A 72089-nucleotide genomic window follows, 5' to 3' on the forward strand; every position below is an offset into this window, starting at 1 on the left:
AGCTTATGAAAGGTTATACAGGAACACTCTACTTTGTTATACTCCCTCGTTCTCTTTTGATATCTAAACATCCAGAATATGATGTTGCCTGGATTCTGAGAATCCTTCACTTTATTACTCTGCCTGACCTGCCAACGTTTACGGTAACCATGCCTCAGATCTCTCACTATCTCCTTCCTCTAGCAAACCTTGACCTGTTGTGTCCTAGAGACACTGACACCTCAGTAATGATAAGTACACCATGCACTCATAACTTGTATTCCAAATATTATTCCCTCCAGAAGGAACCTAAGGTCTTTGGAGATATGGTGGATTCCAGGTCTGGAGGAGAGAAAGTTCATTTTGTGTAAGAAAATAGGAAAATGCTCCAAACAATGACGGGGCATGTCAAAAACAAAACAGAACATTTTCTATTCAGTTGAGAAGACATTTTGGATGTATGCCTTCATAGTGTCTAAATCTGAAGGAAATGTAAATTTTAAAATAAAATTATTTTGGAGAAAAAAAATTTACAGGAGAAGGATTTTCATGTGAACAAAATAATTAAATCCTTCATGTGAATCAAACATATTTTACATCTGGGATAAATTTTTGTCCCTGATAACCAGTATGTTAAGAAATCGCAAATGTCATTAAAAGAAGACATAAAATCTCAAGATAAGAGGGGGCAAGACTACAGAAAGTTGGGAAAATAAAATCTTGAACATACACAAAGAGTCAAATAAGTTAATGTATCAAAACTTCTCTCCACTAAGATCAGGAACAAGACAAGGTTGCCCACTCTCACCACTATTATTCAACATAGTTTTGGAAGTGTTAGCCACAGCAATCAGAGAAGAAAAAGAAATAAAAGGAACCCAAATCGGAAAAGAAGAAGTAAAGCTGTCACTGTTTGCAGATGACATGATACTATACATAGAGAATCCTAAAGATGCTACCAGAAAACTCCTAGAGCTAATCAATGAATTTGGTAAAGTAGCAGGATACAAAATTAATGCACAGAAATCTCTTGCATTCCTATATACTAATGATGAAAAATCTGAAAGTGAAATTAAGAAAACACTCCCGTTTACCATTGCAACAAAAAGAACAAAATATCTAGGAATAAACCTACCTAAGGAGACAAAAGACCTGTATGCAGAAAATTATAGGACACTGATGAAAGAAATTAAAGATGATACAAATAGATGGAGAGATATACCATGTTCTTGGATTGGAAGAATCAACATTGTGAAAATGACTCTACTACCCAAAGCAATCTACAGATTCAGTGCAATCCCTATCAAACTACCACTGGCATTTTTCACAGAACTAGAACAAAAAATTTCACAATTTGTATGGAGACACAAAAGACCCCAAATAGCCAAAGCAATCTTGAGAACGAAAAATGGAGCTGGAGGAATCAGGCTCCCTGACTTCAGACTATATTACAAAGCTACAGTAATCAAGACAGTTTGGTACTGGCACAAAAACAGAAATATAGATCAATGGAACAGGATAGCAAGCCCAGAGATAAACCCATGCACATATGGTCACCTTATCTTCGATAAAGGAGGCAAGCATATACAGTGGAGAAAAGACAGCCTCTTCAATAAGTGGTGCTGGGAAAATTGGACAGGTACATGTAAAAGTATGAAATTAGAATACTCCCTGACACCATACACAAAAATAAACTCAAAATGGATTAAAGACCTAAGTGTAAGGCCAGACACTATCAAACTCTTAGAGGAAAACATAGGCAGAACACTCTATGACATAAATCACAGCAAGATCCTTTTTGACCCAGCCCCTAGAGAAATGGAAATAAAAACACAAATAAACAAATGGGACCTAATGAAACTTAAAAGCTTTTGCACAGCAAAGGAAACCATTAACAAGACCAAAAGACAACCCTCAGAATGGGAGAGAATATTTGCAAATGAAGCAACTGACAAAGGATTAATCTCCAAGATTTACAAGCAGCTCATGCAGCTCAATAACAAAAAAACAAACAACCCAATCCAAAAACGGGCAGAAGACCTAAATAGACATTTCTCCAAAGAAGATATACAGATGGCCAACAGACACATGAAAGAATGCTCAACATCATTAATCATCAGAGAAATGCAAATCAAAACTACAATGAAGTATCATCTCACACCGGTCAGAATGGCCATCATCAAAAAATCTAGAAACAATAAATGCTGGAGAGGGTGTGGAGAAAAGGGAACACTCTTGCACTGTTGGTGGGAATGTAAATTGATACAGCCACTATGGATAACAGTATGGAGGTTCCTTAAAAAACTAAAAATAGAACTACCATACGAGCCAGCAATCCCACTACTGGGCATATACCCTGAGAAAACCATAATTCAAAAAGAGTCATGTACCACAATGTTCATTGCAGCTCTATTTACAATAGCCAGGACATGGAAGCAACCTAAGTGTCCATCATCGGATGAATGGATAAAGAAGATGTGGCACATATATACAATGGAATATTACGCAGCCATAAAAAGAAATGAAATGGAGGTATTTGTAATGAGGTGGATGGAGTTAGAGTCTGTCATACAGAGTGAAGTAAGTCAGAAAGAGAAAAACAAATACAGTATGCTAACACATATATATGGAATCTAAGAAAAAAAAAAAAAAAGGTCATGAAGAACCTAGTGGCAAGATGGGAATAAAGACACAGACCTACTAGAGAATGGACTTGAGGATATGGGGAGTGGGAGGGGTGCGATGTGACAGGGTGAGAGAGTGTCATGGACATATATACACTACCAAATGTAAAATAGATAGCTAGTGGGAAGCAGCCGCATAGCACAGGGAGATCAGCTCGGTGATTTGTGACCACCTAGAGGGGTGGGATAGGGAGGGTGGGAGGGAGGGAGATGCAAGAGGGAAGAGATATGGGAACATATGTATATGTATAACTGATTCACTTTGTTATAAAGCAGAAACTAACACACCATTGTAAAGCAATTATACTTCAATAAAGATGTTCAAAAAAAAAAAAAAAAAAAACTTCTCTCACTGTTACCCTGAAGTTAATGCAACTAACCAATGTCAGCTCCAAGTGGCAACAGGGAATTTCAGAATGTAAAGGAAGGAATGGCAGCAATGCAAAGCTTGCGGTGTTGGGACTCGGCCATGATTTTGAACCTGCTTTGCCACTTACATTTGTTTGTGCCTTTTGGAAAGTTATTTAACCTCTTTGAGTCTCAAGTTCATCATGTTTAACATATACTTTCAGTAGGAGGATTAAATGAGATTATGAATTTTAAGGGCCTGTACACTGAAGACACTCAGTGAATTAAGCTACATAGCTGTAATTTTTAAAATAATAGCAGGACAAGTAATCAACAGAATTTGATGCTTAAATAAGAAATCTTTAAGTATGATATTGATATAGCCAGTTTATGTATGACCAAATCTGCAAGTGAACAGATGATACAAGGGCAAGCTCTAGTGTGTTAAATACTGGAAAAAATGTTTCCGATTGCTGTGGGTGTTCTCAGATCAAATACTGTTTCTATGAAAAATTGTGTGAAATAGTAAAAATGAGGCATAAATGAGAAGCTAATGAATTTGCATCATTGTTTATGAAAGAATCAAGAAATGATGTGATGGTGTCAAGTATCAGAAAAAAACCTGCCTAACTATTTGGACTTAACAAATATTGGTATAAAAAAATACAGGAATTACTACAAAGAAAGAATATTTGTGACATTAGAAAGATTGTCACACCATCTCTCACACTGAAGCAATCTCACTTAGCTACAAAGACGCAATTTTGTGAAAAAAAAAAGAAAAGTAAAACTTGATTGTTGCAATGCTAATTAAAATATAGTGTTAAGGAAATGACTTATTTTGATTGAAATCTTGCTGCTACTTCATATCGTTTTCATGAATATAAAAATATAATCCCAGTTTTGTAGCAAAATAATGAAAGCATTTAATTTTCAGTCAAAATTTGCTTAAACCTGATGCCTCAAAAGCTGAATAATACTTGTCTTACTAAAATACAGATGTTCCAAAAAATCTTGCCAACTGGATATCAGTTGTACTGATGTAACAAACGAGCACATTATTTGGTGATGGCAGACAGGAAAACTGTATGAATCATAGTGTAAGTAAAAAAAAACAACAACAAAAAACAGTATTTTCAAAAGATTTAATAAATAGCTCTGAGTCTTGCCGGAATAGAGGACTGAAGTAGGATATTTACCCAGGGAAAAGTGGCTCAGGAGGGCAGCTCAGGCACATTTAAAGCTGCAGTGATTTACCACAAGTAAGTATTCATAGACCTTTAAAGATGTTGAAGCTCCGGTAGAAAAAAAAAAAATCATTAGGCACATTTAGAGGATGAATTAAGGTATTTTTCAAAGAGTTTATGATGCAATGGAGGAGAGAGAAACTTTTTATCTAAATGAATATTCATTACTGTAAGATTTTTAAAGCTCTGGACTAAAATCTAGCCAGTTTCTCCAAAATTTAGATTTGGTTTGAAGTAATGACAAATGAAATCAGGCTGACTCATCTTTCATAATGCTCCTCCATCTGTCCTTTTTCTTTAGACCTGACTGTCTATACCTGGATGCCTGCAATGCTGGAAGATAAACTTGGCAGTCATTAGCACATGGTTTTTGAAGACAAAGACACAGATGAATCATTTAAGGTGGAAATATAATGTGAGGAGAGAAGCTGACCCCAAAATGAACTCCAAAGACTACCAACCTTTCTGCTAGAGAACATGATGTTGGCAAAGAATCCTGGGAAGGAGTAGCCAAAAGGTCGGTAGAAAGTCAGGAAATAAGTGGAAAATGGACTGAAATATCAAAAACATTTTTTGAAAAATATCCATAGGATTTGGTTATATTTGTAAGAACAGTTTTGGTAAAGTGTTGCATGCAGAAACCAGATTAAAGTGTTGAAAGGTGAAATACTTGTAAGAAAATTAAGAATGTTTATGCACACAACTCTTTTCAGAGGCTGTAATGGATGGAGAGGTTCAAGGAGGTGGAAGTAGGATGACAGGGACAGAGTTTTGCAGAGAATATATTGATCAACACTGTCAATTATTACACAAATAAGGACTAAACATAGTTTCTAGCTGATTGCCTTGACAAGGGTCATTTCAGTGGAGAGTTGAATGCAGATATCAAGATGCCAGGGTCTGTCACGAAAGGATAACCATGATTTGGAGATGTAATATATGTCAGTTATCAATTTATTGCCCCTCAGCTTCACTCCTTTCAATATATGCTTTGAAATAAACAACAGCATTTATTAATTATATCTCCTTTACAGTGAGAATGATGCTAAATTTTCTCAGCAGAAGACACTGGAGGGACCTTGAAAAAGGAAGGAGCTCTCCTACTATTTCTTTCAGGATCCGTAAGTGGGCTATGTGGCTGTGAGGACAGCCAGTGAAGCCGGCTCCCTCCATGGGCCCAGAACGTGGTCCCTCTGAGACCCCCCTGTAGCCTCGGCTAGGAATAACCTTTCTGTAGCCCACTCTCCTCAGAAACCAGGGTCCTGTGAGCTCTGAGGGCCTCTTACCATCACCAGCTCTAGAACTCCCACTGCTCACTGCTCATCATCTATGCCACCGATTGCTGATGACCTGCTCCCCTCCTGCGCTCTGTAGAGTGAGTGTATTAGTTTTCTTCTGCAGTTGTAATACATAACCACAAACTGAGTGGCTTAAAACACAAATTTATTATCTTAAAGTTCTGCAGATTATCCAGGTGTCAACAAGGTTGATTCCTTCTGGAGGCTCTAGATGAGAATCTGTTTCTTTGGGGGTTTTTTTGTTTGTCTGTTTTTTCAGCTTCTAGAAGCTGTCCACATTCCTTGGCTCATGGTCCCTTTCTCCATGTTCAAAGTTAGCAATACTGCATGTCTCTGACAGTTCTTCCGTAGCCACATCTCTCTCTGGCTACATGTGGGAAAGATTCTCCACTCCTAAGGACCCACATGACTACACTGGGCTCACCCAGATAATTCAGGATAATTTCTCCATCTCAAGGTCCTTAGTTCAATCACATCTTTAAAGATCCTTTTACCATGTATGGTAACATATTCACAGGTTCAGGAATTAGGATGTGGACATTTTTAAGGGGTCATTATCCTGCCCAACACAGTGTCTTACTGCTATCCTAGAAACTCCAGACCAACTCTGGCCTGGCTAAATAAGCAAACTTCTCTGCTATCTGATGGGCTAAATCACACCTCTTCCAATTAGGTCTGAACCCCTTCCAAATTGTCCTTTCTTGGGTACTCTACCTTAGTCCTAGTGAACCATATAGAGTTTTCTTTCATTCTACATCATACTCTTATCATAGTCAGTACTTTTTTTTTATTAAACTTCCCTTGTTTAGCCTGCTGTGTGGTTTCTATCTCCTGAGTTGACCTGGACTACTATAGCTTATCTGAATATATTTTCCAAAAGTAATTTAACTAAGAAAGTACTAAAACTAAAATAGGACAGATGGAAGAAGAATCAAGGGTATTAGTTTTAGTTTGGTTTGCTTTCCCTTGAGGAAAAAATTTTAGCATTCTAGTACGCTGAAGAAAATAATACAGAAATAGGATTAAGGTACTAGAAAGAGAAATTCTTGAAGGTGGGAGAAGCTAGAATCTATTCTAGAAGTTGAAAACACAGATTACCTACCATAGGAAGCCTTTGTAAAATTTCAATTTCTAGGCCCTCTCCTTATTCTGATTTAATTGGTCTTGATTTAATTAGAGACTTCTAATTTAATTGGTCTTGGGTAAAGATTGTATCACTTTCTTTGATGGCTAGCAGTAGGGAGGCAAGAATGTGGTAGCTATAGGTGAATGTGTAGACATAGAGAACTAACATGTTAGTGAGGTCCCCTATGATTACCTCAATTGTCTCTGAGAAATTGAAGGCAATGTTGTATGTTGACAGTGAGGCAAGAATTGTGAAAGGGGATTTGGACATTTGCTGACAAACACTTACACACCCACTATGTACACAACTCAGTGTTTAATAATATGGATTCAAAGAAGCATGAGACATGGTTCCTGGCCTCTTAAGCAACTTGCTCTTTAGTTGGGAGACTGGACAAAATAATAAGTACATGAATAATAATTCCAAGTCGAATGTGTTCAGTTTATAAGAAATCTTATAGGCAATGAAAACAATTGGAGTATAGAAGGAATAAAGAATTTTGGTTATGTGATAGGCAAAGATTTCAAGATGTGGAACTTAAGATGTGGGCCTTGAAAGAAACATAGGAAGGATGGAAGCAAACGTTCTTGATACTGAGATGGATGTGCACCCCATTTCAGAGTTTATGAGGAGATTAGCTCAGCTGGAGTAGAAGGTTTTAAAGAGAATAATAAGAAAGGCTGAATACATTAGTTTAGGTCAGATTTACTTTTTACATAAGAGCTAGATGCAATATATTAAGGCAGGCTGTAGATACCACACTAAGGAATTTAGGCTTTATTTTGTGGAGGATGAAAAGCCACTGAAGCGGCATTTTCTGGGCCCTCCCCCCTGCCTCCTATGACACTCTAGGCAATATTGATGGTGTGCTGAAAATTGCTCCGGCAGCCTCACTGTGGGGGGCCAGTGACATGAGGCATGGTTATGAGCGCATAATTAACCAGAACGTGTCACAAAACGTGTGCAAAATGTATACTTCAGAACATCACAGGTCAAAATACAGCGCAAACACCTTACTATAGTTAAAGGTTATAAGCAGTGTGGACAATGTTTTGGAATATCACATCAATTTTCCCCTTCTTGTATAGTGTTTGTCTTGTTCTTTAGCTTCATGTGAGGTTTTGTTTTCCTCCTTCAATTATTTCACATAAAATAGATCCATGAAGCGTGCTACCCTCCAAAAAGGAAAACGGATTCAGCCAAAGCAGTGAAGTAGTTTAGCCTTTACCAGGCTTTTAGAAATCCCTGATGACTTTTCATATCCAGTCTAAAGAGAGACCTCTTGACTTCCATATTAGGAACAAAGGTTGGAGGGTTGCCCAAAGAATCAATGCTGAAATAGGACGGGGAAAGCAGGATGTTTTTTATGTTATTTAAGAGAAAGCTCAAACCCACGGGAAAAAGGAAATTCCTCTGGAACTGTGAGTGGGGGCTAGTCGAAATGGAGTGACGAGAAAGACAGATTTGAGATGGAAGAGTCACGATCACCACTAAGGAGTACAAGTCCATCCAGATAAGTCTGGGTGAATCTGAGGACATCAGACCGGTGTACCTGCTCTCCAGGCCTAGCCTAGAAAAGCTAAAAGCCTTTCAGAGGAATTCTAAATTTGAAGCTTTTCATACAGCATGCTATGAAAATGAAAGGAGAAATGACTGATTAAGATTCGGGGTAGGGGGCTTCCCTGGTGGCGCAGTGGTTGAGAGTCTGCCTGCCAATGCAGGGGACGCGGGTTCGAGCCCTGGTCTGGGAAGATCCCACATGCCGTGGAGCAACTGGGCCCGTGAGCCACAATTGCTGAGCCTGCGCGTCTGGAGCCTGTGCTCCGCAACAAGAGAGGCCGCGATAGTGAGAGGCCCACGCACCGCGATGAAGAGTGGCCCCCGCTCGCCGCAACTGGAGAAAGCCCTCACACAGAAACGAAGACCCAACACAGCCATAAAATAAAAAATTAATTAATTAATTAATTTTTTTTAAAAAAATTAAAAAAAAAAAGATTCGGGGTAGGGGTCTTCCCTGGTGGCACAGTGGTTAAGAATCCGCCTGCCAATGCAGGGAACACAGGTTCGATCCCTGGTCCGGGAAGATCTCACATGCCACGGAGCAACTAAGCCCGCGTGCCACAGCTACTGAAGCCCGTGCGCCTAGAGCCCGTGCTCCGCAACAAGAGAAGCCACCACAATGAGATGCCCGCCCACCGCAACGAAGAGTAGCCCCCGCGCACCGCAACTAGAGAAAGCCCACGTGCAGCAACAAAGACCCAACACAGCCAAAAATAAATTTTAAAAAATAACTAAATTTATAAAAAAAAGAAAAAAAAAAGATTTGGGGTAGGTGAGCCTGGAAACTGCGTTCCCTCTCTGGTTTTGTTTACACAAAAACAGTAATCTAAACACCCAGGTATGCTTGCCTCTGAGAGTACACATATATTTTCCAAGGGTAATCGTTTTTGAAGGTTTACTTTAAGTAAAATTAATTTTCAGATGCTTTACTTCCAAAGGTATTCCTTCCAAAATGGTGTTTCTGTGAAAACTCATTTAAGAACTCACTCCTTATCTTTTTACAATAATCCTTCCACTTTACAAAACAAGAACATATTCTCTGGTACGTTGCCCCAGTTGTAAAAAACTCATGGGACACAAAACAATGACAATTTCAACAGCTGGCAATTTCTGTTGAGAAACTAAATGCCTCTAATAATTGGGTTAAAAAGATTATTTTGTAAATCAGATGGTTGTCCAGTTTTTATGTTCAAAAATTCAGGTAGAATCTATAGAGTTTTGTCAACTGTTAGGTTATTAAAAATACTCTTGATTAAAGATCACTTTGTGAAATCTGACATATAACCAGGGCAGACATAAAACAATTGAATGGCATTGCTACGATAAAACCACTGTCATTTCCATAAAATGTGAAATCTTATGTGTGGACAAGATTTCTGAACACTTACATTTGCAAACACTTTTTTTAATGAATAGAATTGATTATTAGTCTTGTTTCTTTCAATAATATGTAATATTCACCCATAAATTCTTAAAATAATTGGATAAACCTGCTTCCTTATTATGAAATGGATTTTAAACAAAATTTTACCTAAATTTTGTAATGTATTTGGGTTCTTTAACTAGGTACTAATAATAATGGAACTTATAAACATAAAGAAACACGTTTTTTATCATTTGGAGCTTACAGTCACAGAAAGCAAAAAAAAATTAATTTCATTTTATAGAAAAAATATGGTAGAGTGAATCAGTTAGATTTTATGACACTAATGCTGCATAAAAAGCAACACAAAACCTCAGTATCATACAGAAATAAGCGTATGTTTGTTCTTTCATCTGGAGCAGCTGGAGGTTACATGGCAGGGGATGGGTGAGGCATTAGTACCATTTTTGCGCTACTACAGGGTGATAATTGAAAACATTAAAATACATAGAACAAATTCTAAAGGGAAAGTCAAATACAAATATAAACTGCAGAGGTAAAGGACCAAGATAGAATTTGTGATTTTTAAATAAGAGTTTGTTCAATGTTTTTAATATGGAGATGATGGTGAATATCAAATCATTATGAATTTGATTACATTGGATACATTTTTTAAAGTAATACAGCAGTTCTGTTTTTAAATGTCAATATTTACAACTAAACTTATATCCTTTGCAACTATTTGAATTTATGATGAAATGAAACTAAAAATGGGTGAGTAGTAAATAGATTTTCAAAATTATTTTAGGGGGTACGCAAGCAAAATAAATTGAGTTCCACTGATTATGAATTTCCAGAACCAAGGAGAGTGTGGAATTTCTGAAAGACTAGCGAACGGCAAGAAGCCTGAGTCTGATCAAAGCTCATCATGTTTGGGAACCTCACAATAAGAGGCAATGATACTAGCAAGGCCCATAGGACACCTGTGGTAGGGTGTAGCCCAACCTTTTTTTGGTAAAGACTTGCATACAGGACTTCTGCATCCTATGGAGAGTCCCTATACTAAATCAAAAAACTCTAGGCCTTATGTCATAGCTAGAAATCTAATACCAGAAATTCCTGAATTAGACCTTAGGTCTGGGTATACAACTCGTAGGGTAATTACAGGATTAAGGATTCAGATAGGAAGCAGATAACATGGTCTTATAGACTGGTAACAGAGAAAAGATAAACAGAAGGTAGTCTCATCACAGAGCCATATTCTCTTCAAGGTTAAAAACTATAACTTGTATCATTTGCCAAATCATATACCAAAGTTCAGACCAGTTCAAGTCAGCCAAGACAAGGCAGGAAAGGCATGAACAAACAAACCAGGTCACATAAATTGATACACTGAGGATGAAAGCCAATGTCTAGAAACCAGAAGGAAGAGCATCACCACCAGAGGATAGTGTGAAGACCAGATACACAGCCACCCCTCCCCGTGCCCGGAGGTTTTATTAGATTCTCCCTGCACCCAGGAAGTGTCTTGGGAAGGAGGAAGGGCAAGGGAGACACCTTGAGAAGTGGGTTACCTTCTGAGTTATGACCCACACAAGGCTATTAAAGCAGAAGAGACTAGGACGTTTTAATTAAAAAGATTAAGTGGTTTCTGACAATCACATGAATGTGTTCTTGAGAGCAAGATGTAATCCATTATAGGAAAATTCATGTTCTATACTTTGTACATCTAAGTTGTGGTGTCCTTACACTGACTTGTCTACAAATAACAATAAAATTTATGAATACAGATACCTATGTACATTGTAAAATGCCAAGCAAAATGTAAATAGTCTATTTCACATAATAATTTAGAGATTCTAAGATTAATTTCACAGTACTTTCTCTCATATCTTTTAAAATATTTGAGTATTTGATACAAACAAAACAATATGTGTGTTGACTCAAGGAAATGGTATCAATGTAAGGTAATTTAGAAAGAAATTTGGGGGCGTAAAAATCATCCACCCAGATAAGAAATTTCTTATCAAGTCATTCTAACCTATAATGCCTAGATTGTGAAATTCTTTCACCTACTCATTTTATGAATGTCTAGTGTCTAGCTCTGATGGAAAAACTAAATTACGCAAGTATCAAGATTTGTTCTTGCCTGAAGCAAGCAAATTAACTAAATGATTTCTCAATTTTCCTTCCAAGTTCTATGATTTAATGAGGTTGTGCAAAAGATGACTAAACACACAATGCGAGGAAATGCTGTCAGCGATGAGTGTCTTTCTTTAGAGATGTGAGTGGCTTCAGAGCCTTGATAGCAAGGGAAATGTGACCTTTTATTGAAGGCCTGACACTCATTACATGTATTCATGAGGTATTTACCAAAACCCATTAAAGCAATTGCTTAGGCCTCCTTCTTGTAAGGTCAGAAAAACAGGACAGAGTAGTTTCCAGGACTGGCTTCAAGAAGGGACTCAGGAATGGATACGTCAGGATAAGGTCAGAAAAACAGGACAGAGTAGTTTCCAGGACTGGCTTCAAGAAGGGACTCAGGAATGGATACGTCAGGATAAATGACTAAATGGTCTGTGTCAGTCACAATGCAATCAAGAGACAGAAATCATAATAGCTCTTTTAACAGAGAAGATTTAATATCCAGAACTAAGTTAGTATAAAGAATTATTACCTATATAAACTAGAAATGCAAAACAAAAACACTGAGAAAGGATGGAAGTAGCACCTGCAGGAAACAGATACACACTGAGAAGGTACCTGGAGAGGGGCTCCAAGGAGCTAAAAACTAGACCTTTCAGGAGGGGACACTGTCTGGCTGGTGGCTGTGTTTCTGAGGCTGGTTTTGCAAGTGTTACATAAGTTCCAAAATGGAGTTAACTGCTGCTTCTCCAAAGAAATGCTGCTGTTGGGGTGAAGAAGGAAGACTGAGGGAATTGGGGAGATGTTGTTTAATTAAGGATACAAACTTGCAGCTAGTAGATAAATAAGGCCTGGGGTTCTAATGCACAGCATAGTGATTATAGACGACAATACTGTAACATAAACTTCAAAATTGCTAAGAGACTAGATCTTAATTGTTCTCACCACAAAAAAAAGAAATGATAATTATGTGATGTGATAGGGTGTTAGCTAACCCTAAAGAGGTAATCATATTGCAATATATACATGTATCAAATCAATTCATTTTGTACCTTAAACTTACACAATGTTTTATGTCAATTATATCTCAATTGAAAAAAAAATTTTTAAAAAGCAGGAAACAAAGAGGAACAAGTCCCTTCTTCCTCTTCCAGCTTTGCAGTCTCCCTCTAGTGCCCTGATTGGCAGAGTCTTACAAGAAGATAATTGCAAAGCAGAAATGCAGTGTGCAAAGTACCAGCTCCAGCAAGAAGAAGCAGAGCACAGAAGGGTGAGTTTGAGGCAAAAAACCGATAGCTTAACAATTGGAATAGGTTAAAAAATTTAAGGACAGCAGTTTGTCAAATTTATAGAAAATAAATCTATGGAAACGTACATCCAAAAGACAAATACAAAAATATCAGATAATGATTGAAATGGTAAATCCCTAACATTTATATGAAATCACCTTTAAAAGAATACAGGCATACCTCGTTTTATTGTGCTTTCTTTCATTACGCTTCACAGATACTGTGTTTTTTACAAACCAAAGGTTGGTGGCAACCCCAAACTAAGCCAGTCTATCAGTGCCATTTTTCCAACGCCACTTGCTCACTTCGTTTCTCTGTGTCACATTTTGGTATTTTCGCATTATTTCAAACTTTTTCATTACTGTTATATTTCTTATGGCGATCTGTGATCAGTAATCTTTGATGTGGAAAAAAGATTACTATTGAAAAAAGATCACAACTTGCCGAAGGCTCAGATGATGTTTAGCATTTTTTTGGCAATAAAAGTATTTTTTAATTAAGATATGTATGTTTTTTAGGCATAATGCTATTTCACACTTAATAGACTACAGTACAATGTAAATATAACTTTTATATGCACTGGGAAACCAAACAAATTGTGTGGCTCATTTTATTGGGATATTTGCTTTTTTTCCAGTAGTCTGGAACTGAAGCTGAAATATCTCCAAGGTATGCCTGTACATAATTCTGGTTTATAAAAAGATACAAGCTGCTGGTGATCAAACATAGTGTCCTTATATTCAATCAGAAAAAGATGCTGACGTTGAGAGTGAAAATCCAGATGGTTTGGGTTCAAAGTATACTTGGGGCTCAGATTAGGTCTTTTGGAGGGAAGTAAGAGTGATGCTGATACCACTTCAGCCTTGGTTCTCTGAGATTGTCTAGCTCAGGAGACTTTTTTTTTTGGCACTAAATGCAGTACAGAGGTGGGATATAATGAGCAAAACAACCACCATTAAGCCTTTCAGAAGTTGACAATCCAGCCTAAAACTTAATCCAAGTGTTACCTATGACTCCTGTGGAGCTCTGCTGTGAACACACCTGTGATTATTTTCTTTAGAAATAACCTGATACCCATGTGGAAAACATGAGAGGCCATATACACTGGATTTTGTGCTGATAATCTCCTTCACTTTTCTCTACGTTCACATCACAAATCACATGCCAAATAAGATTATAATCAAAATGAAGATCCAAACAATGAATAAGAAGGTATTCTTTAAAAAGATACAAAGACATTCTTTTCAGACTTATGAAGACATTGAAAGTTAAAGAGTTAAGAATCTTTCTCGAAATCATGAAACTAAAGTATGACAGAATCATAGGGCCCTAATCCACTGACCCTTAAACCATAGTAATTTTCACTATACAATGTCACCTCCCTAATATCATTATAAACAATTTTAGTGGTATCATGAGGCACGCTGGAAACAAATTAGAATTATTCTTTAAAATAAGGCACAAGTGGGAATTCCCTGGCGGTCCAGTGGTTAGGACTCTGCACTTTCACTCCCGAGGGCACGGGTTCCATCCCTGGTCAGGGAACTAAGATCCAGCAAGTTGCAAGGTGCGGCCAAAAAAAAAGGCACAAGCTAAATTGGGTGTTGCTATGACATGGGCCATTTCCATTTGGCCCCCATACCCATGGCCAAAGAAGCCCTGTTTAGTAGACCACATCTGTTGCCATACCCAGAAACACATGCTTCACTCTGATTCAATTAATAAAAATTGACTTAAAGAAGGTATATTATCAAATGCCATTTTCAGGATACACAGGGAGTAGGAGAAATTTTAATTTATTTAGCAAAACTATCACCAGGTTATAGAGTACCAGGTACCCAGGAGGTACTGAATTAATACGATGTAAAGGTCATGGTCCCTATTACCAAAGAAGTCACATTCTAGCTGAGTTGTTACATGAGATGAAGATGCCCTGAAAAGTATCAATGGTTATATCAAGATGAACGCAAAATGCCATGAAATAGGAAATGGAGGACACAGGAGATTTGTGTTCTCCTCACACAGGGACCATTTCATCTCATTTTTTCAGGTTGTAATACATACCAAAATCAGCATGTTTACCCCATAAGTAAACATCATAAAGCAACTCCCCAAATTATTAGGAACATTTTCTTAAGTTTGATAACAGCGAATGTAACTTCCAAGACAAGCAGAAGGCTTTTATAGACAGATGAATGTTCTCACACAAGTCTTGGAATCAGGTTGGGTGAGCCACTTACAAGAGCATTCTCCTGCATTTGCAAAGCCATCTCCAAAGTGTTTACTAGCACAACATATACTGTAGACCGGTCAGCCTTTGTGTGTGTGTGAGAAAAGAATCGATGTGGGCTTCTAAGGCCCTGGCAAAATGCAGTGACATGATGGTTATAAGAGAAAGGAGGCTTGGTCAAAGAAAATAAGAGAGAAGCTGGGAACAAGTGATCTGTCAGGAAAACTCATTTAATCTTAGGTACTATTGTTTTTCTTCTATATACCAGAGTCCTTGGAGGCATGCCAAAAAGGAAATGGATGATGGGGAAATTTTTAAATACATATATATATATGTATATAAAAGTGTATATATATATGAAATAGTCACAGAAATTAATCACATTAGGTAAATCTCTAAAAATTCCATCAACTAGATATTCTCAGTATATAATCAATTACAGTGGTCTTCACTGCTCCAAGGTCTCTCTCCTCTCTATCTCTGTCTCATAGTTCATTCAAAGTGAACTATTTTCACTCAAAGTACACAGCAGCCTGCAGGCAGAAAATCTTACATTTTGAGATGCTAAAGTAACATCAGGAATAAGCCTATGCCCATTTTCACCAGCATATCAAAACTGAGCCTCTGTTTTTAAAGAATCAGAAACAGGAAGACTATTTCCATCAGGTTACATCTGAGCTAGAGGGGCATCAACAGATTCTAAAGAAGAGGGATAACCATACAAAATTAAAGATCTATTGGTGAGTCAACCTACACAGACCCTCTATCACATAAAATTTCCATGTTCATTTCCAGCAAGAAGCCTTGTTGCTAACCTGGGGATATTCATAAACACACCAGGTTGAATCCTTGGCAATTGCCTTCTTGGTTCCTGCTTTCAATAAGCTCTGAAATAATTTATCACTTGGGCCATTTGTTGATAAATGGAGTTCATTGAGTGGGTCCTCTAATTAATTAGTTTGCTTTCTGTGCTATTAATGTAAGGAAGCACACATATATCCATTAGCCCTTTGGGAGTTCTCTTGCATGCAGCCTTTGAAAAAGGCACGTTTCACAGTCCTGTAAGGTGCTGACTCTTGGTAGCCCTGTTTGGACTTCAATAGGAAGTGGGAGATATTCCCAGGCAATCAGGTATTCCTCTAGCCCAAAAGGGAAAATAAATATCTGCAGATTGTGTTTCTCTTGAAGTGGCCACAGTTTCATTGCAATTTCCATCCAAGGCAACATGCATTTTGTCAGGCTGAGGTTCAGCCATTAGGTTGCTAATTAAGTTAACAAGTGATGTGTGCAGCTTAATTTGGCAACAAGCTATCCTACAGACTGCTCAATAAGGAAAGCAGCATTTTTGTGATGATTCTCTTTTTAAGCTTGGAATTAAACTAAAAACTATAATGATCCCTATGAAGGAACGTCTGATGTGTGTGTTCAAAACGCAGAATAGGAGAATATACTGTTCTGCATCTTGGATACTCACACCTTTTATTTACAGATTTATTGCACAGCATAGCTGAAATAGGGGTAATTACCTATGTGCATTTTAAATTCATCATAATTCAAATAAAATGTGTTTCTCTGCCCAACTTTCTTCTTGCAGCTGTCATTTTGCCCAACTGCAAATTGACTTTTAGTAATGAGTTTCCATTGCAGTGGGCTAATTGTGGGCATGATTTATCCTTCTGTTATCCTCTGTTGATCTGCCTCTCCTCCAGTGTCTAGGAGCTAAAAAAAGAAATTCATTGGTTCATTTATTCAGTAAATATTTACTGAGCATCTATTGTGTGCCAGACATTGCACTAGGCTCTAGGGACTTAGAGGAAAAAATGTGCTTAAAGTGGGATCTGATAAAGGTTTCAAAAGAATAATCATGTGTTTATTCAGTCAAAGAAAACAGTTTGGGAAGGAATATACCTGGACTAAGATCCTGGAGACCAACACTTAGGTGTATGGTCTTTAAATATGCCTAAACTCAGTCACTAACCAAGGAAAGAAAATGAAATAAGCAAGTTCTCTAATATCTTTGGGCTTCACTTGTTTATTTATAAAGTAGAGGGTTGGCCTCTCTGTTAAAATCCCTTTCAGCAGATTTCTTGAATAATCCAAAGTCTCCCATGACCTATCCTCAACCAAATATTACTTTCTCAACTAGAATGGCTTTCTACTTCCCTCCTCCATTTCTGTATATTAAAAGACTACTCAGTAAGGTCTATAGTCTACTTATGAAATTGTATCAATTTCCTACTTTTCATTAATGTATTAGTTATATAAGACGGTGCCATTGGGGGAAGCTGGGCAATGAGTACATGGGATCTTTTCATGGTATTTTTGCAACTTCTTATGAGTCTGTAATTATTTCAAAACAAAAAGTTTGTTTAAAAAACAACAAAATTCACAGCCTACCTCAAAAATGAAATCAAAACTGATATTAATCTCTTCTTCCCTTCCCTCTATTGTAACATTCTGACTGTGTTACAGTTAGTTACAAATCCACCTGCCTCTCTTGATTTTAAACTCTGAGAGATAGAACTGCATCATATTTATCTTTGCATCCTCCGCAGACCTTAGAATATTTGCTTTTCTAACCCAGGTTCATTCAATTAAATTTAACAAACTGAGTTCAGGACACTGGTTAAAACATTTCCTCACATCTCTTATCTCATTCGGGAAGCTCTGCCTTACATCTTGCTTTCCTTTTCATGGCATTCAACGGCATCTGTATGCAGAATGTGTGTAGGCATATGGTTCACATACTGATTTGCTCAAGGTGCCTAACAGTAAAATGTGACTGGTAGTAACACTCACCTGGATACCAAGGACAAAGAGAGTTAATTAACCAGTGATGGCAGAATACAGTACATAAATAATGGAGCATGACAGAAATAGGGATTGTGTTATGTAAACATTCAGATTCTGCAATATTCTGTTCTGGATTTGGTTTTCAAATGGAAGACAATTAAAATAAGGTACACTCCTATTTGGTTCTGAAGATGCTTTCTCTAAAGCTTTTTGAGATCTTGCAGTTCTAACATAAAAACATACATATATAATGTGGATTCCTGGAGATTAATACAAGAAGGGGCTCCAAAAGGTCATTGCTACCCTCCTATGACTTGTATTTGTAACAGCTGGTGGCAGTTGGGATCAGTCATCTGGTAGCTGCTGAGACAAAAATTGCTATGCTTATATATTTTGTTACTTGTTAAACATAGGTCATTGCAAATTATAAAATGTATTGATAATTTCAGTAAAATTAAATTAAATTAAAAAATTAAGCCAGTGGCAACCACTATTTGAGAACATAGGTAAGCTATCAAAGAAAAAAAAGTAATGTCCAGGATAGAAAATTGCAAAAGCTAATAATTTTTGAGTGTTTAAACTGTATAATTTAAAATGGTATTTGTACTTGATTTTGCCTCTAGGAATAACTGGTGAATGTTTAGAAATATCCCAATCATGTATAAATAGAATGTAATTTCTAACAGTTATTTTCCCCAAAATGTTGTTGAGTATAAATATAATCAAATTTAATCAAACAATACAAATTTAAATAAAAACTACAAAAAATATTTTGCTATTTACTTACTTTACTTGAATGCCAGTTAAATTTTATACTGGTTTTGTATTAGCAATCTTTTCTCTATTTGCTTTTGATCTGAACATATAGCAGTGAAACTTCCACATACAGAAGTTGCTCATCTGACAAATTGGACCAATGTGACAGATGTGACCAAGGGAGTGAATATAATTAAAACCACCAATGTATTTACTATTTTGACTTATTTTGGAGACCTTAATAAAATTAAGAAGCTACCATACTGGATGAATTAAAACACAAATATGGATTCAGTTTTGTAAATTAAGATTCATATGACTCATAGCAGAAAGCTAAACAATTAAAATAGAATATCTTTATGTCAGTATTAATAGACAACAGAAGACATAGTATGATCTCTACCATTGTAAGTCGCTAATTATATAAGCATCACTGGTCCTCTGAAAAGCTGTCTTCAAAGTCACAAGTTATGTGATTGCTGTGGTAGGCAGGATATAGCCTTCCAAAGATGCCCATCCCCTAATTCCCAGAACCTGTGAATGTATTCTGTTATATGGCAAGGGCGAATTAATATGACAGACAGAATTGAGATTGCTAGTGAGCTGACTGAAAAATAGGGAGATTATCCAGGATTATCTGGGCAGGCTCAATGAAATCACAGGGTCCCTAAAAGTAGTAGAGGTGGATGGAAGACTTAATGTAGTGATGTGATGTGAGAAAGACTTAACCAGCCATTGCTGGCTTTGAAGATGGAGAAAAGGGCTGTAAGACAAGGAATGCAGGTGGCCTCTAGAAGCTGGAAAAGAAAATGGATTGTCCCTAGAACCTCCAGAAGGAACACAGCTCTGCTGACACCTTGATTTTTGCGCAGTGAGCCCCCGTTCAGACTTCTGACCTCCAGAACCGTAAAATAATAAACCTGTGTTGCTTTAGGTCATTAGGTTTTTTTGTAATTTGTTACAGCAGCAATGAAAAAGTAATACAACAATACTTCCAGTTTCTGGTTCTGCATGTAAGGAGCTTGGAAGCCACCACAACATCCTATCAACAAGTAAAAAGCTGAACAAACTGAAATGTCAACAACACTTCTGCAATACATAAAAGAAGGGAGGACACAGAGCAAACCACTACCCCCAAGACTCGAAGACCTACAGGTAAATATAGAGAATAACAGAACAGAGACTGACAACTGTTAACTGCCTGCTGCAGAAACCAGTGCCAGGGTAGGAAAATCTGAACTATAAATTGACACATTACGGGAGGCTCAGTGCAGACAACTCTGAGAGTCAACAACCAGAGGGAGACCCAGTCATAGGGAGAGTCCCACAGTTTTGTGAAATTTACCTCCAGGATTTTGGCCAGGTTCTTATAGTAAATATCTGAGAAAAATTGCCCTAGTGCTTCCAGCAGAGGTGGAGGGGGGGGAGGGGGAGTGGGGAGGAATCATTTTGAAATATAGCAGAGCACTCTGTTCTTCTGAACAAGGCCCTCAGAGGAAACTAGTTAAGCAGAGCCTAACCTGCTGGGATATTTTCACAGCATACCAAAAGGCAGAAATCACAATTTGAAAAGACAGAGCAAGCATCAAAACCAGACATGGCAAGGATGTTGGAATTATCAGACCAGTAATTTAAAACGGTACGATTAATATGCTAAGAACTCTAACGGATAAAGTAGGCAGCATGCAAGAACAGATGGGCAGAATAAGAAGAAAGATGGAAATCCTAAGAAGAAACTAAAAAGAAATGCTAGAGATCAAAAACACCTCAGCATAAATAAAAAATGCTTTTGATAGGATTACTAGTAGACTGGACACAGCTAAGGAAAGAATCTCTGAGCTTAAGGATATCTCAAGAGAAACCTCCAAAACTGAAAAGCAAAAAGAACAAAGACTAAAAAAAAAATTTAAAAACCAAAAGAACAGAATATCCAAGTACTGTGGCATAGCTCAAAAGGTGTGACACAGGCATAATGGGAATATTGGAAAAAGAAGAAATAGAGAACAGAAGAAATAGTCAAAACAATAATGACTGAGAATTCCCGCCAAATTAATGTCAGACACCAAGATCCAGGAGTCTCAGAGAACACTAAGTAGGATAATTGCCAGAAAAACTATACCCAGGTATATCATTTTCAAATTACAGAAAAATAAAGATGAAGAAAGAATCCTGAAAGAAGCTGGGACAAAAAATCCTTAGCCACAGAGGAACAAAGGTAAAAATTCATCAACTTCTCCTCAGAAACCATGCAAGCAAGAAGAGAGTGGAGTAAAATATATAAAGTACTGAGAGAAAAATCCCACCAACCTAGAATTCTGTACCCCATGAAATTATCCTTCAAAAGTGAAGGAGAAATAAACATTATCTCAAACAAAGATTGAGGGAACTTGATGCCAGTACACCTGTCTTGAAAGAAATATTAAAAGAAGTTCTTTAGAGGGAAGGAAAATAGCATACACCAGAAATTCAGATCTATTACATAAAGAAAAGAAGAACATCAAAGAAGGATTAAGTGAAGGTAAAATAAAAACTTTTAGTTTTTCTTAATTACAAGTAACAGTTTGTTCAAAATAATAATAATAGCAGTGGTGTATTTGATTATGTATGCTTATTATACATCATTTATTTATGTATTTATTTATTTATGCTTGTATATAAGTGAAGTGAATGACAGCAATTGATACAAATGGGAGGGAAGATTTAGGATTACTTTATTATTATAAGGTATTCACACTACCTGTGGAGTGATGAGATTAACCAACACACAGGTCAAAGAAGAAATCTCTAGAGAAATTTTAAAATATTTTGAACTAAAAGGAAAATTAAGACAACTTATCAAAATTTGTGGATGCAGCAAAGTGCTGGAAGGAAATTTACAGAATTAAGTGCATATATTAGAAAAGAAGAAAGATCACACACTTAGTTGAAAAAGCAACTAAGTTTCACACTAGGAAACTAAAGAAAGAAGATCAAATTAAATCCAAAGTAAGCAGAAGAATAGAAGCCATAAGAATTAGAGCAGGAATCAATTAACTTGAAAACAGGAAATCGGTAGAGAAAATCAGTTAAACTAAAAGCTGTTTCTTGGAAAAGGTCAATAAAATGGATAAGCTTCTTGCCAGGCTAAGAAAAAAAGGGAGAAGATACAAATTACTAACATCAGAAATGAAATAAGGGACATCACCAAAGATCCTATGGACAATAAAAACATAATGAAGGAATATTGTGAACAACTCTATGTTCACAAATTTGATAACATAGATGTAATTGACCAAGTCCTGGAAAAATACAATTTGCCAAAACTCACATGAAAAGAAATAGACCATCTGAATAGGCATATGTCTATTAAATAAATTAAATCAATAATGAATAATATTCCAAAAAAGAAAGCACCAGGCTTAGATGGTAAAGTCTACCAAACATTTAAGGAAGAAACTATCCCAATTCTCTACAATATTTCAGAAATTATCCAAATCCTCTACAATCTTTCAGAGACAGAATACTTCCTAGCTTATTCTATGAGGGTAGCATTACCCTAATATCAGAACCAGACAAAGACATGACAAGAAAATATTACAGACCAATATCTCTCATGAAAACAGACGCAAAAATCCTCAACAAAATATTAGCAAGTCAGACCCAACAATATAGAAAAAGAACTACATACTATGACTAAGTGGGACTTACCCTAGGTATGAAACATTCGAAAATCAGTTAATGCAATCCAACACATCAATAGGCTAAAAAAGAAAAATCACATAACCATATCAATAGATGCAGAAAAAACATTTGACAAAATCCAACACCAATTCATGGTAAAAACTTTCAGTAAACTAGAAATAGAGGGGAACTTCCTCAATTTGATAAAGTATAACCACAAAAATCCTACAGCTAATGTCATACTTAATAGTGAGAAACTCGAAGTTCTCCCACTAAGTTCAGATACAAGGCAAAAATGTCCCCTCTTACCACTTTTTTTCAACATCATACTGGAAGTTCTAGCTAATGCAATAAGACAATAAAAGGAAATTAAAAGGTACACAGATTGGGAAGGAAGAAACAAAACCATCTTTGTTCGTAGATGACATGATTGTCTATATAGAAAATCTGAAAGAGTTGACAAAAATACTCCTGGAGCTAATAAGGATTATAGCAAGGTTGCAAGACACAAGTTTAATATACAAAAATCAGTTGCTTTCTAAATACAGCAATGAATAATTGGGATTTGAAATTAAAAACACAGTACCATTTAAATTAGTATTATCACTAATGTAAATCTAACAAAAATGTACAAGATCTGTATGAGGAAAACTACCAAACTCTTATAAACAAAATCAAAGAAGAACTAAATAAATGAAGAGATAGTCCATGTTCATGGATAGGAAGATTCAGTATTATCAAGAGAAGAGTTCTTCCGAACTTAATCTACACATTCAATGCAATCTCAATCAAAATTCCAGCCAGTATTGAGAAACTGATTCTGAAGTTTATATGGAGAGCAAAGGACCCAGAGTAGGCACCACAATATTGGAGAACAACAAAGTTGGAGGACTGACACTACTTGACTTTAAGACTTACTATAAAGTTACAGTAATCAAGACGGTGTGGTACTGGTGAAAGGAATAGACAAATAGATCAACTGAATAGAATAGAGAGCCCAGAAATAGGCCCACCTAAATATAGTCAATGATTCTTGACAAAGGTGCAATGGCAGTATGATTGAGCAAAGATATTCTCTTCAACTAATGGTGCTGGAACAGTTGAACTTTCACATGCAAATAAACCAACATAGACCCAGAGCTTACATTTTTTACTAAAACTCAAATGAAGCACAACCAAATGTAAAATGCAAAACTAAAAAATTTTCCTGAAAATATTCTATATATGTATTTATTAGTTTTTTATCTTTAGAAAAAGGACATCATGCTGTCGATATCTTTTAGGACCCATCAACCTCTTTATAACAACATTAGAGGTAGCCTCCAGTGTCCACACAAAAATCCCAAGTTAAATGCCTGGTACTGACTTTTCAGTTCAGATTTGTACTCTGTCTTTCTTGTGACTTACCCCCTATAGAAGGATGTTTGATGTTTTGCTACCCAGTATCCAGTGTTCACCATCCTAGTAAATAAACCTAGTTTCCATCTAAGGGAACCCCATACTCCTCCACTCTCAGTGCTCATGGCCAAGTACAGTCTCACTCCAGCCTTGGGAATGGTTCACATTGCCCAATCCCAAGCCAACCAGCAAACCACATTCGACTCTCTGATAACTTTTGCCTCTCCAATCACAGTGAGTCTCACACCTTGTTGGGGGTGAAGGGTCAAAAAAACTCTAACGTCTTCTGGGTATAAAGAATCTAAGGCCTGGAACTACTCCATCTATTTTGCTACCATAAGAGTAGGACACTCTCAGGTGCACAAAGGAAGAGAGCTGGGAGATGTGCAGAAAGGAAGAGCCAGGGCTCAGCTGACATGACTAAAGTCTCTGAATCAATCCATTCCTGAAGCTCCAGACCTACCCAGTGACTATTCCATTACCTGAACAAACAAGTCTCTTTTGTGTTTGTCAGTGTATATTTGGTCTTATTTCACTTGATATACAAAATTCCTTAACTGTCAGCACCCTCCTATGTAGTAAAAGGAATTTGCTAAGCAATTTCCAGCCCTGAGGGGGAAAACAGATATAGGCAAAGAAGTGCTTACACAATTAGTAAAAAAATATTTAAGACAAGTAAGACAAATTAACAGTCCATATTCCAGAAAATGATACCTTTTCAAATTGGCTGTATTGCCTTAATGACCGCACCTAGATTTTAAGCTCCTAAGACACGTAGTCTCCTAAGTGGCAAAGATAGTAGAGCCAGGTGGAAAACTCATGAGGCCTGATGGAATCTTGATGCTTCCAGTGGGTGACCTTGGGGGATTAATATAACACTTTTGAAACTCAGCTTCCTCAACTCTACCATGAGACTAACAACGTCTCCTAGCAGGGTCTTTGTAAGAGTTATATGAGATTAGAAGTGCTTGACATAGAATAGGTGTTCACTATGTTGCAAAACACGGTGGTATTCTTTTTATTAACAGAAGCAGTGTGTGTTTTACCTCAAAAAATCATTATGTGAGCTGAAATGGTCCACAGCTTTACTAGCCTGGGATATCTTATGTTACAAGTGGGACCTGATTTTTCTTTCTGTTTGATGTTTTTCCCTTTCAGTAATTCCTTCCTCGTCCAGAATAGCGAGAGACCCGAAGAGTATGTCTCAAATGCATCTACCCACCCTTGAGGCCGTTGGCTGCACTCTCTAACTCCCACTGTTGGGACCCCAGCTTCAGCACAAGTGCTCCTTCACTCTGGTCCCTGCTTGCACAACTGCCACCTGGCAACTCTGAGCTGCCTTTGTGGACCTCTCAGGAGTGGTGCTGACGACAAGGTTGTTCTCTTTCTCCGGGTCAGCAGTGTCACACCCACACTGCTATCTGCTTTGTTCATCTATCGGACCTCACTGCTGTTTGTGATGTTTCAATCATTGTCCTTCCCACTGTATCACCTTTGCCACTTCTCACATCTGTTTCCAGCTACCCTGCCTTGATTCCATAGCCAGGTGCTCCGGTCTGCTCCTCTTCCCCACCCCCAGGCTGATGAATTCTACTCCATAGCACTGGATAAAACCCACAGAGCCATCTTCTTCTCTAAGCCTCTACTCCAGGTTTCAGTTCATGAAATACCAATATGCAATTTTAACAAAAGAAGCTCACCGTGGTCTCAGTCACTAAAACAGCTCTAGGAAATATTTCCCTATTTGTGTATTTCCATTCTGTATTACAGCTTTCTCCTCTAGTATAGTATGTGGCTATAAAGTAGTGGGTACAAATGTGATCCAATTTATTTTTCATGCAATAAATATAAATTTAATGTTTTATTATAAATTGCTGCTAGTGTAAAAATTTACCCCTTATGATAGCATACTTTATTATTTCTGAAGTTGCCAAGGTGATCTTATTTTATTTTATATAGTTGATAACTTTATTTTGCAATTGACAGAAATAATTTCAAACTAGGATATACTTTCTCTACAAAGTGAATGAGTAGTATTTTCATGTGAGTACAGAGAAAGAATTGACTTCAAATAGAAGTGGAATAATAGAAAGGATCGTGTTTCAATTTTATAGTCTTTCTGTCCATGATACAACATTTGACTTATAACCTTCCTTTTATGTTCACCATCTGCATACTGCTATCACACAGGCAATGTGAGATGAGTCCAGGTCGTTTGGCTCTGTAATATTAAGTATGAACATAACATCTAAATAGAATGAGCCTTGTCTGGGGCAGTGGACTAGAAGTCATATAATTTCTATCTCAGTCACCATTCATTTGTTATGTCCTTGAGCAAATCATTGAACCTTTCTATTCCTCAGACTTTTCTATGAAATAGGATAATACCTATTCCCAACACAGGCGCTTGTAGAAAAAAAATCAAAATTACAACTGTCTGGCATTTTACATAAAAGGGCTTTAGAAAATAATAATTCCTGGGCAGTAATTTGCAAACAAAACCTCTCTACCTTGGCCACCACCTTTATATATGCAGAGTCCTTGTTAACCTCAAGAGAGGGAAACAGATACATAACTCTAGCTAAGAGCTCATACTAATATAATAACATCTATCAAGCACTTACTATGTGTCAGGCACTGCTCTAAGTGCTTTACATATATTACCCCTATTAATCCTCACACTAATTACATGAGGCAGGCACTCTTGTTAGTTCACCTGAGTAAAGTTAGTTAGGCAGTTGAGAAAAACCAGGCAGCAGGAGGTTAACTAAACTGCCCGAGGTTATTCAGCTGGCATGCAGTGGAGCTACGTTTAACTCTGGGGTTGATCCAGAGCCTGAAAGCCCCAGGTCACCCCCTGGGGGCACAGCCATCCCCACTCTGCTTTAACGTCTCCCAGGACCACAGTAGACCTATGCTTGCCTGGGTCTGGTACCTGGATGGGTTCTGTTTGCCTAAAAAACTAAGAACCATCCAGGGGAAAACTCATCCCGAAGAAAGTGATGACCAAGGAGCACAGATTTGGATAAACTCTCAATATTGGGAGAGACAGATGATTTTTTTCACCATCATGATGCCTGTAACTTGGAATGTTCTTTAGACAGGCCAGCCACTCAGTTACTCAATGGATAATTATCAAGCACCTACTACATTCCAGGTACTGTTATTTTTGCCAATGAAGACATCAATGAACAAGGAATATAGAGTCCCTGTCTTCAAAACAATTCCTTCTTATTGGGGTTGGCGAGGAGAGAATAACAAATAATAAACAAGCAAACAAATAAATAACTAGCATCATTTCAGATATTAAAAATTGTTACGACAAAGACATGGAAAGGGCTTGTTTCTGAGTCCTGTGAAGACAAGAGAGTAAAATGTAAAAAACTGGTTTTTGGAAAGCCATTCAAGCACTTTTAGAAGCAGAGTTTGTAATTTTTATAATAGTGGTAGGAATGGGAGGGTATTTTTCTTCCCTGAGTTGCTGTGGGAGTGGGGCAGCAGAAACACCGTAGCCTAAGCTACAGGCTAGAACAGCCTTCACATTTTCATCTATGCTGGAGAAGAGACATTGTTCTTTATCCTAACAGAAAGATGGGTCAACAACAAGAATAAGGAATTCACCAAAGAAAATAAATGTAATTAGAAACGTGAAACAACAAACAGGGAAACAGAGCTCACTATTATTAAAGTAGTGAAAATCAAATTGTGATGCTTTACCTTTAATTAGGTTGGTTTGAATTTTTAAAATATAATATATAGTATTGAGAAGAGATATGAAAAAGCATAACTAATTCTACTCAGTAATGATTTATTGAGTGTTTACTATGTTCCAGGTGTCTTGCTAGATACCAAGGGCACATTCATTTCTTCAACAAACATTTATGGGGCATCTACTATGTTTGAGGTGGTTTGCTGAAGACTGGTGGTTCCTGGTGTATAGGACAGGAATGGTTCCCGCCATTATGGGGCTTACTTTCTAGCAGAGGAGACAAACATTTTAGAGCACACACAACAAAATATATACTTAAATAGTGAAAATGCCTATGAAGGAGATATTGTGGTTTCTACGGGAGTTAATAATTTTAGAACTAACCTCATTAGGGCAGGAGAATTTTCTTTTGAAAAATTAACATTTGATTGTTCAGCCGGGCTCCGCTGGGCGCTGTCTTTCTTGGCTCAGACGGTGTCGGTTTGTCCCGCTTCCCCTCGGCCCCTCACTCCCGGCGGCTGACGACGTCGGCGACGGCTGCGGCGGGCGGGGCCTGGCGTTTCGAGGCCGAGCGGCGCCGGGGTGAGGGGCGCGGAGGAGGAGGAGGAGGAGGAGCCCGAGCAGGAGGAGGAGCCGTGCGCCCGGGCACCGAGCGGCCGCGGCCATGGCGGACGCCTATCTCTTCAAGTACATTATCATTGGCGACACAGGTGTTGGTAAATCATGCTTATTGCTACAGTTTACAGACAAGAGGTTTCAGCCAGTACATGACCTTACTATTGGTGTAGAGTTCGGTGCTCGAATGATAACCATTGATGGGAAACAGATAAAACTTCAGATTTGGGATACAGCAGGGCAAGAGTCCTTTCGTTCCATCACAAGGTCATGTTACAGAGGTGCAGCAGGGGGTTTACTAGTGTATGATATTACAAGAAGAGACACATTCAACCACTTGACAACCTGGTTAGAAGATGCCCGCCAGCATTCCAATTCCAACATGGTCATTATGCTTATTGGAAATAAAAGTGATTTAGAATCTAGAAGAGAAGTAGAAAAAGAAGAAGGTGAAGCTTTTGCACGAGAACATGGACTTATCTTCATGGAAACTTCGGCTAAGACTGCTTCTAATGTAGAAGAGGCATTTATTAATACAGCAAAAGAAATTTATGAAAAAATCCAAGAAGGAGTCTTTGACATTAATAATGAGGCAAATGGCATTAAAATTGGCCCTCAGCTTGCTGCTACTAACGCCACGCACGCAGGCAGTCAGGGAGGACAGCAGGCCGGTGGGGGCTGCTGTTGAGTATGCTTTTACTGTCTTGCTGCCCAGAAGGGGCTCCTCACTCTTTCACCCTCTCCTCCTGCTCAGCTGAGACATGAAACTCTTCCAAATGGCTTTATGTCACAGAAGACGACTTTAATCCTTCAGATTCTTGTATAACTTTGAATAAATGGTTAATGTTCACTTAAAAACACAGATTTTGGAGATTGTATTCATATCTATTTGCATTTGATTTCTAGGTCAATTGATGTGATTATTTTTGTTAAATGTTGTCTTGTGCCCTTACCTACGAACTGAATTGTATTGAACACTACAAAGTCATCTTGAGTATTTTAAATCGGTTTGTGTAGTTAGGTTTCCCCACACCTGTGGTTACCTAATGTTTAATATTATAGAACTGTCCTCAAAAGTTTGTCAATTTTCAAGGCTATAAGGAAAACCGAAGGACTCTTAATTCTGTATTTATCATTTACTTTCTGTATATATAGTTTAATAACCTGCTTGGGTGTAATTTGCCAAGCTTGAATTCTTTAATGCATTTGCATAAATTCTATACTGTTTAGAGCTTAAAGCTACAGAAGCATCGTTAGGAATTGCTTGGACACTGAATTTTAAACTTCTTGACATTGTTAACAAGCATGTTCATCTTTTTCTTGTCACTAGTCTGAGAGAAATATGCTTAATGTACATTCTAAAGGCTATGTATGTGTTAACCTGTTTTAATGCCAAAAGTTTGCTGTTTGTCCACAGTTTCTTTAAGACCTCTTCAGAAAAGGATTTGTTTGCCTTAATGCATACTGTTGGGTAAAAACCCAGTATAATGAGTGAGGTGGGCGGAAGAAAGAACTCCCTCTGCCTGAGCGGCTCCAGGAGGAATGAGTGTCCACATTTAGACGGCACATTATGAGGACTTTAATCTTTCCTTGAACACAATAATGTTTTCTTTTTCTTTTATTCACATGATTTCTAAATATATTTTTCACGCAGGACAGTTTTTCAACCTTGAAAAAAAAAAAAAAGAAAAATTTACATTTGATCTGAACTTTAAAGAATGAGGAGAAAACAGCAGGGCAAAGAGGAGAGGAAAGTAATTTCTAGCAAATTCCACAGTATGGACAAAAGCATGAGGTAAGGGGGAGCAAGTGTGTTTGAGAAACTAAAAGAAAAATCAGTGTGGCTGGAGTAAGAGAGGGCAAGAAGGGAACCGCAGGGATGAGGTGGAGAGATGAACCGGAAGCAGACTGTGTAAGACAATGAGAAGATGCTGTGGGGATTTAAGTAGACAAGTAATATGACCAGAAATAGTGGTGAAGATGCAACTAAGGCTCTGCCCTCAAAAAGCCAACATTCTAGTGGGGGAAACAGGTATTTTCAAATGTAATTGGGGGAAGTATAAATTGGCATAACATTTTTGTTGGGCAGTTGGGTAATATCTCTAAAATACATTTGCATAGAGCAGCCCTTCATATTTCATAGAAATTCTTGCATGTGTATAATGATGTTAATGTTATCGAAAATGAGAATAAGTCTAAATGTCTATCAAAAGGATATCAAATTATACAACATAATATAACCATAAAATGAAATACAATGCAGCTATTATAAAAGAATAAGCTGAATCTGAAATATATTACCCTATAAAGATGTTTTTAAAACGGCAAAGTTTGGGGTTATAGTTATATCTCAATTTTTTTAAACATACAAATAAACAGTCGACCCTTGAACAACATGGGTTTGAACTGTGCAGGTCCACTTATATATGGATTTTTTTTTCAATAGTGTATACTACAGTACTACACAATCTATGGTTGGTTGAATCTATGGATGCAGAACTGGGAAAACTGAAGAACCCAGTTACTTATGGAGGAACTGCAGATACGGAGGGCTATGTAAGTTACATGCAGATTTTCAACTGCGTGGAGCACCCACACCCCTAACAAACTCCCACCTGCTGCCGCCACTGAACAGTGGTCCAATGCATATATATCTGGGGGAGTTTGTACTTTCCTATTTTTGCTAGATTTCATTATAATTACTATTCACTAAAACGTAATATCAGTAAAGATACTCAAATATATAATAGATACATAAGAGATATCTTTAAGGGGGTATGCATTTTTATAATAAAATAAGAGAAAAAGATCATTTTCAAAGCATAGGCAATGAGACAAATGGACAGACAAAAAGTTACATGCTTGTTATTTTTGGTTAGCACATTTCTCCTCCATTAAAAATGAATGCCAGCCAGTGGACAATGGGTAACCAACTCAAGTTTACACGGGTAAAGAACAAATTCCAACTTTTTACATAATTTGTTATTATTTAATTAGTGTTTGTTTATTGCCAATATAGTATGAAACATTTGCAGGTGATGTTTCTGTTTGTTTTAGACCCTCTAAGCCTTAGGACAATGATTGGTTCTTTGCAAGCAAACAATAAATGATTGCTGAATCGTAAGATTCTAATAAAAGCTGACTTCTGATCCTTTAAACTCGGGAAATCAGCCTAGAAAAGTGAAAAATGCCGGAGGCCATATGAGAAAAAGGCAATCCCGTGTCCAAGAATCCCAATTTGCCATCTAAAGAGGCAAACTGACTGCTAACAAAAATGATCATAGCTGCAACTCAATCTGATCTCTGAAACTGTATTTCTCCAGACATCACAGAAGACTTCCTTTAGGATAATATCACAGCTGACTAAGATCTCATCAAGGACCTCTAATGCCCATTAGAATCATTTAAAATGCTCTCAGCTGAAGCCAGCAAAGCATCATTTAATTATGCAGGATTTCTGATTGCTTATCATCAACCCCGTCCTCGTTCAACTCTTCACCCCTTGTGTGTCTCCTCGATGGAGAGTCCCCATCAATCTGAACAGCAGCTTTTGTGAAGGAAGATGTGAGCGGGCAAAAGAGGGGAAAAGATCAGTTAGACTCTGAAAAGAAGAATTAGACAGACAGCGGGTCTTTTCTCTGAAATTTCTATAACGTTGCCTTATTCACCAACTTTATCTAACAGTCAACCATTTTACAAATTTTAAATCTCACTTCTTTTCTTAACTGATAACAAACGTTAATATATTTCACGTGAATCATACATAAAATAGTTCTATGTTTTGGGATCAAAAGGTAATGTACCATAAATTATCGATTAAACAGGATTTAGAGACACATTGAAAAACAATTTCATAGGTTTGTTTGCATAGACTAGAATGAGAAGTTATTTTGCCCAGTTTTCCTAGGAAATATGTCTTATGTTTTGACATTTAAAGACAGTAACTTCATTGTAGAACAAAAACATAACATTCTTTGGGGATAACCTTGAATTATGAGACTTAAGAGTTCTCTAATAATGCCAAAGAAAAGCTATTAAGTCAATATGTATCCACTCTGGTTTTAGTATTTCAGGTTCTATGAGGATTCCAAATTTCAACAGCTTCAGCATATTGAGATTAAATAACTCAGAAAGACAAAAATATTGATATATATATTCAAGTTATTCCTTTAAACAGCCACCCACCAAAGAAAATTGTTCTTTAGACTGAAAGAGAAGCAAAAGATGCATATAAATCCTTATTTTCATTTTTCTATTTCTGTGATACGGTATACATTTCCTCCCTATAAAACAATTGAGGATAACTATGGACAAGCCAATTCAGGTAACTTTTCAAGGAAACACATTCACTCTGTTTTTAGTACAGTTCCATTGGAAGTCATTGACAATTGATATTTGACAACCTGAAAGCATTTCCTGATTTGGAGCAGGTGTGGGTTTCAACAGGCATGCTCCACAGACGAAACAACAAAGCCCTCCTTGATGTGATTACACTTATTATTCTGTGATTGCTACTTCCTGATCAGGGATACATTCAGTCATAAAAAAGTACAGTAGAATTACCCATGGATTATGTATGAAATTGTTGGGGGAAGGGGAAGAGCACAAGAGAAGGCTCTCAAATATTTTCAGTTGATTGGGGTGAATGACAGCTCCAGGTGGAATTCTGTACAGCAGAGGATCATGATTAATACATTGTGTTTATTTAAAAGAAAATGGGGACATGGAGTATAGCAGAGTATTTCTGAAGATATTGTTTGAGGGAAGGATAAACTGGTATAAAATATAAGGCCCTCATTATTTGAATATGCATCATTTAAAGGATGAGAGGCTGAGAGAGAAGACTGCAGTAAGCGTGGTACTCAATTTTGCTGTGAACTTAAAATTGCTCTAAAAACTAAAGTCTATTTTTGAAAAGTATTAAGGTGATATAAAAAAGTCAAATTATAAAATAAGATGTACCATCTGACCCCACTGTAAATACACACACATACACACATGATAAAGAAAATGGAATTATAGACATCAAAATATAGAGGCGATAGGATTAGGAATAAATATTATTTTCTTCTTTTTCTATTTTTCTAGAACACTTTCATTAATTTTTTAATAGGAAATGTATCAAATAAAAGTGCATTGCCCCAAAACTCTATAATAAATGCTCTCACCTTTATTGACTCCTTAGAGCTGTGAAATGTGGAATATATGGGCTTTCTTTCCCTCTTTTCCCTGATTCTTGCTCCCCACTGCTCCTTTAGTATTATGAACAACGAATATTGTAAGCATTTAAACGTTTATAGAGCCACCTAATACTTTCTTGTTTCCAGAACCCAAAAGAAATAGAGAAATTTCTAGAATTATGGGGAGGTGGTAAGAAGTAGCAAGTCACTAAATAAGGGGTAGTTTAGTTCATTCTTTTTCATTTTAGTCATGTAGCATTACCTGAAACAGCAATTTACTTTTGCTTGAGCCCATTAGATGAATGTCCTCAATTTACAGGTGATGTCACACAGTGACTTGGAGAACTATGCTGTTAGCCACAGGCCTGTAACAAACAGTGGGTCTGCATTATTCTCCTCCTCTTCAACCAGTGGCATATTTATAACACCTTATTTTTGCAAATGGCTGCTCCCTTTCTCATTTATGAGCATAACACAAGCCAATATATATTATAGTCCTTTGAGGGCAACACACTAGGTATTTGTCCTTGAAGTTCCTCTATCTCTTTGGCAAATACAGAGAGATTTGACACAACTACTGTAGTTTGTTATCTAGAGCATTGAGGATTTTTATTTTTGTTTCATTTTTATTTTTATTTCATTTTTGATTTTGTACTAAACAGTGTCAAATTACCTGAATCTACAGCTGCATTTTTTCATATAGATTACCTTCTCCTCATATTCAGAGCTTCTCAATTGCCCACCACAGGAATGGCCAACCAGTAAATCTAGATCAAACTACCAATTCCTTCCTCAAAGTCTTGAGATTTCTGCCATAGTCTCTATCCCGCTACCACCGATGGAAGTCCACATTCACCTTCTTGGTATTCAAATTTTTTCTCCCTCCACAGTTCTTTTCCACCCAAATATCCCACTGCTTCGCAATTAATTTCTGCTTTTGAACAGCCAGACTATATACTATGTCTTCAGTATGACATCCATATTCCATCCTATGCCTTTACTCATGGACAGGTCTCCTCCTGAAAGTCCCTTGGCCATCTATGCAGAATGTTGAGTACGGCACTCCTACGGACATGGCAGGAAGCTGAGCCTTAATCCCAACTCCCCATTAATACGTCTCACTTTCTTTCCCAAAACACAACACATTGCTGAGGTCAAAGACAACGATTAGGCTAGAGGCATCCTGGTAATTGAATTTTCACACTTTGAGAAATGCATGAAAATGAGCAACACTAATACAAGATCTTTGGGGGAAAAAGAGAACAGGGAATTCTAGATCAGAAACCACTCTTCTTTCCCTGACATGTGTAACTTTGCATATTTAAACCCCTTAAATTGACCTTACAGACTAAACGCATGCCACATTTTTCTTTTCAAGAAAAAATTGTAGACCAAGAGATATTTTGTGGTATAGTTCAAGAGATATTTAATAGGAATATACAATGATCTATTAGGAATAATTGATTCATAGCCAGGGGACAATATTCAGACCTCTACTTTAAAGAAAGAATCCACTAAATAAGGACAGTGAATGTGCATTATTCTTTATCAATTGAAAGAGCAATTAAATAATGTCCAATTAAGTATTTTGGGGGCTTTCTGCTGGGATATCAGTTGAATAAGACTTTGCAATGGAGTCTACCCAACTGGGGAACCTACAAGAAGTTAGTGGCTGTAGTATCAGAGGAGTAGAACCATTTCAGGTACTTATATTTAAATATGACTAAATGGATTATATAACTAAGGGTTTCTCTAAAAAGTACTGGCAAAGAGCTACCTTTGACCTTTGAAATGAACTGTAGGTGTACATGCACATACACATACACCACAAAAATATACAGAGGTATTTATAATTAAGATGCAGGTTTGGTGTTAGCTGATAATCTTTCCTAACCTGGTATTTGCAATGCCCATAGTAAGGTGGAGCTAGGGTAAAATTCAGTCCATTTTTTTCCCTATTCTGTACTATGACTACACACATACATACATACATACATACATACATACATACTGATCACTTACTATATGCCAGGCACTATTTGAAGCTTGGAATATTCTACATCTTTCTACTCATTTAATTCTCACATCAATTCTCCATTTTATACTAAAGAAACTGAGACATTTACTCTACATCATTCTCAGTAACCCAGAAGATCTTAGATGTTCTTTGGTGCCCACAGAAAGTTCACGGGGTCTCTCTCAGGCCTACTAGACAAGACACCATGCTTGTGGGCAAAAATTCTGACCAGGATTTACTGCAACCTCTGGCTTCATCTGGGAAAAGTCCATACCAATCTATCTAGTCCACCCCACTCACCCTCCATCAACATGACATATATTAATTACTCAATAAATGTGTGCTGAACAAAGAAATTAGCCAAATATTTGTTAATACAGAGCAGAATTAAAATTTCTGAATGCAAATTCAGTTTTCTGTGGTTTCCAGACCACAGAAAACTGAAAAGGGTAATACTAAGGTAAGGTAATGACTAAGGTCATCACTGAGAAAGCAAGTGCTTTAGAAGCACACCCATCCCTCATTTTTTCCCAGCATCATCTCACTATTCTTTCCACGGGCAGACTTACGTAGAGACACTGGGAGGGGGTTCGCAGGGAGGAGTGGTTGTCAAGCAATTTCCATCGTGGACAGTTCAATCTCAAATGATTTATGACGTTTTAGTTGTTTATTGTACACAATTGCTTTATTTGAAGGAAGTTTCAGTCCAGGTGGATTTATTAGAGCCCTCGTTAGATTAGTTTGCTGGCAAGAAGTGGCTTAATTTCACGGAGAAATGCCTTTGATTGTACCCCACCCCAGAAGTCCTACCCAGTATATAAAAGTTGAGGGGCAAACCACTTAGGACTCACATATGAATGCTGATCTTTCCTGTTGTTAACAAATAAGCAAAATGAAGACAATTAGTGATTACATAGGTAATTATGCAATCTATTTTAAGATTAGAGAGTAATCCTCTGAGAACACAGGGAGTGGTCAAATTACACCTGAACATACCCTCTAAATCACTTCACAAAGAAAGCTGTTTTGTACTAACTTTTTTGTGTCCCTCAAGAAAACGGTGAGCCTTCACCCATTTCCAATTTTTCCATGATCATAGTTTCATACTAATACTTACTCCTCACCATATGAATATAGAATTTGAGAACTGGCAAATTTATACACAAAGAAATGGTTCGATGACATCCTCTACAATACCCAGCTCAATAACAGCCGAGTGAGAGCAGAAATCCACCCTCTCCTCGCATATTATTTTCTCTATGAATAAGGTCATCCCAATTAATATAGCAATGCTGAGATAGAAGAAGGTCAGTTAAATGAAAGCAAGTACACCTTGAGGGTGTATCAATGATTATATTATTCTAATTAAAATAGATCCTTTTGTTTATCTGGTCTTGTCATACTTTTTTTCTAAATCATTGCATTGTTCACAGCTCATTAATCAGTACAATGTATTATTATCTAATAATAATGGAAGCAAATCTAACCGTTTTAATTTTCAAGGATCAGACAAATCCAACACTCACAGTTTCTGTAATTTCTTCACCGATACTAAGAAGAGTAGTTGCGAATGTTTTATGATTATAATCCAGTTTAATTCAATTGATTCCTTAAACTAATTATGTGACAATGTTTATTGTTATTCAGTATGTCACTACACAGCTTTGCATAAGCAAATAAAAACTACAATGTTGGCAGAAAATCCTTCAGATGTCACTTTTTTAATAAAATAAAAGGTATGAATAAGCCGATAACTAAGAGTACTGCAAACACTGGAACTAGACTTTATTTCCTCTAGGGAAAAAAAAAAGAAGTTATATATGTCAGTATACAGTTAAGTAGCAAAATTTACTATTATCAAATACTAATACTACATGTGTAACCTGGTAACAGTACAATTCTTAAAATCTGGAAAGGCAAAAGAAAAGGTTGCTCATATCCTAGGCAGATATATCCTATCTTTCAAAGAAAAATAAAATAAAATAAGCACACCACTTTCTATAACAAAAATATAAGTAAACATACCCATATTCTCTGTCCAAATGGTATTCTGGGGGACTACAATGAAAACATGAGTAGTGCCAACATATATGGAATGTTTCACTGAATGTCTGTGCATCCAAGTGGCATAGCAATATGATAAAACACATTAGAAAACAACAGGGAAATGTATCTCAAGAACTATAACATAGCTGCTGTTTTAAGACAATGATCTCACTTCTGGGAAATTTATATTAAGAAGGTAATTATACAAAGAAAGCTACATAAAGATGCCAATTGCAATGCTATCTACAATTTTGAAAGGAATCAAAATGTTCTACAGTAGATAAACAGTTCAATCAATTCTGGCATAGCAGCTCACTTGATGTAATATTATTTATATATTATAATTATAAAATCTCTGTGAAAACAGAAAACTTTAACAATCAATATTAATTGAAAAATGCAAAATACATAATAGGATTATAGTGATGTTAATTTTCTTTTAATCTGGAAAAATTGTGAGAAGGATTCTACATAAACAGTATATTTGATTATGGCAGTAAGAGTAATGAGGACTTCACTTATTCACAAAACAATCCTATACTTCAGTAATTTTCTATATTATCAAAAAGTAAAGAGAAATAGTTGGAGTATAAATTCCAAAATAAGGATAAATTAATTCAAAACAAGAATTTCATAATTTAGGTAAGCAAAAGGTATAGCAAACACTAGTGATTTGCTTTTAGGCTCAGTTGAATCAGATAACCTAGAAGTGTCTTGGGAGCTATTTGTATAAATAGAAAAATGGGAAGATAGCCTTCTGCATATGCTCTCCTGTTAAAAAGACTGCTCAGGGCATCACTATGTACTATGAAAATAATAGGTAGTACTACTGAACTTGGAACAGCATCTTTCGCTATGAAACATGTTAAATTGCCAGCACTTTCTTGAAGTGTGGCACTGGATATTTGATGTATCATTATCTTTCACACAATTTACCCTAAACTCATCTCTTAATCTCCTTATACTTGCTTTATCAAATGTGACTGTAAGACATCCTTCCATTTCTTGGCAAATGCCAAGTATGAATGGTTACTAATACTGTAGCAAAAACCTAAAGGCCACTGTGAACTTACAGTTACCAAAAAATGATGTATCTAATGTAAAATGTTAGCACTTTCTGGTTGTCCCTCTAATACTGAAGTGATAATTACACCACTGGGCAGTTTTCTGAGGCACCTGTTCACCTCAAGAGTAGATAAACCGGAAGACTGAAGGTTAGAAATTTCATCCTGTTGGTAGAATTGTGTTACGACTTAGGAAAAAGTGCCAGAGTACATGACAGAATGCTTTGCATAGATACTCTTCTCTGCATGATTGGCCACTAAATTAAAAATTACTGAAAAATTAATATTGCTTAAAAACACACATAAAAAAGAATACAAGAAGAAAGTTCCAGTTGAAAAATGAAACCCACATAAATTGTAAACAGCAAATATATAGCTCATTTGTAATTGACAGTGTGTGTCAAATTTCACAATGTTAACTGGTGGATTTCCTTTCCTCTGTAGGTTTAATCGTGCCCCTTTGTAGTCCCTACTTAATCAATTATAGGAAATATTAAATCTTCCTGAGTTTTCCTTAGCATAGGCAGCAACAAGATCGAACACTAGTATAAACCATGTGCCAACATTTTGAGTCTGTAGTGTGGTTAAGATTTCACATCTATGAAATCTTTTTGGCTCCTCACTACAACTTTCACAATTCTCATCTGGAAATTTTAGAAAGGAACAGCATGCTGAAGATAACACATGAGTCATAATTACCTTTTGAATTAACTTTGTATTTTGGAATTATTTTAAATTTACAGAAAAGTCGCAAAGATAGTACAGAGAGCTACCATACACCCTTCACCCAATTTCTTCTATTGTTAACATCTTACCATAATATATTTGTCGAAACTGAGAAACTAACATCAGTACATCACTATTAACTAAACTCCAGGCTTTGTTTGGATTTCACCAGTTCTTCCAATAATGCTGTTCTTCTGTTCCAGGAACTGATGCAGCATACCACACTGCATTTACTATAATTACTTTTGGTAAGAAAAAAGTGGTGCATGTAAATTATTTAATTTTAAAGTAACATTCTCACATCACCAATTTTCCTGCTTCATTTTGCCTCTTTCCAACTGAACTTGTAGTAAACTCACACTATAAGATTTCAATCGCAAAATTAAAAATATAACATTCAATTACACATAGATCTTGTGTGTGTAGCCCATGTGCACTGCCTAGAACACCAGGGACAATTTTATTACTGTTTTTTTCTATGTCTCTGAATCAAAACTGCTAAGCTCCTGCCTGCAGGACTAGCTGGCTTGGCCTGTTGCCTCCTTCATGAGCAACTCCAGCCCCTGCATTTTCCCCCGAACACACTCCCAGCTTAGACCTAGTCCAATGCAGAAAAGAACTGGTTGGATTTTCATAGTCAAGAGACAGAGCACTGATGTCTAATCAACCTTCTTTTGCTGTAGTTCACACTGCCTTCCACATGGCTGATAAATGTGGGCTGCCTGAGGCTGATAGCTGCTACAAGGCCATATTGTGAGGTGACTTACTGCCCAGCCAGGCCTTGATTACCTTTAACAGAAAACTAGCTCAGCCGCTGAGCTCCAAATGTTCAAGCATGCTTCCTCCTGATTCCCAGGTCACCCTTCCCTTATTCTTAGATCTTTCAGTTTAAATATCACATGGCCATTTTCTCAAGGCAGCAGACACTGAAAAGGCGCTGTCCTAGGATGATTCTGAATTCAGACTCCTAGGACCTAGAGCTTCTGTCTCTTTCTGCCACTGATTCATCTTTCCCTACCCCAGGAGTAGGACTTGGTGGGGGGGTTTCTTTCCTTATCAACACTCAAAACAGAAAAGTACTGACCCCACGTACTCTGCTCTCTCAGTTGGAGCTTAATGCTTTCTATGAGCCCCGTATATTCAAAACACAAAATCTTGTTTGAGGTTTTCCTGATGGAGGGGGCTTGAATGCTGCTTCATTTGGGGCCCATAACAACCTGTTTACTTGGTCCTTTACCTAAGGCTGGACATGGGGAACAGAGACCAAGGAATGACTGCCTAATCTCACTACTTCACCACTATCTCTCTTCCTAAAGCAGAAATAAAAAGGAATTTTTCAACACAACAAAATCATACATTTATTACAATTTAAAGGGAAACCACAAGATTTAACAAGGTCTATGTTCTCAAAGAAAACTGAAAATGTAAGTATTTTGTTATTTTCTTAAGTTTTTAAAAAGTTACTTTAACGTAATTTCTATCCATTGTGAAAATTTTGGAAAACATAGAAAAATGCAAAAAAAAAAAAAGGAAATCACTCTATGTCAGGAACATCCAATGATAACTATTATTATATATGATTAGATAGGTTTCTAATTAATAAATTCAATGACAAAATAAGAATCATGATATATTTACTATTTTTGTAGTTGGCACTTCAATAGCTTTATTAAAATATAATTTACATACCATATAATTCACCCATTTAAAGTGTACAATTCAGTAGTTTTTAGTATATTTACTGAGTTTTGTAACTCTCCCCATAATCAAATATTAGAACATTTTCATCATCTCAGAAGAAGCCCTATGCAAATGAACTGTTGTTCCTCTCTTCCCCTGCCAACATGCTATCCCCTAACGAGCTTCCTCCTTAGCACTGAGGGCTGGCTGGGTGGCAGAAGGGAGCCCGGTCCTCTTGGCCATGCCTGATTAGAATAGATTTCCACAACACAGAGGTGAGGCAGTGGTGGGGGGATGAGTGATATCAGTGGTCTACCCTTCCTGGGATTAAACATGGACGTGGATGGGAGTTGTAGGGAGAGAGAGTCTCCATCTTCTTGGCCACACGTTCCAGAGCAGAGCTGCCATAACATGGAGTGGAGGGAAGGGGAGGAAGAATAAGAGCAGGGCCTTGCTCAAATGCAATGGACTCTTTACTGTTCTTACAGAGATTTAGTTCGTTTTCTTGAATAAATCTGCCTCCATTTGCCGCATGTCCTTACGACATTTTCCAGAGACCTTAAATTGTTTTTGTTCTTTTGTTGTTGTTGTTTAATTATTTTCACGTTAATTGTGTCCACTGAAATCTTTACACAGTCATTCTGGCAGTCTGCGAATACATTAAGTTTATAGTCCAAAACTGCAATTTGTTTTTCATCTTTGACCAAATAGTTATATGAGAAAGAACTGTATGCTTTATTTTGTTTTTTAACTTCCAAATGATTGGAGTTTTATTGTTTTATCTTTTAATTTCTCATATTTCAATTAATACTCAGTTTTATTTTATTGTGATTTAAAATAATGTGGCTTTTAAAAAATTAACTTTAGGTCTTTTTTGCCATCTAGTAAATGATTATATTTGCTGTTTTTGGAGGAGGTCGGGGGGAGGGAGAAGAATGAAATGAGAAACAACTTGTCCAAGAAGAAGAAAAGAACATCCAAATTGGAAGATACTCACTGAAAAATTGGTCCATGCTGATAGCAAGTTTCATCACAAACTAAATTTAAGGAAATTTCAACAAAGGCTTGCTTTGCTAACAAATTCTAACCAAGAAGCAGGCCATCTATGAATGACACAGCATCAATTTTGTAGCAAATTTATGATGCATTAAATAGTGAAAGATGATTTTCTTTCTAGCCTTCATTATTATAACACAGAAGCACAAAACCATGCAAGAGGATGAGAAGGGAAAAGCCATGCATTGACATGTAGCTTTTTGTATCAGCTGAATTATTACAGTTGTTGATATAAATGTGTTTACGCAGTCATATACTATTATTGTTTTGTAATCTACCAAAGGATATTACTGTGCAATATGAACTGGTATTAAACTATCCATTATAACAAGGAAGACATTTATATACTATACTATGAAATGATAAAGAGATAGAGCAAGGTAATTACAGTGGTGTTAATAAGCATATTATTATGTAAACACAGCTTCAAAGAAGAAAAAAGGAAAGAAGGAATCATCTCCCAAAGCACTCAAAAATTATTTATCCCTTTTTAATTTTATGGGTTATGAAACTATATGACCTTTCTTGGGTTTAGAATTATTTTGCCCTTCAGAAGAGCATGGCAGTAGAGACTGGCAGTATTTACCTCTGTGTATCCAAAGACCAGTGTCCCATGTTATTGTTAAAGATGAAAAAACATTTGAAGCAGAAGCTTCATCGGCCAAATTGCCAAGAGAATAATTTCTTTTGAGAGCAGGGAGGAGGGTAACCTGTTAATTGACAGAGTACTCCTGGGTGTGAAAGGGGGAGGCTCAAGATGATCTTTTGTTGCTCATCAAAGATATAGCTGAAGAAAAATGAATGTCATTTTTGTTTCATAGATCTCAAATGAGAACAATGTAAGTTGAAGGAATTTCTAAATCCATATAGTGAATATTTCAAAATAAAAATTGTAAATAGAATTGGTATTGTCAAAACCAGGCAGAATAACATAGAAGTTAAGAGCCTAGGCTCAGGGAATCCAACTACCTGAGTTAGTATCCTGCCTTTATCCCATCACAGCGTGCTAAGGACAAACAATTCACCCTTCTATACTTTAGTTTTGTCACCTGTAAAATGGGGATTATTAATAGGTTTGTTCTAAGGGTTAAATAAACCTATTCATGTAAATTTATTTGAACAATTCTAGCAAAACGTTAAGTACTCAATGAATCATAGTTGTCAATATCATCATCATCATCACTACAATACTTCATCAACTACCACTAAGATTGCTCCTTAATTAATCAATCTACTTTTTAAAACAAAAAGTTTAAAACATGAAGCAAACATCCCCTAATAGAGCTACACCTAGGGAAAGAGTTTCAAGACTCAGAGCAGAACAAATATTATATCTGTCCAGAATTCCCTCAGAGTAATCACCTTGGAATCCATAACTCAATCTAAACTTAAATACCTTGGCTTACAAAATGCCAATTATAAATGAAAATTAAATCTCTTAAAATTAAACAGTCTGTGGTCTTTTTTACCTCCCTCAGAGGGCATCAAAAGCAAAGGAGGAAATAGGGAGAGCCCTCATTTCTTGGTTGAGGTTTTAGTCCTTGAGAATGAAAAACAACAATAACTAAGGCCCTAAAATATATTTTAAAATATTATCATGCAATATTCTAGATTTGCCTACAGCAATATACACAAACAAACAAGTATATAAAAGTCCTGTAGGGATAAGTTTACCTTTCCTTAAAAGGAAAGAGTATACATTCCACATGATTTTCTACTTTCCACCAATGCTTGTTCTGTCAAGTGTCACATGCCATCCTTCATCATCTTCCAATCCACTTAGAGAAAACATGGTGATAAATTGAAAGTAAGTCACAAGTCATATGAGTATTACATGTTCCAGGATTCCTACAGAACTCTGTGACTTGGTCTTTTTGTCCTGGCATTATCAGTCTTGCTTCTGAGGGATCGATGTGAAGACCAATTGGATCTCTGTTAAATCCCTCTCAAGAACTTCAGAGTCCAAAGAGGCTGGATGGGAATCCAGGTTTAGGGTATTCCCTCAGCTAGGGTCACCTGAGCTGAGCTGATTCTGCCATATCTTTTAGGTTCTGGAACTGCACAAATCTGAAGAATCTTATCTTCCCTTCATCTTATTATTAGCACTCCCTAGACTAAACTTTCATAACTGGATATAAAAATTGAAGCTACAACTGAGACACCAACATGCAATAGATATGGACGTTCAAGGCCATATCACCAAAAATAGAAGGTAAAGGAAATTTTTGCAAGCCTTTTTTTTTTTACTTTTTTATTTGGGGGAGATAGCTGTTGCCTGATTTTTGAGGTCCTATCAACCCCTTTGGGGAAAGCTTTGACAGGGTTCTACATCCTCATCTCAGACCTACAGTTGGGAACCTTCAAAGAAACAACTTGGGGAGTTGTCCATTTGTCCCCTGCAGTTATGGGGATAGTGGAGTGGCGCCAAGTTGCAGCGAGGAATCTAGCATAAGGTAGAGATGTGTAGCTAGAGCGTTCGGCTGCAATTGCAGAAGTTGCAAGCAAGGGGTGAGTATGTGTTTTCCATTGCCCACATGTGGGACACATAGGAGAGGAAGAGTGAGCATCCTGGTCACCAAAGAACCCTGGAAACAAGAAGCTGGAGATGGGCTGAGGGCTGAGGTAAGGACGTGCAAATGAACCCCCTGAAATGAAGCTGCATCAATGGAGGTTGAGAACAATGCAGTTGGAGGGTCCCAGGAGGGAATTGCTGAAGAAAGTTCCCCACCAGAGGAAGAGGCCAGTCTTAATGTCTTAGGACCAAAGAGTGAGAAGCCAGATTGCCAAGGAATTGCTTCACCAAAGACTTTCCCACTTTTTTGCCATCCTTCCCTTCCCATTTCCCAGTCCCAGAGGGAATGAAACCTCAAGAAGCCAGCTTGGGGAGGCAATGATGAGAAATATAGAAGCCAATAATAGTCACCTTTCCCACGACAAGCCTCCAACCTGAAACAGACCCCAGCTGAGAGAAGATTTTGATGCTATATCAACTTTGGAATTTTGAAAGAGATTAAGGAATTCACATTCTAATTACATAATTGAGACTATGTTTATGACTTAATACTGACCAATATCTCTCTGTTATCTGTAACTAACAAGAAAAGTCAACAGTCTGTAGGAGCTTTCAATAAGGGACCAGAGAAGAGGACCCCCACTTAATACATATTAAAGGGGTAATTAGAGACAAAAATAAAGTTGCATTTTGATTAAGTCATATTTGTCCAACAACTTGTTCTACCAAGGTCAATGTGCTACTGTTATTTTTTGCAGATAGTGGAGTTATGGGCAGGGCTGAAGCTCCCAACTCCCTCCACTCCCTCACTCCCATTTCTCTTTGGCTCTTGAGTTGTACCCACTAACTCCATCTTGATTTTCAGAGCACAGTTTGAATGTTAGTCTTCTGGATAGGTCCACTGATCCTCTCTCTTTCACGTTATACATATGCCTTCTAGGCATATGTCAAGTCAACGGACATTAATAGGTCTATAAGTTCCAAATATCTATGCCTTTCTCCTAAGTGTAGAAATCTATCCAACTGCATATTGCTTATCTTCATCTGGATAAACCATCGGCATCTGAGACTCATTATCTTCTCTTGAATTCCTTATTATAATTTGTGTCACATAGGTTCCTGTGAGTCATCCTAGAATGTAGAATATACCTTTTCCCTGAACTCTTCCTACCCAATCCAATCTAGCAGTAAATCTTATAAATTTTCTTTTCTAGATGTTTATGAAATCTACTATTTCTTTTCCAGGTCCATATCCACAGTTTATATTAGGTAATAACCATTCTTTCACAAACTTAAAATACCTCCAATATACCTTCTGTCTGGCTGCCAGGATGATATGTCTAAGATAATCTCTTATTTATATGAAATTCCCTACAAGCTCCAGTTACAAAGAACTGTTTTAAGTTCTTATAACAGTATTTCTCCATTTTTAATGTGTGCATTGGAATTACCTAGCATCTGGTTACAATGGCAGATTTCCAAGTTGGCTCCTAGTAGTTTCGGAAGTCTGACATGATGTCTGAAACTTTGCATGTTTAACATGTCACAGGTGATCCTGATACAACTATCTAAAACAATGTTTTAGATGCCTATGAGTGTGTGTGTGTGTGTGTGTGTGTGTGTGTGTGTAACACATCCATACTCTTTATTACGTTGCTCTCCTGCATTCCTAAATGGCTTTCTTGTGTCTAACCTTAAAGACTCAAAGGTCATTTGCTTCCCGAAGATGATACTAATTCCTTCTCAATCTGCCCTAGATGAATCTACCATCAGAATACATTGCACATCTTTTCATTATGGCATTTATCCCTTATATTATATTATTTATTTACATACTACTTCCAGCTAGACTCTGCACTTTTTGGAGACAGTAACTCTACTTTATTCATTTAAATGTCTCTAGGACCAAGCACAGTAAATGGTATATGAGACACTAAAAACTGTTTATTCAATGAACAAATTAGCAAATGACCTTTTCCTTCTTAAGGTCTTTGAGAGGTTCAGGACAAGGAAATTTACCTTCAATACTGTTTCTTCTAACTGAAATTCTCTTTTAGCATTTTCCCATTCTCTAATTCTCTTGGTCATCATGTTAGAATAAAGTATGAAGGTGGGAACATTGCCTGTGTGTCAGGAGACCATGGCAAACTCTTGAAATATAAGGAGGCCCTAATAAAATCAATCACACAGGAAAGAAAGAGAATATTAAATTGAGGATGCATTTGTAACATCTAGCTCACTCACATAGAAATAAATTCTAATAAGGTAACAGGCATGAAGCATGCTTTATTTCTTTGTCCATTCTGTGTACACCTGGAGCACAATATCTATTTTTAACCACATTTGTATTCATCCTCAGAATTTTATATGAATGAGAGAACGAGTTGAGAATGCCTGAAATAAGAATTATGGAGTAAATCTAAGCATCAGTTATATAGAAGAATGACTACAGTATATAGTTCCAACATCTATCTACAATTCTTACTGAAGAGCAGATTAATGACAGGAAGTAGGCATGCTCAAGAAATTATTATTTCTGTTTACTGTGTTCTGAATTGCTCTTACTTTTAGTCTTACTGATTCTTCTCTGGTCCTTCACATACTTCCTTATTTCACATGGTTTTGTGCAGGGACAATTGCTTCCTTATGTCAAGCTCTTTATTACAGAAAATCCTTATTCTCTTTGCAATTGCCTGAAGTTAAGATTTTTGGTGCATGATTTTCATTAATTGTATTTTAAAGAGTTTGCCTACTATGCTGGCTAAGTACCTGCCACCATGTACTTTTAGCTCAGTCAGGATGTCTTTTTCCATTTGCTCTGCCCTGGAACTCAACTTCTTATCTATGTGCTTCTTGTCATAAACTTTTTCATTCTAACCCACGCAATAGAGACAAGAAGCCACTTTCTTTTGTCAGGAAGCTTAAATTCCAGATTTATCAGAAACATGGACACCACGATGGTTCTTGTAAAAGTCTATTAAATGAGAATGCCATGCCCATTAGATACGCAAACTACATCAGACCAAGCAGATCTACTAATTTGATGTTTGCCTTTTGAGATTAACTGGTTGACTTAATTGGTCTGACACCATAATTTGAAAGCTGTTAACCAGTAAAAGGAATGTATATATAATTCACTATAAAACAGGCCACCAGGGCTTCCTTGGTGGCGCAGTGGTTGAGAATCTGCCTGCCAATGCAGGGGACACGGGTTCAAGCCCTGGTCTGGGAAGATCCCACATGCCGCGGAGCAACTAGGCCCGTGAGCCACAATTGCTGAGCCTGCGCGTTTGGAGCTTGTGCTCCGCAACAAGAGAGGCCGTGACAGTGAGAGGCCCGCGCACCGCGATGAAGAGTGGACCCCGCTCGCCGCAACTAGAGAAAGCCCTCGCACAGAAACGAAGACCCAACACAGCCAAAAATAAATAAGTTAATTAATTAATAAAAAAAAATACTTGATGTGCTTAAAATAGCTTTAAAAAAAAAAAAAAAAACAGGCCACCAGCAACAGAATTCTGGAGACACTACATGACCAGAGCTACCCCTCTTAGAACTCAAATCTGGCAGGGATGTATAGCCAAGTTGAAAAATGAGAACACCCTAGAGGTCAGAAGACCAGTTTTAAAGATCTGTAGCCAGAAAGGGTGGTGATCCTATGGTATCTGGGGAGGTGGAATTTGCCAGGCCTGTGAACCTCTGCCTTCTGACACTCCTTGGATAGCACAATTTACAATGGCGTGTTGAGTTCCCATAGTAGTCATAATGGTTATGACTTACAGAATTCAGAAAGCCTAACCAAGCACAGCCTTCATTTTCTTTCTTGCCATGCTTCCATGATCTCATTTTAGGCTTTTCTTTAGAAGACCACACTTACAATAATTCCAAGTCAGCAGGTAATTCACATGTAAAATAAAACTTCTAAATCTGAGATCTGAGATGATTTCTTTTCTAAAAGGGCAAAAAGGAAAACTCCACAGTCTTGTCAGTCCTCTGTTAATGAGCACTGAATTCACAGCTCCAGGTTCTGTAAACCTCATTTAGATGTGTCAGCGAGAGGCAGAGCTATATTAAAGGTCTGAACAGGAACAATAATTATGAAGGCTCAATGCCAATTCCTTTTCATCTTTAACTGCTGCTTACAGTTAGTACACAACAAATACTAAAAGGTCATCAGAACTCATTTTATAATGAGTGCATATTTATATTTCCAAACTTTTTCCTTTATAACAAAGGTAGTGACAATGGGCTGAAAAGAACTGGATTTGGCCATGGGGAACAGAACTAGCCCTGGATAGAAAGAAAGTGAAAGCCCCAATGCAGGCCATACAGTACAGCCTACTGTCTGAAAATCCCTTTAGATCCCTACAAGAGGCAGTTTACATATCATTTAGAGAAAATGCTCTTAATATCAGGAATCGGGAAATAATGTTTATATCTCACTTCAGCGATGTGTTTCTAGCTATGGAAACTTGAAAAAAGACTTATCCTCTCAGAGTCTTGGTTTTCTCATCCATAAAGTGGGGAAACAACATCTAGTAATCTTTGCCATAGGATTTACCTCCTAGGGTTATTATGTTGATTACATGAATTAACTCATATTAAAGTGTTTTAAAGAGTTAGGCACTGCACTAAAGGATAACGTGTTATTCTTATTATTTAACCCTTCTCATTTTCACTGTCTTTCTCATAAAAAAAGATTTTTATCGTATCACTCCTTCTTTGGTAGAGAAGAGGACTTGGGCTGATTCATCCATGCCCCTCTTGTGATGAACGAAAAATAGTTGTGAAATCATTAACGTGGACAGAGTTACTAGTAACTAGTCACTAATACTGAGTTATTAGTACAGTTACTAACCACAAAAACAGGAAAGTTGCACTGCTATAACCACATCACCGAAATTAATGAATAGATGTATAGCTTTTGGCTATTCTGCAATCAGAATAGTCTTCTCTGAACTGAGTCCATCCTCTTCCAACCATCTACCATTTCTCATCTGGGCTACAGCTTCATCCTTGTGCTTGACATGGCATTCCCCAGCCAGCATCCAGAGGGGTGTTTTCAAAACCAACATAGTTGTGTCTCGCTCCACTCACAATCCTCCAGTAAAGCTCTTAGAAGCCCCAGCCCCAGATCATCATCCCTTGTCTCACCTCATTTCCTTCAGTGCTCCTCCCTTTTTCACTTGGCATCGTGCCCCGTGACCCTGCTTTTCTTCAATGTGCTAAGCAAGCCTCAACATAAGGGCCTTTGCTCTTACTGTTCCTTCTTCCTGAAATCCTCTTTCCTGATCTCAATGCAAGAGTCAGCCCCTCAGAGATGATGGTTATAATTGTGTCTAAAGTAGTGCTTGCCACCTGCTGCTCCCCATCAATTCCCTGTGTATCCCCTTCACAGAAATTATCAAAATCAGCAAGTGTTGTATATATTTATGTATTTCCTTTCTCTCATACTGGAAAGTAAGTCTCCTGAGGGCAGGCACCTTGCCCATATTATTCACTACGGCCTAGGATTATGACCCACATGTAACAGACATGTTGTAACTATTTGTTGAAAGAGTTCTAAAACAAGAAGTGGGAAATTGTTTTTAACATTTTTTTTTAAAATTTATTTATTAATTATTTATTTTTGGCTGTGTTGGGTCTTCGTTTCTGTGCGAGGGCTTTCTCTAGTTGTGGCAAGCGGGGGCCACTCTTCATCGCGATGCGCGGGCCTCTTACTATCGCGGCCTCTCTTGTTGTGGAGCACAGGCTCCAGACGCGCAGGCTCAGTAGTTGCAGCTCACGGGTCTAGTCGCTCCGCGGCATGTGGTATCTTTCCAGACCAGGGCTCGAACCCGTGTCTCCTGCATTGGCAGGCAGATTCTCAACCACTGCACCACCTGGGAAGCCCTGTTTTTAACATTTTAACATGTATATCGGTGTTAATGGGAAAATACTTACTCCCTATAAAAGGAAGATCTGAGGAAAGATTAAGAGAGCTAAGTATTATGAAGTTATATTTCTGTGTTTTATATATAGATGTCTATATAAAATAAATATAACTAAGTGAAATAAAAAAATTGTTAAGTTAAATGATTCCTAATTTGAATTTGGAATAAGATTCTAAATCATACAACTACAGCCACCAGTACTGTTACAACTATGTAGAAAGAGCACTAATAACAGTTCTGGCATGTATAAATGTTAGCTATTACTACATCATCATCATCATCACCATTAGTAGTACTTCTACTCCTACAAGTAAATATTTACCAAATACTTAATACGCAGAAGGCACTCATTACAAGTTTTACAGAAAAATCCTAGGAGGTAGGTGTTTTATGGAAAGAATGCAGGTGACTTTCTTTGGTCAGTAAGTGACAGCACCTGGACTCAGGTCGGGTTGATATTAAAGACAATCCTCTTAACCATGCTGAGAAATTCTCTGTGTGTAGAAAAGCACCAGTGTTATGCTGTGGAACTGTCTTTGATCCTCTCCTAATGTAAAATGGAGACCGGGTTTTGACTCTCTGCACATGTATACAACGTAGTGAATTATACATATAAGTTCTCTCAGCATCTGTGAATAATGATGCCTGGAAGTGGTCCCTTTAGGTAAAGAAATGGGCAGACCACAAATAAAATCATGCCCCATGCTTCCAAAGGACAGTTTTAGTTCCCTAAATATAATGTTTCTAGGTTAAAAATAAGTTTTCATTTCACCTTGACAACAAAAATAGTATTGAATGAAAAATGCCTCCCAACAATGTTCTTACTATAATTACTTTATTTTAGGAAGGAATTGTATGTTTCCCCTGATACAGATGTGTATTTACTTACTTTGTAGTGTAAATCTTAAGAAAACATAAAATTCTGGCTTCAAAGAAAGGTGGTAAGATTTCCCAAATGGCCCCTAAACTTCCCTTGTGGCTGTTTTACTTGGTCCTGGATACTTTTGGATTTTCTACTTCTCCTTTCTCTATTAACATGCACATTTGGCTTCCTCCTAATAAAAAGATCCTAAGCCTTTGAAAGGCAAGTATCTTTGGCATAATAAGGACTTGCGGTACATTTCAGTTACAGAGCTGTGTCACCACTGATGTATTCTCACAGCCACTGGATTCACCATTGAAGTAGATCCTGATGCAATTACAATATTACGTTAAGAGTTTTACAGAACCTAGATTTTTAAAAACTTGTTTCACTGAAGTATAACAAACACATGGAGATGCACACATCATAAATGTACCGCTTGATGGATATTTCATACGGTGAACATATCTCTGTAAAATTAGCATCCGGATCAAGAAACAGAACTTTATCTGTACCCCCAGATGCTGTCCTTCTGCACCCCTACAGTATTCTCTGACCCTTAAGAGTAACCACTTTTCTAATTTCTAACATCTTGGATTAGTTTTCCCTTGCTTTTGAACTTCATGTGTAATACATATTCTTTTGTGTTAAGCTCTCACTATTGTGCATGTGTGAGATTAATCCACACATTGCTGCATATAGCTGCAGTTCAGAATCATAGATTCTTAAAAGCTTAAACTCTAACAATGAAAAATGAGGATTCTGGGTTTCCCTGGTGGCGCAGTGGTTGAGAATCTGCCTGCCAATGCAGGGGACACGGGCTCGAGCCCTGGTCTGGGAAGATCCCACATGCCGCAGAGCAACTGGGCCCGTGAGCCACAGCTACTGAGCCTGCGCGTCTGGAGCTTGTGCTCCGCAACAAGAGAGGCTGCGATAGTGAGAGGCCCGCGCACCGCGATGAGGAGTGGCCCCCGCTTGCCGCAACTAGAGAAAGCCCTCGCACAGAAACGAAGACCCAACACAGCCAAAAATAAAAATAAATAAATAAATAAAAATAAAATTAAAAAAAAAAATTAGGATTCTACAGATGACTTACTTCATTGTCATAAACTCAGTTGGTTATTCTTAGTCAAGAAAAATCTATACCATTTTCCCCTTCCATTATAGATTAGTAACTTCTCCTTGCTGACCTAAAACCTGAGTATTTTTTTCAATGTATGCTAGTATTTTTGACATTGTGTCCCCTCAAAATTCATATTTTGAAATCCTAACCCCCAATGTGTTGGTATTAGGAGGTGGCCTTTTGGAGGTGATTAGATCATGTGGGTGGAGCCCTCATGAATGAGATTAGTGCCCTCATAAAAGAAATTCTAGAGCCCCTTGCCCCTTCCACCATGTGAGAATGCATCATGTAGGTGGCCCTCTGCAAACCAGGAAGCGAGCCCTCATCAGAACCTGACCAGGCTGGAACCCTCATCTCAAACTTCCAGCCTCTAGAACTGTGAAAAATAAATTTCTGTTGTTTATTAGCCACCCAGTCTCTAGCATTCTGTTAGAGCAGCCCAAACTGGCTAAGACAATGGTAAAATATGTATTGGGGTCTATATTCTTATCTCTTGCTCTTCTAGCAAACAGGTGACAAGAAAAATCATAGACCAAATCCTGGCATTTACTAGAGATGTCGTTTATGTTTCTCTATATTCAAAGGTTGCTAAAAATGGAAATGTGTGCAATTTTCCCTTAAATGTCAAAAATCTTCATGCCACAGATGAAAATATTGTATTTTCTCTGTGCCTTATTGTAAATCATTTGCTGATGTGCAAATCTAAAGTCCTTTGAGGCTATCAGAAATGTACATGATGTCCCTCAGTGACCCATTTCTACATATGGATCTCTGAGCTGAAATGTCCCAGGGATCAGGGCAAGAGAAACACACTCAACTAGAGAATGTTGTAGTGATTTCACAGCTGCAGATGCTCAAGAGCACAGATTATTCCAGCTAAGGCTGGCATTAACCTAATCTCAAAATCCTTGCTTTGGTTCAGCTTATTTACAAAAGCATCACAATTCCAATATCTGCTTTTAGCCAATTTGCCCCACTTAGTGAAAAACCATGTCCCCTTTTGGGGACATGGTTCCACCTGAAATTCAGAATTCATGCTTGTCTAAAGACCATCATTTTGGAACGTTCTAAGCTTATCTGCAGCTTTGCAAATATATGCAGAGGATTTGGGCAACTCTTTCAACTAGGTATAAGAGGTATTTTGGAAATAAATATAGAAGCCTTCACAAATGATCCCTGTCCCTTGATACAAACAAGTGAAAAATGATTGTTCTTTGAAGTCAAGTGATATTTTGATGTAGATTTTCACTCTGACTTGTAAGAAACAGACAGACCTTGCAATACAAAAGAGGTTGCATTTACATACTGCTTCCAGCAAATTCTTGAGAATGAAAAATCACCACAAGAATACAAAACATGCAGACCATAGACTTATCATAAGCACTGCAATCAAATTGACTGTTCAGCAATCCATACAGAAGTAGAATATGCATAATGCGTCTCAGAGAAAGATCTTTGGTCATGCTTCCAAACGGGCAAATGAACCAAACTGCTTGACATTTTCCATACAGATTCACTTCAATGTCTTTTCCAAAGCTTCTTTCTCTGGCTAGATTTTTTTATATCCCCTTCTGTAGGAGTACATATCCTACTCATAATTTAAGGATGACCTCATATTCCACACACTCCCTCTGAGTCTTACCAAATGATCCCATTATTTAACAAGTTTTTCAACAGTTATAACAATAACGGCTATGGTCTGAATGTTTTTGATCCCTTAAAATTAATACATTGAAATCCTAATGCCCAATGTGATGGTATTAAGAGGTGGGGGCCTTTGGGAAGTGCTTAGGTCATGAGGGTAGAACCTCCATGAAGGGGATTAGTGCTTTTATTAAAAAGACCTCACAGAGTACCCTCATACCTTCTGCCAGGTGAGGATACAAGTAGTCTGAAACCCAGAAGAGAGTCCTCACCTGACCATGCTGACATCCTGATCTCAGACTCCCAGCCTCTAGAACTATGAGAAATAGATTTCTGTTGTTTATAAGCTACCCAGTCGGTAGAATTTTGTTACAGCAGCCCAAACAGACTAGGACAATAACTAAAACAACAGCACTAACAATAGAGTTTCCTTTTTTTTTTTTTAAATGTCTCAGAATTTTACATTTTGTCTACAGCAATCCTCATAATCCCCTAAAACAAGAGTTTAGAATCCTCACGTTATGGGAAAGGAGAATGAAGCCATAAAAGGTTAAATAACTTGACTTAGGTTACACAGCTAATGCACAGCAGAATATAGGTCTGCCTGACTCCAAAACCCATGTTCCCTTTAGGGTGCTGCATTGACTTTACTTAGCTAATTTCTGAATAGAGATGCAAAGTCCCAAGCTGTACGTGGGTAAGACCCTTCTTAACTTAGAAACACTGAGTAGATTTTCTCCTTTAATCTTATTAAACCTGTTTCTTCTTTTAAAAATGAAATATTGAAAACTGTAAACACTATTACTGCGTTAACAAATAGTTTAACATTATAATATATTATAATAATATAAGTAGATGTTTCATGTTGTCCATCAATTCTTAATCTTGCAGGATATTATTTTATCAGTGTCTCAGTACTTCTATATTTATTGTCTTCTTCAGTTCCTCTCCTGTCCCTTCGTGTCACATGCTTATATGTGTGAATGTATTTATGTGATCCTTTTTTTCAATGGCTTGACCTCCAATAATTTTAATTTTTATCTGAGCTTTGATTTCATTGTGAAATACCTTACAGAGTTCTGTTATTCCTTCCATCAGTCTCTTTTTACTGTGTTTTTATTTTTTCTCCTACATATTTTCCTCTGTTCTAACGCACATTGTCTTATTCTTTTTTCTCTAGGAGAATGAAAGAGGCACTTCTGCTGCTGCTTCCACTGCTCTTGATGCCTCCAATGTAGCTGCACATACTCCTCTCCATCTTAAATTATTCGAGTTTGGCACTGGTTCAGCTGCAGCTGCCGATCATCATGTTTCCTCTGGTGACCTCTTTTCCCAGTCCTTTTTCAATCCATTAGTTGACTTGAAGGAGCAATGCTAAAACATTCCCTTGGAGTGTGCAGTGGTTCTGAGTTCACCTTTTAACCAACTCTCAAAACAATACAATTTTCTATTCATTTTCCCTCCAGAAATCAAGTTATTTTAGAGAGAAACAACTAGCTTTCTGGCAGATGACTTCTTTGACCATTCTTTCCAAAAAATAAAACAAACCCAGATTCCAATTTGTGTCCTAATTTCCTTACCCTAAGGATTATTATCCCCCCGCAATGGTTCCCACATTGTCCTTGAAATGTGTTGGTGAGTCATTTCTGAGGCTGTAGCATTTGGTCTTTAACTCTTTGCTACTGAATCGTGTATTACGGAAAGTTATAGCAAATGACTGAATTGGTCAAGTTAGCCAAACTTTAGGTCAGCCAAAGGCAAATTTTTCTTTTCTGAATTGTTAGGAAATTACAAAGATGCTGATCTAAGTACAATGGATTGAATATGTCCATTTGAAATGCATGAAGCATTAACCATCAATAAGCATAACCTAATTTATTATGGCATAAATAGTATTTTGAATGGAAAACTCCCTTATATCTTCAGGGACTTAAAAAATAAAATTGTGATATGATAATAAATAGAGTTAAAGAGCAAACTCAATGAAATGAAAGAACAAGTCAGACTTCTAATTCAGTCAGTAGATTATTCAAGTACGTGCTGTTAGAATAAACCACACACAACAAGGTTAGAAGAGATAATAGTAGATCTTATCATCTGGATCTTGGTTAAGTGCAGAGTTTCAATTATTATGGACAGATAGACCTTCCATGTTTCAGATGATGAAAAACAATTTTGAGGCTCAATGAACAATGTGAATAACTCCACAAAAGGGAATATTATTTTGAATACAATAAAGGATTCAATGAATTGTTCAATGATTTTTGACAAAACATCATTTTTGATGATTAGTGGAGCATGAACTATGCGTGAAAGAGAAAAAAAGTTTACCTAATTCATCTAAAATATCATGTTTCTTAAGACATTTATTGCTTTGTATCACTTTAAAGCAAAGAAACTATTATTTGGAGAATACTTGTGGTTGAAAATTACCATTCAACTTGTTAGAATGACCATTGTTATTACTGAGAAAACAACTTTCCTGAAAACAGATTCACACTGAGAAGAAAATGATGCAGAATTTTGAAACCAGTTGTTCCACCCCAGATATGTTAGCTGAGAAACAGTCTACAGTAAAAGGAAACTTTTCTTCTCTATTTGAAAATTGTTAATTTTCTTAACAATGCTGTAAGATCAACACTTTATTCTGAGCATAGCAACTTTTTAATGCAGGGCTTTGTATGGCTTGGCTTTTCTCAACTGCACTGTTTTACACCTGAATCAACTGAATTGTGGCTGGGACAGAAGAAATCAGTTGGTTTCCTCAATTAATTTTACATGTGCATGGCTTCCCAAGGAAAACTAATGCTTTTCCAGCTTAACTAAATAAAGGCCAGTCAATATTGTATACTATGCTCAACACTGCATGCTGAGAAAAATAGAATTTGTGAGTCTTAACAAATAAGAAAACCCTATCAAACAGTTGTCTGATAGTTTCAAAGGAATGTTTTTAAGATATTCACAAGCTCTATAACATATTCTAAGAATTCTGATGGACCCATTCACTGTGTCAACTGAACTGTGGATCCCACCTCTGCTGCTGCAATTACGTGATCTATAAATTCTTCTTTTAAAACTATGCTTCATATTTTAAAAACCCAAAGGTGTAGGATAAATTTAAAATTAAAAAGCTATATATTCACAGAACTGAGAATGTTTCCATTTTTTAAACAAACATCAGGAGGATTTGCAGAAATAAGGCAACATTTTAAATACCTGGGAGGATGTAATTAATAACTTTAAATGTGATTAACCAAAATCTCCCGCATTTATAAACATCAGATGCTACTGTGGAAGTTAGCTACTCTCTAACAGGAAAACTATTGTTATATTCATATCAAAGAGAAAAGCTTTAAATAAATTTTCTCAGTGAAATTACTTGAATTTCAACTTCATTGTCATTTTCTCTGTACATTAAAAAAAACGAAACTAACACGTTGCCAATGCTTAGATTCCCTTTACCAAAGGTATTTTGTAATAAAAGAAAAGTATTTTACAGTAACATTACTTACTGAGATAAATTATTCTCTGCCTTTAAAAATAACTATTCTATGCAATCCACATATCTCATTAATTTTACAAGGTAAACAAGTAAGCCGAGAACTGGTTGGAGAGAAAAAAAAAAAAAAAGAAAGTTTAAGCTTATAAAAAATCTTTTTCCATGAACAGATACCATTTTTTGTTTTTTTTTAGAAAATTTGTCAGAAGTTAACATTCTCTTTGTAACACATTACGTATGTAACACCCTGTTCAGTTGGTATTTATTTCAGTGCCCTTATCTTTATAATAACATAGTATCATTGAATGATACTAGTGGTTTTTTCTAATATTCTCTTATCTTTGTAAAACTCTAAAAGATTTTCAAATACAGTAACCATATCTTGTTGAAAATATAGCAGTAATATGTAGTTGGGTATAAACAAACATAGATTTTATCATCTTCCCTTCTGAAATCACAAATGAGAGAAACAGAAAACAACTATTCTTTTTCAGTGTCAAAGTTCATAAAATTGTTGTCTGAATTAAATGAAATGTTTTAAAGCACTTAGCATAGCCCTAGAAATACAGTGAATATTCCAGATACTACAGTTTCCCTCATTCTTTTTCTCTATATGGGCAGAAATCATGTCCCTTTGTATGACCCTACATTCTAGTACTTCATACAGTGCATAACGCATAAAATGTACTGAACAAATATCTGTTGAGTCATCACCAAGCATCAAGCACTATCTAAAGTTCTAGGGATAGAGACAGGAAAGAAAAATGGTGTCTGATTTTAATAAACCTTGCATCTTGCCTTAATTTGGGTGTGGATACCATTCAATGGTGCCATAAATCTAAGAGGCAAAGTAGTAACGGATCACATTAGAGTTAGAATCCAACCTCCATCAGTACTCAGATTTTTAAAAAATGGACTAAAATAATACACATATAGGTTAATCTCAGTCTGACTAATCAATAAGAGTGATTAGGAGGAAACTGGGGAAAATATAGCTACCTAAGGAAATAGTACAATAGCAGGTGGCCCTGACAAAATGCTTGGAACTTATTACAATTATTTAAAGTTATTGGTCAATATTGCATTGAAAATTATCCTTAGTTCTTTAGGATTTTTCATACAACTCTCAAAAGACTTTATTCAATTTAGAAATGCATCTTTAAGGTGTTCACTCCTGAATTCATCAAATCTTAAAGTTCCAGCAGTGTATTAGAGTTCTACAGAGAAAAAGAACCAACAGGATGTGTGTGTGTATGTGTGTATGTGTGTGTGTGTCTGTGTGTGTGTCTGTGTTTGGAGGGAGACAGAGAGAGAGAGAAAGAGAGAGAGAGATTTATTATAAGGAATTGGCTCACATGTTTACAGAAGCTAAGATGTTCCAAAATGTATAGTCAGCAAGCTGGATACCCAGGAGAGCCAATGATGTAGTTTCATTACAAACACTGGCAAGATCAAGAACCAAGAAAAGCTGATGTTTCAGTTCCAAGTATGAAGGCAAAAACTAGAAAAAACTATTGTCCCAGCTGGAAGGCAGTGAGGCAGAAGGAGTTCCCTCTTACTCATGGGAGGAGGGTCAGCTTTTTTGTTCTATTTAGGCCTTCGGTTGACTGGATGAGGCCGCCCATGTTAAGGAGGTTAATTTGCTTTACTCTGTTTACTAATCCAAAGGTTAATTTCATCCAGAAACACACACCAGATACACTCAGAGTAATCAAGGACCAAATGTCTGGGCGTTCCTTGGCCTAGTCAAGTTGATACATAAAATTAACCATTACAAGCCATCTCTAATTCTATTTCTCAAGTCCCATTCTTTAGCTTCCCCCTACTCTCTCACTCCTAATAATAAATGAGCTCATTGAACTTCAAGGATGGAGTCTCCATAATTCCTATTTGTCTCTATTTGGGGTCTGAAGCTAGTAGAGTTTTCACTGTGTCTAGCTGAATGACTGGAGATATTTGGGATGGGTCTTTAAATGTCATTTCTAGTCTTTGAAATAATTTCATATGAAATGTATTAAAATAATTGCCCTCAGATACCAAACACTGGACTAAAATATGTTGATAATATATTTACAAAGGCCTCCAAGTTTCAACACAAGAGTTTCATCAATGGATGAGAAAAAGGTTGAGCAAGTTCTCAAGGAAGTTCTGGTAGTTGTATGTAATGATGCCCTCCCAGCCCTAATTCATTCTCTTGGATCTGGCCTTCACACACACCACCACTGAAGAGGTAAATTTCATAGCTGTTTATATTCCACATGAATATTTGTAATTCATCCTTTCCCCTGTACTTATACAGTCACATCTGGTTGAATCAATGAGATTTAATCCATTGACTTGTCAGTAGCCAATCATATTCTTTCTTGAGAATTTTAACTAAGACTAAGAGTAGAAAGCTGTGGTTTTTGAAAGGAGAGATCTTGAAGACTAGAAACTAAGTGGTTTTTCATGATCAACAGCAAAGAAATGCCAATTTGCCCCCAAAAAGAAGCTAAACTCCTTGGCTTGCAGGGCTCTCTAAGGTCTGGTCTCTGTCAGACTAGCCCTGGTAATCCCAGACTAGTACTAGTACCCTTGCTATGTGCTTATCTAGCATATGCCACCTATAAACATGTATAACCTCTTTAGTGAATTATTTAATGTTTTTATTCTTTCTTGTTCATGACTTAATTCCCATCTAGCACTAAACTGAAAGCAATAGTGATGGTCTACAAATATTTGATAAATGGATGAGTAAGTGAATAAATAACAAACAAATAATAGGTTGATTGACAGACATGAAAAAAAGCAGAAACGAGATACAACCTGGATCCATAAGCAACGGCCTTGATCCTTGAGTTTACTGGTTCCCTGGGCACCAGTTTCTAATAAGCCTAGTGGATTTCATCTGATTGAGGTATTGTTCTATATTCATTAAATTAAAAATAAGACTTCTCCACTAGTTTGGGTTTGTTTCTGTGCCTTAAGCCAATAGTCCATGGCCAAGATGGAAGGTTATCAGGAGGCAGGATGGCCAATTATTATAGATCTCTCATTTTTCCTCTACAAGAAAAAAATAAGCAGTTGGAAAGGACCAAATTTCAGCCTTTCCTCTAAGAAAATCCTACATGTGTCAAAGATAACTGAATTTTTTTCACTCTCAAAGAAGAATACTATCTGGATTCTTTATACAAATAAAAAAAGAAATGAACCTCTGAACGTTTATTATCATCTAGTTACATGGTTGCAAGGCAGCCATAAAACTCTTTCTCAATGAGAATTCACTAGAATCAAGACACAGTGAAGAATTATTTTAGAAAAATTTATGCCAGAAATATTCTTTCTTAGATGTAGATTTACCAAAAGTGGTCATTTATACAGGTAAACTTTTCCTCTTTTATTATGCAGTACATGTTTGGGGAGTCAGAGCTCACAAACATGAAAGGAAGCGCATTGGCATGGGACCAGGACAACTGTAAGTCTTCACAAAGGTAGGAAAACGGGGTCAATTTCAGAATAGTTGGACGAGGCAGCAAGGAAAAAGAAACCCCTCTGTACTCTGCTTCTATATATAGACCTTTAAAATGTTATTAACAAGAGTGGAAATATCTGACAATATATCTTCCTGGAGGTGAATTAAAAATTCCCCAAAACTACTCAAATTCAACAGAACCTAAGAAAATCAGTATTCCACTGAGAAAATCAGTTTTAGTCCAATTTCCAAGTAATTTTATTTAGTAGGATTTTCTTTATTTTTTACTTTCAAAGAAGGACAAATATATTTTCTGTTAACACATGAATACCCTTTTTAAGCAATAAATTAATTTATTCTTAGAGATGTCTAGAAGGAACAAACTATAAAAAGCCTATTCAAAGTGTATCTACTCTCACATTGAAGCAAAGATAACAATATTTTCAAAGATAGACTACATTTTTCCAGAGCATAATCCTAAAAATGTTACACAAATGTATCACTTATGCATGTTTTTGTGCCCTATTAGTCTGCATTATGTTGCCTTATACCTAAGCATCTTAAAAGCCCATTATGGAAGGGCCTTAATGCAATATCTAAATGCATCAAGCCCATTATAATTATTTTCAAACTTAATTTACAACAAATAAGCATATATGTTTTGTAGATTATTTAGGTTAGCCTTCACATAGTTCCATTAAAATTAGTTCCCCAAAAAACATAGTAAATTGAATTTCAAAGGCTGTTAGGAAAATATTCATAGATACTAGAGATTATTTAGTAATTATTATTACTAGATTATTTTTTTCCTTTAGCATTATCCTATGCACAGTTAAGATGAAGAGATATTAGAACTGCTACTCCACCACAGTGTATTAGGTTTAAGTATTACAGTGAAAGATCTGAGGTCTAACATACTCTGGGAAATCCATAAATCCTGCTCTAAAAGTAAGGTGGTACATTAGGGAACTATAAATGCATGATATGTGGAGTATTCAATGAGAAATATATCAAGCTTATATAGGTCCATCCATAAGAGAAGCTCAGCACACATAAAAAATATTTGGAGGCATATTCTCCCAGTATGTAAGATATCCACTAATGACCATTAAGACTTTATAAATTGCCTTATCTGTGTGGTAACATTAGGATGGCACTTAGTAAACCACAGCCATAATATTCCAAGGGGGTACTCTAGTGTACTGCAACAATTAATGTACCTTTCAAATGTGTTTTTATTTTGCTTTAGTTTGTTTTGTTTTAAACAAAAAGATACCTTATAAACCAGCAGAATCTGATCAACTCCTTATCTAAATAACTTTTATATTATCCAAAGCCTCTTCTAGAGTGGCATTAATAACTAAAATATTAATTTTCTTGTCTCATGTTCTCTATTCAATTCAATTTAAATTCATTAATTCTTTTTCAATTTTACTTTAGTTTTATAATCATTTTCAGCCTATCATGGTGGATTTTCAACTATTTAAATATGTAGTCTCTATTCTTCTTTGTCTCTAAAGTTGATGCCAAGACCGAGGCTACATTTTCAAAGCTGTATCATTAACTATTATGTCCCTAGTGCATGAACATATAAGTTTCTTATTGCAAAAATCATACTTAACAGAGTCAGTTCTGTAGAATGAGCATTTTCTTTAACATATATATAGTTTATTTGTCTACAACGATATAGGCTAAAGTAAAGTAAAAAAGCTGGGCCTAACCCACAACATGACTGAAGGTGAACCAGACAAGGCTGAAAACTAATTAAACTAATCAAAATTCTTAAGCTACATAAAGAATAAGTCTTAGAGGTCAGCTGAGGGCCGGGGAGGAGGTGCACCAGCCCCGAGTGACAGGCAGAGCCCCGACAACGTTGGAACAGCCCTGGGGCTGGGTGGAGGTGAGAAACAGGCACAGGGAGATTTGGGCTATGCCAGGGTGCCACAACCAGCAAGTGACTGAGGCATCACTTCAACGAGTTCTTCTGACTTTAAACGTTTCTGCTCTCTCAAGGGTCGGGTGCCTGCCAGAGCCGTGGGCCTGACAGGGTATTGGTGCTCCAGCTGGGTGTCAGGCCTGAGCCTCTGAGGAGGGAGAGCCGAGTTCAGGACACTGGTCCACCAGAGACCTCCCATCAACTCTTAATATCAATCGACGAGAGCTCTCCCAGAGATCTCCACCTCAATGCTAAGACCCAGCTCCACTCAACGATCACCAGGCTACAGTGCTGCACATCCCATGACAAACAACTAGCAAGACAGGAAAACAACCCCACCTGTTAGCAAAGAGGCTGCCTAAAAACATAAGAAGTTCACAGACACCCCAAAACACACCACCAGATACAGTCCTGCCCACCAGAAAGACAAGATCCAGCCTCATTCACCAGAACACAGGCACCAGTCCCCTCCACTAGGAAGCCTACACAACACACTGAACCAACCATAGCCACTGGGGGCAGACACCAAAAACAACGGGAACTATGAACCTGTAGCCGGTGAAAAGAAGACCCCAAACACAGTAAATTAGGCAAAATGAGAAGACAGAGTAATCCACTGCAGATGAAGGAGCAAGGCAAAAACCCACCAGACCTAACAAATGAAGAGGAAATAGGCAGTCTACCTGAAAAAGAAGTCAGAGTAATAAAAGTAAAGATGATCCAAAATCATGGAAATAGAATGGAGAAAATACAAGAAACATTTAACAAGGACATAGAAGAACTAAAGAGCAAACAAACAGTGATGAACAACACAATAAATGAAATTAAAAATTCTCTAGATAGAATCAATAGCAGAATAACTGAGGCAGAAGAACAGATAAGTGCCTGGAAGATAAAATAGTGGAAGTAACTACCAGAGAGCAGAATAAAGAAAAAGGAATGAAAAGAATTGAAGACAGTCTCAGAGACCTCTGGCACAACATTAAACGCACCAACATTCGAATTATAGGGGTCCCAGAAGAAGAAGAGAAAAAGAAAGGGACTGAGAAAATATTTGAAGAGATTATAGTTGAAAACTTCCCTAATATGGGAAAGGAAATAGTTAATCAAGTCCAGGAAGCACAGAGAGTCCCATACAGGATAAATCCAAGGAGAAACATGCCAAGACACATATTAATCAAACTCTCAAAAATTAAATACAAATGAAAATTATTAAAAGCAGCAAGGGAAAAACAACAAATAACATGCAAGGGAATCCCCATAAGGTTAAGAGCTAATCTTTCAGCAGAAACTCTGCAAACTATAGTTTACAGACTCTGCTATAGTCCTAGCCATGGCAATCAGAGAAGAAAAAGAAATAAAAGGAGTCCAAATCGAAAAGAAGCAAAACTGTCACTGTTTGCAGATGACATGATACTATACATAGAGAATCCTAAAGATGCCACCAGAAAATTACTAGAGCTAATCAATGAATTCGGTAAAGTACCAGGATACAAAATTAATGCACAGAAACCTCTTGCATTCCTATACACTAATGATGAAAAATCTGAAAGAGAAATGAAGGAAATACTCCCATTTACCACTGCAAGAAAAAGAATAAAATACCTAGGAATAAACCTACCTGAGGAGACAAAAGACCTGAATGCAGAAAACTATAAGACACTGATGAAAGAAATTAAAGATGATACAAACAGATGGAGAGATATACCATGTTCTTGGATTGGAAGAATCAAGATTGTGAAAATGACGATACTACCCAAAGCAATACACAGAGTCAATGCAATCCCTATCCAACTACCAATGGCATTTTTCACATAACTAGAACAAAAATTTCACAGTTTGTATGGAAACACAAAAGACCCTGAACAGCCAAAGCAATCTTGAGAAAGAATAACAGAGCTGGAAGAATAAGGCTCCCTCACCTCAGACTATACTACAAAGCTATAGTAATCAGGACAGTATGGTACTGGCACAACAACAGAAATATAGATCAAAGGAACAGGACAGAAAGCCCAGAGATGAACCCAGGCACATATGGTTTCCTTATCTTTGATAAAGGAGGCAAGAATATACAATGGAGAAAGATAGTCTCTTCAATAAGTGGTGCTGGGAAAACAGGACAGCTACATGTAAAAGAACGAAATTAGTACACTTTCTAACACCATACACAAAAATAAACTCAAAATGGATTAAAGACCTAAATGTAAGGCCAGACACCATCAAACTCTTAGAGGAAAACATAGGCAGAACACTCTATGACATAAATCACAGCAAGATCCTTTTTGACCTACCTCCTCGAGAAATGGAAATAAAAACAAAAATAAACAAAGAGGACCCAATGAAACTTAAAAACTTTTGCACAGCAAAGGAAACCATAAACAAGATGAAAAGACAACCCTCAGAATGGGAGAAAATATTTGCAAATGAAGCAACTGACAAAGGATTAATCTCCAAAATATACAAGCAGCTCATGCAGCTCAATATAAAAACAAACAAACAAACAAACAACCCAATCCAAAAATGGGCAGAAGACCTAAACAGACATTTCTCCAAAGAAGATGTACAGATTGCCAACAAACACATGAAAGGATGCTAAACATCACTAATCATTAGAGAAATGCAAATCAAAACCACAATGAGGTATCACCTCACACCAGTCAGAATGGCCATCATCAAAAAATCTACAAACAATAAATGCTGGAGAGGATGTGGAGAAAAGGGAACCCTCTTGCACTGTTGGTGGGAATGTAAATTGATACAGCCACTATGGAGAACAGTATGGAGGTTCCTTAAAAAACTAAAAATAGAAATACCATACAACCCAGGAATCCCAATACTGGGCATATACCCTTAGAAAACCATAATTCAAAAAGAGTCATGGGCTTCCCTGGTGGTGCAGTGGTTGAGAATCTGCCTGCCAGTGCAGGGGACACGGGTTCGTGCCCTGGTCTGGGAAGATCCCACATGCCGCAGAGCAACTAGGCCCAGGAGGCACAACTACTGAGCCTGCGCATCTGGAGCCTGTGCTCTGCGACAAGAGAGGCCGCGACAGTGAGAGGCCCGTGCACCGCGATGAAGAGTGGCCCCCGCTTGCCACAACTAGAGAAAGCCCTCGCACAGAAACGAAGACCCAACACAGCCAAAAATAAATAAATAAATAATTAAAAAAAAAAAAAGAGTCATGTACCACAGTGTTCATTGCAGCACTATTTACAATAGCCAGGACATGAAAGCAACCTAAGTGTCCATCAATAGATGAATGGATAAAGAATATGTGGCACATATATACAATCGAATATTAACCATAAAAAAAAGCGAAATTGAGTTATTTGTAGTGAGGTGGATGGACCTAGAGTCTGTCATACAGAGTGAAGTAAGTCAGAAAGAGAAAAACAAATACTGTATGCTAACACGTATATATGGAATCTAAAAAAAATAAGGTTCTGAAGAACCTAGGGGCAGGACAGGAACAAAGACATAGATGTAGAGAATGGACTTGAGGACACAGGGATGGGGAAGGGTAAGCTGGGAAGAAGTGAGAGAGTGGCATGGACATATATACACTACCAAATGTAAAATAGATAGCTAGTGGGAAGCAGCCACATAGCACAGGGAGATCTGCTCGGTGCTTTGTGACCACCTAGAGGGGTGGGATAGGGAGGGTGGGAGAGAGACGTAAGAGGGGGGGGTATATGGGGATATATGTATATGTATAGCTGGTTCACTTTGTTATACAGCAGAAACTAACATACCATTGTAAAGCAATTATACTACAATAAAGATGTTAAAAAAAAAAGAATAAGTCTTAGAAACATAATTGTTGACATTAATGTGGTATTTATTTTACCCTTGAGAATCTAAGAATTGTTTTTTACTCAAATTCAACAACAGTTGTATGAACACGGCTTTAGACATATTTCAAAAGAGAACACAGAGCAAATAAATAGCCCTTCTACTGTATTATACTGTAATAACTTAATATGTGTATATAATCACAATAGTCCTAAACTTATTGTCAGATTGGATAACAGGTAACTGAATTTTGCAGTGACTCTCTTTTTTACCATGCTCAAGCTCTTTTCACTGAAGCAACTATAATAAAAAAAAGAAGCTTTTTTTGTGGAATTCATAACTAGATGAAAGTTTCTAGAGATAATGTAGAAACAGACATAGGTAAACTATAAAACACCTCAAAACTCATGAAAATTTTTTTTGTCTTTGCCCTTGGGCATTTTGGAAGCAGTCACCACTATAATCCTAAATTTGATATTTGAGATAAATTTATCTCAGTTCATTACTCTTTATTGCTGAAAGCCTAATAGAACATACTGGCAAATTTGTTCTGTAACACGTAAAAATGTATTTTAAATTATTTCAAAATTGTATCTTATGAAGTAGATTTTGTTTTCTGCAAAGTAGCCCAAAACCTTTATTCAAAGCTTATTTTGCTGGAGTTAAGGAGGCAGATTTCATTTCTCAGTTATACACCAAAAGTAATATCGTTCACTTGTTTCAGTTCACTAAAGTATAGATTTCTATGCCAAATATAACATTCAGAAATGTATTCTTTCACTAATTTTCATAATTTCAGGAAACATGGAAAACTTTTACCAAGCTTGGTCTTATGAAACAGTAATGATAAAATTTTAGAGTAGGAACATCTTAATAGTCTTAGTTCATATATTTTATATTGATTTTTAAAAGATGCTCAAGCCCAGAAAGAGTCCATACTTAATGAATATCAGATAAGGTGTGACAGACCTAGGAGTAGATGTCAGACGATCCACTCATTTACTTATCAAATGTGACCATTAATGAATTAGACACTATTATAGATGTGTGAGTTGTACCAGTGAACAAAACAGGCAAGGATACTGGTCTCATGAAATGTACATTCTAACAAGGAGAGACAGAAAATAAAGAAGAGACAAAATAAATATATAAATTATATTCTATGTTAAATGGTCATAAGTACTATGGAAAAGAAAAGAAAACATGAAACAAGTTCAGAGAGTAATGGAAAGAGAGAATGATGACAATCGTAAACATGTTGAACAGTATAAACATCACTAAAAAGTAAAGAGTAAGAGGAGGAGGTGAGGGAGTTAACCTTGAGAATACATCTGAGGACCAAATGCCGCAGGCAGAAAAAACACCAGTTCAAATGATTCCAGGCTGGAGTAAGCCTGGGTGCTTGTGGGACCACCAGGAAGCCAGGGTGGGTAGAGCAGAGGTAGAGAGAGAAGAGCAGAAGCTGAGGTCTGAGAGGCCGGTTGGGTCCAGATTTTATGAGGTCCCACATGTCATGCATGATCTTACTCTGAGTGAGGTGAAAAACCTTTGGAAGGAACTGAGCAGGGGAGTAACATATGAATTTCATTTTAACAGGATCCCTCTGGCTGATCTGTTGAGAAAAGCCTAAAGAGAGGCAAGAGAAGAGGCAATAAGACCAGTCAGGAGAAAACTGCTACGGTCTAGGTCAAAGATGATAGCAACTTGAACCACGGTGGTAGCCGTGAGATGGGGAGAAGTGACTGTATTCTCCCTGAAATGGGTGGAGCCACTATGAAGGGAGAAGGTTAGAAATACTACTGGGCATGTTAAGACTGACAGGCCAGTTGAATAAGCTTATGTCCCTTAGGCTGTTGGATATATCAGAAATCTTGGTTGGAGATATAATCTTCGGAGTTGTTAGTGTAGGGATGGTATTTAAAACCATAATACTGGATAAGTTTCATCAAGAAGGTGAACATACACAGAAAAGAGAGGAAACCTAAGCTTCAGTGCATTTGTTGAATACCTTTCATTCCCAGAATTATTTTTTAAGTCTTTTCTGCAGCAGCCAGCTGCTGTACAGGGGCAGCTCTCAGTCTCTGTGAGAGACTTCGTCTCAGCTGCACTGTGTATATTTTGGGCTTTCTTTGTAGCCACTGCCTGGGAGCCTGTGGTAACTCACTCAGCCATTCCAGCATATGTGCACAACAGAAAGTTTTGAGGTGCAATAAGGTGTGGCAAAACTTTGACCATGTGGAAAACTTTGGGGGAAAACTTTGACCAGTGGGATACATAAATACTCCATCAGCACTTTGGTAGGACTCGTACTAGGTTAATTTTACAAGATTTTTCAAAAAGCCAATAGAAGAATGAGCTCCAGCTATTCACAATAGTTAAAACAGCTCAATAAATCACCCTTCACTGGACTTCCCTCTGTCCCTGATTCATGCTTCTCAGTCCACCTTCCTCTTCTCTTTGGAATCACTTGATAAAAATAACTACTTGCAGGCAAGTCCTTGTTTCAGGCTTTGCTGTTGTTGGGGGTCGGGGAACCCAAGTTAAAGCAGCACTCTAATACTAACACTTGTGGAAAAGATGAGGAACCAACAGAGGAAACAGAGAGGAGGCAACAAATGAGGTAGGAAGAAAACCAACAGAGCCTGGTGTCCAGACGAGTGTAAGGCGTGTGTCAATACTGCTTAAAGTTCTAGGAAGATGAGGAGTGAGGACTGACCATTGGATTTGGCAACACGGACTACATTGGAGATGGTGACATGAACAATCCCAGTGAACAAAAATGGAGGCAAAAGCCTGAACAGTGTGGACTTAGAAGGGGATGAAAGGAGAGGAATGGTAGAGAGTGTGTAACATCAATTCCCACAGGGAAAAAGAAATGGGTAGGTAACTGGCAGGTGTAATGGCTTTAAGGAGGTTTGTTTGCTTTCTTGCTTAAAGAGGAGGGAAATAAGAGAGGGTTTGTGTGCTATCAGGAATGATCCAGTAGAGAGTGAAAAGTTGATGATGAAGGAGGGAGAGGGGAAAGCAAGTAAGCTAGAGCGGAGATACCTGATTCGCAGAAAGCGGAATTAACTTTAAATAGAAGAGTCTATGATAACTTTTGAGAAAGCACAATTTGTGAGGCAGATTCTAGTCAGTGGGGAAATGTGATGGTGAGCAAACATGGAAGTGTTCTTCTGACTGATTTTATTTCTTCTGTGAAATAGGAAGGAAAATGATCATTTGAGAATAAGTGTGGAGGAAGAGCGTTTGGGGATTAGAAGAGAAAGATATAAAGTGGACATTGATGAGAAAGAGAGACAGTGAATGTGCTGTTGTTCTAATTTACAGGGAGGAATTTCTTTGCATTACAACATTTATCTCCCAGATAGACCCCTGGTTTCATGATGAGTCAAGTTCTCTTCCACATTATTGCAAGCTCTATGAATTAATAATGCAGCCCAGGGTTGGAATACTTGACGTGCCGGCACAGGCATGCCACTTGAAGACGTGGAGTTTGCTTCCAGTGCTCTCCTCAGCCTCTCCTCTTGTTTTAGGACGAGAACTACCATCCCCACTATGGGTTTCATGCTTTAATACTTACTTACATAGAAACTTACTTTCAGTTCCTTCATGCACACTGTGGTGCAAATAATTAATAAAACCCTGTGCCCCCATTCATAGGGATATCTGGTTTGTAATAAAACAATGGTAAATTTTTGTATATCATTCAACAAACCATACTGACTTGAAGCCTTCCTGGAGCTCCAAATGCTATGTTATGCAAAGAATTGTTCACTTGGATCGCCCTACCCAAGTGAAATGCTTTTTTCCTCCTTACACAAAATCTGTCATCCTCTATACTAATAATCAATTTCTATGCTCTATAGACTTTTCTACTGAGATATACAGCTTCTCATTCTCCCTCTAAGAAATACGTATAGTGGTATCAGAATCCAAACATGGTCAATGGTAGTGATTCAGTTCTCGAGGTGAACATTAGTAACACTGATGAGGAACTCTTGCTTTTGGAGACACATCAGGTTTTACAATGTGGTTAAATATAACATTAGTTCAAGTAATTGCAGGAAAGCTATTAAGACCCTGATGTGAAAGAGGTACCTTATGTTCTTTGCCTTTTACAGACACAAACATGTTGGCATGGAAAACAAGAAAAGAGTCCATTTTCCTTCCCCTAAATGTCTACGGAATTAAAATCCTTTCTGCAATTTAAAACAGTGCTGGTTACAAGCTTCTAGTTCAAGATGGAAGATTGGGCACGGAAGTTTGACTCTCAAATTTTTGAAGATCCTTCAAAATAAAAGAAAGTATAAATAAATCACACAGTGTTTAAAGGAAATGAACCTACAACTGTTAAGAAAACAGAGGGTATGGTCACCAATGAAGGAGAGACTTCCATAAAATTCCAGAAGAAAGACTATGGATGGGGAAATGCGGGCAGAGGAAAAAGACAAAGAATTCTGTAACCCACCATATACTACAAGAAGACCACCTAGAATCTGTTGGCCAGAATCCTGCTGGTGGAAAATTAAGCTCAGAGTCAACAGGTAAGGTTAAGCTCTGAAGCAAAAAGTAGAGCACAAAATAGTGTGGGAGGGAGAAAGGGGGACTCATTGAAAGTCTGTATCTGTGATACATGGCACAGGTTTATCTATTAGCACCCTCATCCTCCTTTTCCTTACCAACCCACAAATGATGAACCTATGTTGAAGAGAGAAGCATGACCAAAAGTGAAACAGAGATAATTCAAAGAACAGAACTTCAAAAAAAATCACTATAATTTTCTCAAAAATATTTGAAAATTCATAATTGTAAAATGAGAACAGAATGCTATGAAAAAGGAACAATTAGAAAAGGAGAAAGTATTGTTAGGGATTTTTAAAAGTCCAATAGAGAGAGAAAAATGAAAAATATAAGAAAAGTGCCAAGACAAACTGAGGCTCAAGTTCTAATTATTGGTATCCTATAGAAGAGAAGAAATGAATGAGAAAATTACCAAAAATGTTATAAAGAATTTCCCAGAACTAAAGGATACCAGTCTTCATATTGAAAAGTTCCATTACATGATACACACAATAAATTAAGATATACCCATAATCTAGGTACTTGCTTATGAAACTGAATAAACCTAGACTAAAGATAAATTCTCAAAAATATCCCAAATAGGAAAAAATAAGAAAGTTGAGAAGAAAAAAAAGCACAGGACACCTACAAAGAATGTTACTGGGACTAGCATCAGAAGTCTCATCACCAGCATTAGATTCTAGAAGATAATATAAAAATTCCTTTAAAATTATGAGAAGACACTTACTTTTAACCTATTATACTATACGTTCAACCAACTATTAAGTTCAACAAGGAAAGCAGATAT

The 72089-nt window shown here is 37.1% G+C and overlaps 1 pseudogene; it reads left to right on the forward strand.

Moving 5' to 3' along the window:
- The first annotated feature begins 28190 nt into the window (after positions 1-28190).
- On the forward strand, positions 28191-28946 carry LOC137776342 (ras-related protein Rab-2A pseudogene; annotated as a pseudogene).
- Positions 28947-72089: the final 43143 nt, after the last annotated feature.

The sequence above is a fragment of the Eschrichtius robustus genome, chromosome 14 (assembly GCF_028021215.1).
Source record: "Eschrichtius robustus isolate mEscRob2 chromosome 14, mEscRob2.pri, whole genome shotgun sequence".
NCBI classification, from domain to species: Eukaryota; Metazoa; Chordata; class Mammalia; order Artiodactyla; family Eschrichtiidae; genus Eschrichtius; species Eschrichtius robustus.